Below are 72,089 nucleotides of genomic sequence, written 5' to 3'. Positions count from 1 at the left end.
ATCAAGATTCGTATACGATCTTGACATGGATATCCATCTATCGTCGTCCCATCAGACTCAAAAATAAGTTCGCCTCAGACCTTGGCATAAGAATCAATTCATATCTAATATCATATCATATCAAATAAAGATCCAATACCTGATATGGATTAACAACATCATAACATAATCAAAACGATAAACAAGTATGTGATTTTGGCGGGACAACTCAAGAAGCTTCATTCTTGAGTTTCAAATCTCTGACTTGCGATGTCATCTTATACCTTCTTGTTTTATCTTGGTTCTTGAAGCTTCAATTCTGAAACAAAATAATAAGAACACATATATCAAACTCTAACCAACTTCCGAACTCAATCATCATTCACTCTTCACAATCAAACAACTTCAAACCTAGCTCAACTTCTTCGTCGATTCGAAAGCGTCAATATCGAGTTTTCAACTCTTATCAAATGCTGAAATGAAGTGTTCATAACAAAATATATCAGCAAGACATCATATCAAACTCAGCTCAATCAAACAATATTCAAACTCGATCAAATTCGTTCACCGGCGGCGTAACGACTAAAAATCGGTTACCGAAACGATACCGACTTCGAGCCAACAATCATACACCACATATATCAGCATATTAACAGAATAAACCAGCATATCAGAGGCTATTTAGGTCGACACACATGCTTGAAATCATATCAAATACAACCGATATCCGTTCTTTGATTCGACTTCGATACGGTATATATACAAACTCAAGATCACATAAAAAATCTCAAAATATGTTGAATCATCAGAATACTTACACCAAATCGAAGCTTGTCTCAAGATGATCGCAGTGCTATGTCCGGAATTTAAATCGGATAACCGGATCAAAAGATACAAAGATTTGAAGATGATGTCTCAAGAAGAAAAGTGAAGTCTCAGCTCTTGCTTCTGCAATTCTGAAGGAAATCTTTTACTTACACGTACAAGTGGATGACTAAGCAATGAAAAAAATATATTCAAGCCAAATTGCATTTTAGTCCCTTAATTCTTCATATTTTTCAATTTAGTCCTTGACCCTTATTTTTATTTAATTTCAATCCTAAATAATTTAAGAATATTAGAATTGAAATCAAAACTCTAAAAATTATCAAATTAAATAATCCCGGATTAAAATTCAATAATCTCAGATTAAATCAAATAATTCTGGGCCTTACACTCAGAGTGGAAATTCTTCGAGGCAGTCAGCTCAGCCTTAAAGGCAAGCTACTGCAGTCCATTCCTTCCAGCCTCAGCAGCAAACACGTCAGGGAGGCAACCAGATTTTGAATCAACCTCCTAGGAAATAGGCGAGGGTGTTTGATTTTACATAGGATCAGGCTCAGGCAGCATCTCGGGATGTCATAGCAGGTAATTGTTCAATTTTTGGTTACCCTGCTCATGTTTTGATAGATACAGATGCTTCCCATTACTTTATTTTTGAACTATTTGTTGTGATGCATTCTTTATCTACTGAGCCTTTGTCTGCTTTAGTTGTCGTTACTTCACCTTTGGGTGGGGGAATTATATCTGTTAAATTTGTTCGGGATTGTGAATTGAGGTCGGAGGGGAATCTGATTGAATTTGATTGTGTTGTACTTGGTTTATCTGATTTTTACTGCATGGTTGGTATATATGCTTTTAACCAAGTACAGAGCTATGGTTGATTGTTTTCAAAAGTTAGTTCGATTCCAACCCGAGATGGCAGAGGAGTGGAAATTCTTTGGTAAGGGTTCTCGATCTAGAATTCCTTCGATTTCTGTTTTATCTATCATTAAATTGTTACAGAGAGGAGCGGAGGGATTCTTGATCTATGCTATTGATGTCTTGAAGTCTAGCCCTGAGTTTTCTGAGATACCAGTGTTTAGGGAATTTGCGGATGTTTTCCCGGAAGATATTCAGGATTGCAGCCTATTCGTGAGATCGAATTCAGTATTGAGTTGGCATCAGGTACGCAACCGATTTCTAAAGCCCCTTACCGAATGGCTCATGTAGAATTGAAGGAAATGAAAGAACAGTTGGAATACTTGATTTCGAAGGGATACATTCGACCCAGTGTGTCACCTTGGGGTGCTCCGGTCTTATTTGTTTGCAAGAAATATGGCTCTATACGACTCTGCATCGATTACCGCCAACTGAACCAAGAGACGGTAAAGAACAGGTACCCTTTACCTAGAATAGATGACCTCTTTGATCAATTGCAGGGTTCTTGTGTATATTCTAAGATTTATTTGAGTTCCGAATATCATCAGCTGAGGGTTCGGGATGAGGATGTTCCTAAGACTGCGTTTAGAATGAGGTATGACCAATTTGAGTTTATTGTCATGCTGTTCGGTTTGACTAATGCTCCAGAAGTCTTTATGGGATTAATGAATCGTATCTTTCAGCGGTACTTAGATGAGTTTGTTATTATTTTCATCGATGATATTCTTATCTATTCGAAGAGTCGTTCTGACCATGCAGAGCATTGGAGGACCGTCTTGCAGATTTTGAGGGCCGAGCAATTGTTTGCCAAACTATCTAAGTGCGAGTTTTGGTTGAACCAAGTCGTTTTTCTTGGTCATATTATCTCTGGAGATGGGATTTCTGTCGATCCCAGCAAGATCGAGGCAGTTATGAACTGGCGTAGGCCGACTTCTGTGCCTGAAATTCAAAATTTTGTGGGTTTAGCGGGTTACTATCGCAGATTCATCCATGGTTTCTCATCTATTGCGAAGCCAATTACCCAGCTGACTCAGAAGAACGCGCCTTTTGTCTGGACTGAAGAGTGTGAGACTAGTTTCATTGATCTGAAGAAGAGATTGACTAGCGCTCCAATTATTTCTATTCCATCAGGTACTTGAGGTTTTACCGTTTATTGCGATGCTTCTAATCAAGGTCATGGATGTGTTCTTATGCAGAGGAATCACGTGATAGCATATGCGTCGAGGCAGTTGAAACCGCATGAGACTCATTTTCCGGTGCATGATCTGGAGCTCTCCGCAATCGTCTTTGCTTTGAAAATTTGCCGTCATTATCTTTACGGTGAGACTTTTGAGATCTTTTCTGATCATAAGAGCCTTAAGTATTTATTTTCACAGTCAGAGTTGAATATGAGGTAGAGAAGATGGTTAGATTTGCTGAAGTATTTCGACTGTGAGATTAAGTATTATCCGGGGAAGTCGAATGCAGCTGCTGATGCATTGAGCCGGAAGCTCTGTTCTTTATCTCTTTCTACTATAGGTGCTTCTCAGTTGATCGCCGACTGTTGCAATTCTGGCCTAGAGTTTGAGACTGATAGGAGATCTATTCAAGTTTGTGCTATTCGAGCCGAGCCAGAGTTATTAGTAGCGATCAGAGAAGCACAGAGATCTGATCCGAGGGTTCAGAGTTCTATAGAGAGAGTCAGATCAGGACACCAGTCTGAGTTTCATGTCAGGGATGATGTGTTGTTTGTGAATAACCGTATTGTTGTGCCTGATATTGCAGAGTTGAAACAGAGGATTTTGAGAAAGGAACATTGCAGTCGATACAGTGTTTATCCATGTGGCCGAAAAATGTATAATGACCTGAGGAGTCAGTTTTGGTGGAAGAAGTTGAAGGGTGATGTCACGAGTTTTTTATCCTGATGTTTGAAATTTCAGCAGATGAAAGCAGAGAGGAAGCGACCGGGTGGTTTGTTGCACAGTTTATCCATACCAGAGTGGAAGTGGGATCACATTTCAATGGATTTTGTAACGAAGCTACCGCGTTCACTTCGAGGATATGATACTATCTGGGTAGTGATCGACCGTTTGACGAAATCCGCCTGTTTGATTCCATACAAAATGACATATCGACATGATCAGATGGCCGAAATGTATGTCAGGAAGATTGTTAGATTGCATGGCGTGCCGAGATCGATTGTTTCCGACCGAGATCCTCGGTTTACTTCTCACTTCTGGCACAGTTTACAGGAGGCTATTGGTACTCGATTGCACTTGAGTATATCTTATCATCTTTAGAAAGACGGTCAGTCAGAGCGGACGATTCAGACTCTTGAGGATATGCTGAGAGCTGTAGTGCTTGACTTTGGCATTAGTTGGCAAGATTTGTTGCCTCTTGTAGATTTTTCGTACAACAACAGCTTCCAGACGAGTATCGGTATGGCACCATTCGAAGCATTGTACGGGAAGAAGTGCAGATCTCCTCTGTACTGGGATGAGATTTCTGAGTCCCTTGACTTGGGACCAGATATGATTCGGGACATTGCCGAGCAAGTGAAGATCATTCGTTTGAGAATGAAGACGACACATGATAGACAAGAAAAGTATGTGAATATCAGACGTAGACGTCTGAGCTTCTACCAGGGAGACCGAGTATTCTTTAAGATTTCTCCTTTCAGAGGCACGGTTAGATTTGGGATGAGAGGGAAGTTGTCTCCTAGATTCATCGGTCCGTACGAGATTCTAGAGAAGTTAGGCGATCTTGCCTACAGATTAGCCCTTCCTCCTTAATTATCGGGTATTCACGACATTTTCCATGTCTCTATGCTGCGGAAGTATCCTCCAAATCCTTATCACGTTCTTCAGCATGACGAAGCCAAACTTTACGATACTCTGAGTTACTTCGAGAGACCGATTCAGATTCTCGACCGAAAGGAGAAGCAACTTAGAACCAATTAAATCGATTCCTTTGGTGAAGGTGCAGTGGAGTCATCATGGAGTCGAGGAAGCAACTTGGGAGACAGAGTCTGACATGAGACAGAGATTTCCAAACTTATTCTGACAAAGTGAGTCCTTATTTCTGTTCTGGTTCTTTATTCTATCTTATTAGTTGTGATTCTTATTGATTTCGAGGACGAAATCTCTTTTTAGAGGGGGAGAATTGTAACGCCCAAATTTTATATTAATTGAGTTTATTTGAGATAATCAATGATTTCAGAATTTGAGAGCCAAATTTTTATTGATCAGGGTCTATTTTGCTATTTCTGGATTTTACAGGGACTAAAACACAAATATGGAGTTTGTTAGATATTTATAAGGGATTTTGACTTTTTCTTCACCCTATCTTCTTCCTTTCCATCGCTTCCTCCATTGAAGACGCCATTTGAGTTCTTTGAGCTTTCAGATTTCAGTTTTCGGTCAATCCGTCCGTTGGAATTTATTTCTGAAGGCAGATTAGCGATCACCGCAACGAGAGCTTCGTTTTATCGTAAGTATTTTTCCGATCAATTGCACTTCTATTTTCGGATGTTGTTAGAATCGATTGAGTTTCGGTTATGTTGTTCTTGACAGAGTTCTTATCGTTTACTCTCAGTCGGTTTTGAAATAGAGCGTCATTTGGAATTTTTATTATTTTTGTAGTGATTTTCGAAAATGGGGATTTTGAGATTTGATGGGTTTGAGCCTTTTTGTTGTACTGGTATTTATATGAGTTGGTATCGATATTGTATTGTTGTTTGCGTTTTTGGTTTGATCAGAATATAGCCGTTATGCCGCCGGTTTGAGTTTTTGGACTATAGTTTGGTTTGGATTGATTGGAACCGTTTTCAGTCAAATGTGGATGTCGATATTGATCTAGATCTTTTATTATCTCTTTTACAGATTTATTTGAAGGCCGTTAGTTGCGGGATTTCAGAATTTGAATATTTCTAGAGATTGGAGACGGTATAGTATAGATTTTCTTATTATTGTTTAAGGATATTAGAATGAATCTTGATTGAGGAATCGTTGTTGTTTCCAGGTTTGGAGCATCGACGTATTGAGAAGAGGTATAAGACAACTTAGCGTTGAATGGAACGAGTGACTCGAATCCGGCTTGATTCAAGCGTTCCGGAGAAACCACATACTTTCTTGATATTTGATTATTTGAATTGATTGAGTTATTATTTGCATTTCATTCATATTGAGCCTAATGATTCGTTCATTTTGAGTAAGACGTTCTGAGAATTATAGGTGGGGGCTTTGTAGGTGATTTACTACAATAGCTGAGTAACTCCCTATATTTTTTTCAGAGTCTAGAGGTTTTAATCATACACCATCCACCTCAAGTAGAGAAGGAGGTGTGACTGGTGTGATGTTTCATCCTCGGGATCCCATAGAGGAAGAAAAGAATCAGATCACCTTTCAATTATCCAGACTTGATAATCCCAGAGTTTTTAAGACATGCATTTAATTTTAGATTACTTCTTGAATTGCATGGTTGAGATTTGTATATCATTAGTTGATATATTGAATATTGCATGTTTGTTGCTTATTCTAGGAATGTTATTTGATCGAGAAAATACTAACACTTAAATTTAGTATAATTATCTCTCTTTTATGCTCAATATTATCGCAAGTGCACGACTCAAGTTATAGAAAAGTGTACTGAGTACGAGTATCGTCCTCAGGGACTATGTCACAATAATTCAATTATTTAATTTCTATACCCCAAAGTAACGAAAATTTGATTTTTGATTATTCTAAAATTATAAAGTAAATAATTTAATTTAAAGATGCTTAAATGAAAATAAAATAAACCACAACAATGCTTAGCACAGAAAAATATAATATGAGAAAATTTTGTTGGAATCTCGGTTCACCTTCCCCCTAATTGAATTTGGACGATTGAAATTACTTTTATACTCAAAAATTTGACAAGAACTCCTGAATTATTGAAACTCTCTCTCGAGTTGATGCCAAACTAATTCAAGTTAATAAAACAATCAAATCTCTTTGATTATTATCATTACTGATTGCTTTGCGATCATTGAATTTCTACAACTTTCAACCTGGTGGTCTATGGTTATCAACATGTACTAAATATCATATCTCTATGCATATTTTAAGTCCATGGATTTTATCACCCTTCCTAATCATGAATCTATCTCTCGACAGCAATTCACAATCTACGAATATAAATTAAAGTTAGCTACTCCTAAACATAAAATAATAAACCATTATAAAATCAAATACTCGCATAAAAACTCAATCAATTCGTCCAAAGATTCAATCAGAAAAACATTTTTTGGGGTTAGGATCCCCTAAATTGCAACAAAATAAGGGTTTAGCTACTACAACTCATAATAAAATTCAAACTAATAAAGTTTTTAACATAAAATTTCAGAAATTGCGAATAAGAAGAACTTCCAAAGAGAAAGAGAAACTTTCGATCTTCAGAGCCGCCTCCACCTTGATTTGCTGCGTTTTTCAAACCTCAAAATATCTGAAAATATTCTATATATATTGCCCTCAAAGTCCTTTCCATAAAAAACTCCAGAAATAAAAATTTCCAAAATCTCTCACGTGTGCTCGGTCTGCTGATTTTTACCAATCGAGCGCCCTAAATTTCTTCAACCTTCTGCCCGGAAAAATAATGCCAGCGCTCGAGCTGCTCTTTTCAGCAGATCGAGCGCTCACAATCCACCAACACTCTGCCTGGAAAAGTAATGCCAGCGCTCGGTCTGCTCTTTTCAGCAGACCGAGCGGTGCCCCTTATGAAGCCCGAAATTATGATTTTTTCCGCTTTCCTGCCAATTTAACCATAAATCAATACGAGTAAACAAAATACATAAAACTACACTAAATGCAAACAAAATTAGAAAAACATTAAAAACACGACAAATAAAGAATGCAAAAACTAATAAAACAAACAATAAAACAAGGAAAAATGACTCTTATCATTATTCTAATCGGATTATCCGGCTGTCGTCTTGTTTTGTATGTGTGCTTGGCGACAGGTGGGGCAGGACCGAGTCAGAGATCGCATGGATAGTTGGGATGTGAAGATAGAGTGAGGATTTGGTGTTTTGGAAGTCGATTATGTAATCGAACTTAGATTGTAATCGAACTCGTTTGTATTGTATTGCTCTGAATAAGCTCGACAGAAGCATGTTCTACTATTTTTGAAATTTTATAACCCTAGAACTATCTTGTTTTGGACTTTATATGATGTTTGGATGATTTATGCATTGTTGGACTTGGATTTTGAACAAGAACTTTCTCTGGTTTTTCTGTGCAGAGGTGGCCGCTCGATCGGTAGAATTTGATCGATCGAGCGGTGGAGCTGTGGCCCGGGTTCTGTTTTTGAAATAAGAGAGCCCGCTCGATCGGTTAATTATTACCAATCGAGCGGTGTTGGTTATTTATCGGGCAGAAATTTTGTAACTTTTGGCTCGCTCGATCGGTTGAATTTTACCAATCGAGCGAGGCCCCTTGTATAAAAAAATTCATTTCTTTTTAAAATCTTGGATCTTGTTTGATTAATGATTGTTTAACCGAGATTAGATGTTTAGAACCAATGCCTCACATTCAAACTCCAACGATAACTTCATTTAAATTCTAGCCAATGATTTGACTTGTCTACTACCTTGTAACTTCTCTGACATGAAGCACACTAATTCTTCTATAGCTCGACAGTGTCAGTCTTGTATGAAAATTTTTATCCAATAGCTGAGGTAGTCTTATGACTTCAGTCATAGTTTGAACAATCGATCAGTTTTTCTAACTGATCAGACTAAGTTGCTATTCAGTTTAGCTCTGCATGACTAAATCTAGTTAGTTTTACTAGTCCAATCGTGGTTTCAACTCAAAGACTAGTTAGCTATCTCCAATTGACTTCTCCAGTTGATGTCTTCAATTTCAGTTGTGGATCAACTTAGCCGCCTGATTATTTTTCCTATGTTGTTTGTGAACACCAAAATAAAAAATGTTTCAACATAATATTCACATTTACATGTAAGTCTACTGTGTTCTGGTATCTCGTCAATCCATGCTTCCACTACGCACTCTAATAATATATATCTTATCGAACACGTGTACCCACCCCATCTTAATCGAGTTTAATCTTTATAAATATTATTTGAAAAACATAATTTAAAACGAGCTATGACTGTTTACTTCTGTTTCACTCTAATCTGATCATGAGATCCCAAATGCAAAAAAAAAAAACACAAAGAAACAAATGACACAACAACAAAAAGTGGAAAGGAAAAAAACTTAGCATTTCAATGAACTTGTAGCTTTACAGTTTTAAAATATTATTACGGTTATGCGATCCTAGTACGTAAAACTTCTCGGTCTGCAAGCAGATACCGTAGGAATCATTTTTAGTATGATAATGGCTAATAGTCTTGCAGATAGAGCCACCATCAGCGGAGGCTTCGATCTTGAAATGGTAGGAAATGGATTCAATATCTTCCCCTAAAACATCACCTTCAATGATAGAGTACTTGTAGGCATGGTCTGCCTCGTCAATTTCATCGACCCTGTGTTTCACGTTTTTGTATTGGCTACCTAAAATATGATATATCTGTAGTGACCCGTATCCGTGATTAATGATTAATGAGTAATTAATCATGTAATCATGTTTGGGTTAAGTAAAACATGATTAAGGAAGTCCAGGAGGATTAACGGAGCCCAGAAATGGATCCAGGACACTCGAAGTTGGTTTAGAAGGTTCCAAGACTCGAGTGGGATCGGAAGCAACGATCCAGGATCGGAGCGTCCGATCGACGATCGGAACGTCCGATCAAGAACGGAGCTTCCGATGGCTGTCGGTGACAGGTGTGTGGTTGCATGTGGACCGAATTGACACATGGCGAACGGAGCATCCGATCGGGGAACGGAGCTTCCGCTCTGCCGGAACGGAACGTCCGATCGAGGAACGGAGCTTCCGATCGACGTCTATAAATATAGGGTCCGAGCTCCTCATTTCTTGCCAATTCCGAATTCCTCTCCTTCGCCCTAGTAGCTCTATTTTGGGCTTTGGGTACTCTTATTTTAGAGTTGGAGTAGGAAATATATTTTAGTATAGTCAGACAGTGTCTGACATAGTAGCGGGGCACTGCTCGTGTAGCGGGGCAGTGCTCGAAGCTGTGGAGCTACAGCAGGGGTGTGCCCCTAGTTGCGGGATAGTCGCCATCAGTGGGCTGACGACGGACGCAGGTATAGCTATGGTCTCCTTAAATTATTTAGGAGTAGGCAATAGCTTAGTTAAGGCTTTTAGAGTTTATTGAATGATGCATGGATATTTGCATTGTAGAGTTGATGATAGGCTTGGAACCTAGAGTGGGACTGCTAGGATTTGCCTGTAGTGAGGTACGTAAGTACTGACTGAGATGGCCAGCATGATATATATTATATGTGTTGCATGAGTATGTGCTATATGTTTTACCATGTTTTACGGCTTTAGCACATGCATATGTTTTTACGAAGACTGCATCGGGATGATGTGAGTCATGACAGTTTCCGTCAGTCGAGGCGATTCTTCCTGAGGATTCGTGTCTTGGGAATATAAGAGTACCACGCGGAGTCGCTCTCTAGCCCGGTACTTTGTATTACAGGCGCCCAGAGAAAGTGATTTAACCCTGATTTTAAAGTCATTTATGTGTTGCATATATTATATATATCATTGCTTTCGTATTGAGCTTAGAGCTCACGTCCAGTGCTGTATGTCTGGACACCCCATTCGACGGGGCAGTTATAGGTGCATGGTTGGGCACCAGGAGCTTGGAGTAGCCAGTGACCAGTGAAGACAACAGGTTTTAGCTGTAGGTTTTTCATTTAAGGTTATTTATTTTATTGGGTTGTATAATCGAATTTATTTATCCGGTTGTATTCTGCCGGTCTGTTTTAATTTAAGTCTTCCGCAGCAATTTATTTAATGCATGTCTAATTATGCTCCTAAACTCTGATTAGGTAGTGGACCCGGGTTGGGTCGCTACATTTATTGGTATCAGAGCATATACATGCAAGATACTTGGGATATAGTACTAAGACTTTGGGTTATCCTTGTAGGATTGGTGAGACCTAAGGATAATTTTCTTCATTGCCAAGGTCTGCGGCAGGAGTTTTCATTATAAGGAAAGTAGCAGTGATGAGAACACCGGTAGTAGCATGAATATGCTAACTACAATTCATCATCTGATGCATTAGGATGTTGATCGAAGAACATATGGATTCCAACAGGAAAAGACTGGGAGAGAAGAAAGAGAATATCACGTCAGATATCTCTGAGGGCTTTTTGGAACGAATGGTGTATAATAACCCATGTGGTTCCAGTCCGAAGAGATTCTCCACTCGTAGTTGGAGAGATTGTCATTTAAACTCATGCAGAACATGGTTTTGCCGATGTGCGTGTATTGATGCTTTTGGTACGCGTACGGGAAACTTCATGTTCAAAAGCATGATTTAGTTACAAGAAGAAAGCTGACAGTAGATCGTGAGCATAAGAGGTCGATTGACATGCACTGACGCAGAGCATAGCTGGTTAGCTAACACGTGCCATTTCTCCGGAGTTCTTTGCGGGAGGACATGTAGAGAGACTTGAACGGGAGTATGCTTGTATCGATGCGTATGTCAATTAGAAGCTTCATGCTCAAGGAACGAAGACTAGTACGATGATTTAAATACTGTATTGTTGTAGTTGTAAACAGTGTTTCAGTTGTAATAAATCATCAGATTCGATTGTATCATTCAAGTTATTGATTGTACATTTTTTATTTTCGAAATACTGTAATTGTATTACATAGGGATTGTAATCAAGAAATTGTACATAACTTGAAGCAATGATACATGTTTTATTAATCTAGCAATTCGTGGATGATTGCATGTTTTTGCTAAGTTTAGCATTGATCCTAGTTGATTAGTGTTCAACTGTGGTGACTCATGGGATTTGAGTAGGGCCAACGGTGATTGTTGACTTGCGGTTAGTCTAGGTGTTTTCCTAGGATTGACCTAGTTAGTCAGTGGACTAAAATAGTGCCAGCGATGGGTGGACTCATCTAGAGGCATGGGAATATTGTTCGTTTTCGGACATTGGGCTTTGTTCTAGGTTGTTTCCTTAGAACAGTGTATTGTTTGACCTTTGTTAGGTTGAGACTTGTGATGATGGGATTTCATCAGGATGACAGGTCGAGTATATACCAAGAGTTGTGGACTATGACCATGACTAGACGTGATGGGGCGCGACCCTATGCCAGTGTTACTCTGGGAGTCTTTTTACTTCAGAGGTTACCTGGGAGTCCTTGTGCTTCAGGAGACGGCGGTTGTAAGGCTACTCAGTCTAGGGATTTGGTGACAGTCACGACAGGGTATGACCTTGGATTAGATATCAGGTTTGATATTGATGGTTCGATATAGTCTGGTGTGTCAGAGATATCAGTAATAGTGTTCTGCTATAGGAACCAGTCCTGGAAGGATTTCCTTGACGAGTGCGTGCTATGTGCAGATAAGTTTGACCTTTGGATTACTTCTAGACTTGTGGATCTAGTAGGTGGATGGAATTCTACCAGCAATGACATGTGGTTGTCATCAGAGTTGTGGATAAAGTTTCCTTGTGATAGGAATTATTCAGGATCCAGGATGGGATGTAGTTTCGAGACTTCGACTCGAATACGAGGACTACTTCATGATGATTGATTTCATCAAGTGTTGGATCATATGATAAGTATTGTACAAGGATTATTGAGATCTGAGGGAAGCGTGGCCTATACCCGTGAAGCCTTGGTGATTGTCTAGGTGGGATATCATGGTAAGCTACCCTAAGTCTTGAATTGTCGTACAGTCTTAGCAAGAAATATGATCAGGAGTGCATTCGAAGATTGTGGAAATCTTTGGTATTCGTTAGTTATGCTTCTTGGACTTAGTTTGTCTTGATGTTCATCTCGAGTGAACAAGACAACGAGTAGTAGTGCTGCGACGGCGCAGGATTTGTGCTAATGACTACTAGTGGATAATGATTAACTCTGTCAGGGTTAGATTGGTTAAGACAGTGTACGAGGCAGCTGTCAGTAGTAAGACACGAGGACGTGTCATTAGATTACTAATAGCTATGGTTTGGTTGCCAAGCGTGGGTTTGTTGAAACCAGAGAGTTTTGAGTAATCCAGTGTTTGGAATAGTAGACTTGGGACAGTCGAGTCAAGAGTAATTGATCGAGCCACTTAGGTGTTGACGATCAGTGGTTATCTGATTTGATAAGTTTGAGTATCAATCAGTAAATTGACGAGGTCGATTAGTAAGTCCAATCGGTGATGATTTGGATGTAGCAATCGAGAAATACTTGGGATAGTATTTTGTCGTTCAAATGCTTAAGAGATGAGTACTTGGTACAGTCTCGGAGCAGGTGGTGCTTTGAAATCTCTAGGTTGCCGGAGATGAATTCACCAAAGAGTTTCAATTGACTTGAAGGGTCAAGTTAAGGGTTAACTTGACAGGAGACACAAGTGAAGGAATTGGTAACTTCCAGGATAGTGCTTTTGTGATGATGTCTTAAAGTGTACCATTGGAGTTTGGGATCCAACGAGGATTGGATACTCATATGGACATCAGTTGTATGATCGCGAGGTGTGACATTAGCTGGGGTCTATTTTCGAGATCCAGCAAGGGGTGTCACTAAATTTTAGCATGTGGTGCATAAGATCATGGAAATGATCGAAGAAGTCGTTGATCGGCTTAGTGGTCAACAAGATTTTTGTGGGAATTGAAGACTTCGCAAGACAGCGATGCAACAACTTTGTTCTTTCCAGTCAGTAAATCACATCCGTGCTGACTGTTTGTCAGAGATTTTACATTCCAGCTATGACGACAGTCAGAAGCGTTGTGTGACCAGCTATTAGAGGACAAGTGTTTCCCAGGATCGGCTAGGGAATCGAAGAATTAGTCTTTTCATTGCTGTGGCTGATGAGTTCAGCAAGGGAAGCTATTTGACTATTGAGAATCCGTTGAGATTTAGTCCCAGGATCAGTGTGTTTAATATTGGGAGGTTGGTATGAGATGATGGCTTCATCAGAGACTCCGAGTTGAGTTATACCAGACGCTTGCAACTGTTGAGTTTCAAGACGGTATAGGAAGCGTTTCCATATGTCTGTGTACGGTGGAATGTCCCAGTCGAACATATTGGTGGGAGCTTGCCTTAGTCTTAATTTGTATACAGTGATTGCGAGTAAGTATAAACTATCGGGAGAATGTCTATTGATTGGGAATTCTTGGGTGAATAACCTATGATTGAGATGATGTTGATCATTAGAAGCTAGAAATGGCGTAGCATCATTATTGGTGAGTGATGATGTTTTCATCATAGCAGGGTGCTGAGGTATACTAAGAAACATGAACGGTGATTGGTATTAGATTGGATAGTTCCCAGTGTTGCCCTTGGGAAGCTGTTTTGCTTCGGTGAGGCATGGGGAGGATAATCAGTCTATGAAATCATGTTAAGCAGTTATATTGCAGTATGACCCTGTGTCAATTAGATTCTCTTGAAGAGAATTAAAGATTTGTTGTGTCAGCACAGTGTTGGGAATAGTGTTTCCTAACTAGAGGTGTTGGGCATTTAGAACTTTTGGGGACCAGTGGATGGTTAGAATTGTTTAGTGATTTGAAGAATATCGTAAGCCAGTCAGGTTATGACTTGGTCTTAGTCAGTTTTAGATTTTACTTGGGATGATAATCTTGATCAAGTGGATTGTTGTATCCTTCGTGATCAGTAAAGATCGTGATTGTGACAAAGGACGTATCAGTGCTGTGGCACGTTAGTGTCAAACGAGGTTAATTGTCATCAAGTAATGCAGTGGTTTCCAGCTCGGAGAATGCTATTGTGATTTAGCATTTATGCAGTTTGCATATAATTCGACAAGAATCTGAGTATGTCGGAAGCTATTTCGACCAGGCACTCAAGCAAGGGTCTTTTATATGTTCTCGAGGTTTTACCTTAGATTTCGAGGACGAAATCTTTTAAGGGGGGGGGGGGGGAGAATGTAGTGACCCGTATCCGTGATTAACGATTAATGAGTAATTAATCATGTAATCATGTTTGGGTTAAGTAAAACATGATTAAGGAAATCCAAGAGGATTAACGGAGCCCAGAAATGGATCCAGGACACTCGAAATTGGATTAGAAGGTTCCAAGACTCGAGTGGGATTGGAAGCAATGATCCAGGATCGGAGCGTCCGATCGACGATCGGAATGTCCGATCAAGAACGGAGCTTCCGATGGCTGTCGGTGAAAGGTGTGTGGTTCCATGTGGACCGAATTGACACATGGCGAACGGAGCATCCGATCTGCCAGAACGGAACGTCCGATCGAGGAACGGAGCTTCCGATCGACATCTATAAATATAGGGTCCGAGCTCCTCATTTCTTGCCAATTCCGAATTCCTCTCCTTTGCCCTAGTAGCTCTATTTTGGGCTTTGGGTACTCTTATTTTAGAGTTGGAGTAGGAAATATATTTTAGTATAGTCAGACAGTGTCCGACATAGTAGCGGGGCAGTGCTCGTGTAGCGGAGCAGTGCTCGAAGCTATGGAGCTGGAGCAGGGGTGTGCCCCTAGTTGCGGGATAGTCGTCATCAGTGGGCTAACGACGGACGCGTTATAGCTATGGTCTCCTTAAATTATTTAGGAGTATGCAATAGCTTAGTTAAGGCTTTTAGAGTTTATTGAATGATGCATGGATATTTGCATTGTAGAGTTGATGATAGGCTTGGAACCTAGAGTGGGACTGCTAGGATTTGCCTATAGTGAGGTACGTAAGTACTGACTGAGATGGCCAGCATGATATATATTATATCTGTTGCATGAGTATGTGCTATATGTTTTACCATGTTTTACGGCTTTAGCAAATGCATATGTTTTTACGGAGACTGCATCGGGATAATGTGAGTCATGACAGTTTCCATCAGTCGAGGCGATTCTTCCTGAGGATTTGTGTCTTGGGAATATATGAGTACCACGCGGAGTCGCTCTCTAGCCCGGTACTGTGTATTCCAGGCGCCCAGAGAAAGTGATTTAACCCTGATTTTAAAGTCATTTATGTGTTGCATATATTATATATATCATTGCTTTTGTATTGAGCTTAGAGCTCACGTCCAGTGTTGTATGTCTGGACACCCCATTCGACGGGGCAGTTATAGGTGCATGGTTGGGCACTAGGAGCTTGGAGTAGCCAGTGACCAGTAAAGACAGCAGGTTTTAGCTGTAGGTTTTTCATTTAAGGTTATTTATTCGATTGGGTTGTATAATCGAATTTATTTATCCGGTTGTATTCTGCCGGTCTATTTTAATTTAAGTCTTCCGCAGCAATTTATTTAATGCATGTCTAATTATGCTCCTAAACTCTGATTAGGTAGTGGACCCGGGCTGGGTCGCTACAATATCCGATATTGGATTAATTTTCAAGATAAATAATGAAATAGATCAATGTTAATTTGATGAAGAAAATGCAAGATTTGGAGTAAAATAAAAATATAATAAGTTCTGGTTGAAAAAAAACCCCAAGGAGAATTAATAAGTTTTGCAAGATCCAAACTTCCGATCTCTAGCTCAAAGCTTCCGAACGCACATCGGAACATTTGATCTCACAATCGGAGATTCCGATATCTAGCCACCGAACGCTGTCATGTGATGGACAATACAAGCTACCAAAAGTGTTCAGACCTTCCGAACTCACCTCTGTCAAATCACAAATAGAAAACCCATACATGAATTTCGGAGGAGGGTTCGGATCCATTGATCTGCAGTTGAGAACTTATGAACTTCTTGGTGCCTCCTATCTTGCACATTGCCACTCGAACATGTTCGGAGTTTCCAAACTGCTTTTCGGAGCATCCAAAATGTCCCAACACTTGGGTCCCACTAGACCATTTCTCATCATTCCGAATCCGATTTTTAACTCTAATTATCCAATAAAGATCTCTTAACCATGTTTTTACCAATTAAATATGATTAGGTAGTTGATTAGATTATTTAAGAAATCGGGCTACTACACCATTACTACTTTAATATCCTCGAATTGAACCTTTATCTTACGTCACAAACTTACGTCGAATTATCCATTTACAAGTACACACACAACTAAAGAACACCTACAAGTCTTAAATTTAGAATTTTTTTAATCCATAAAACCCAAAGATTAAATATAATGCCAATCTCCACATATAACATAAAATCCTTCTAGCATCAAAAGTATGCTTAAACTATTTTCCCTTCAATTATGCGTTTAGTTGCGGCTTAAGAAATCAACGCTTTCCCATTGGATGTAGTGCAATATGTTGATAACAAAATCCCTCAAATAGAACATTTACATGCTGCAGTCTCTAAATAGCATAATCATATAAAATCCAATAGGTTTTTCCATATCATTTCTCAGCTTACTCTACTTATGATCCATGGAACCTAGACGCTTCAAAATCAATGTATTAAATTACTTAAATATTAAAATTCCCTGCCAACAATTGACTTGCAGGACATCTATTCTAACCTGAAAATCTAAGTTTCCCCTTGCCAGCGATCGCTAATCGTACTGACTAAGCCCATTCAAGATAATTGGCTTCATCCGATTTATGAATGGTAATTTGGAGGGGCTGGTCAGGCAGTGAACCTTTTGAAGAACTGATTTATGCAACAAGGGAAATGAGAGAAAAATCCTCTCTTTATTCTATTATTTTTCATAAAAGCACTAAACGATGCATAATTTTAAAGAGAAAAATTATTTTAAAAAAGAAAGTGAATAAAATTAGTGATGTTATTTCAATAAATTTATTCTTGATATCATGATATTATATTTAATAAAATTCATTTGATTTATCAACATAATTTAACTTGTTCTTTTAGTTGTCATTTGCTTGAGACGCAGAGCGTGACCATATATGAATTTTTAATGTGACACAAGTCCTACTCCACGGTGTCCATCAAGATATCACACAATCTAGTACCACAAAAACTTGGTACAACAAAAAATAAACTTATTTAGCTAGAGAATCTCTCTCAATCCTTGATGGTAAAATTTTGAACAATCTCAACGGATCTACGACAACGATTTTTTTTTTCCAACTTATACATTTCTCTAAGAATAAATCAAATAAATCCTATATATCTTGATGAACGCCAAAATTGAACCACTTTCTTAACAGGATAATGAGTTTGGTGGGCAACCACGCGAATCAAATAAATCCATAGCAACATATTTTGTAGTTTTTGTGGATTAAAATAAACTAGAAAAAAAAATTGACAACCAATAAAATCACAACTCAAAAATATTCAGTTTAATTCCATCAATCATAAAACAAAATGTCTTATTTTAATAAAATTAATAAACTGTAAGTTCTTACACAAATTAGTGCGCAATGCATAAATTAACGCTGAGGAATTGATGAGATCCTTCAAATTAAAAATTTTACAAAATCATATTGCAAAAATAGATAAATTTATTTTTCCACCTGATTTTGTTATGCTAGTCATGGAGGAAAACGAAAATATGTCATTGATCATGGGGAGACCATTCTTGACTACAGCTGATGTCAAGATAGATATGAAGAAAGGAGAGTTGACGATGGGCGTTGACGGAGAGAAAGTGATTTTTAATTTGTTCAAGGAGGCTAAAAATCAATCCATAGAGAAGGTTTTCATGATCGAACAAGCAAAAAGTATGGAAAGCTGCTGCAAAGTTGTTAGTGCTATAGAATTTCCCAGAGATAATGATCCGCCGGAGCCAAAGGCAAAAAAGAAAAAGAAGAAAAAGAAATCAAAATTTAAGAGGGTCGTTGAATATGTTTGGAGGGTAAAATAGAAGGGCAAAACCTCCAACAAAGTGGCAATACCGGGCTAGAATTGGAGTATAGTCGGGCTATGGACTATGACCTAAGCGCTTCTTGGGAGGCAACCCAAGCCATCTTTGTTTAATTACTCTATTTTTTTTATTTTATTTTAGTTTTTTTCTTTTAATATATTATTTTTTATAATCAGACTAGAATCAATAATAATTTTGAGTTTTTTAGGTGAAAAATGTGAAGTGGTGAGAGTTTAGGTGCCACCCCTGAAAGGACAGCGGTGAATGATTAAGATGGTATCGAGTACTGATGCTTGGTGTCCAAGGTACGTGTCCTTGTTTTTATTTAATATTGTACATTGAGGACAATGGACATATTTAAGTTTGGGGGTGTGTGAAAATTTAAAAAATTTCACGAGTTAGTTTAAGTTAAAGGAATTATGTGTAATTGTGTTGGCCTATGATGATGAAATAACTTTTGTGCTGAAAAAAGTCAGTTTTAGCTATATTTAATCTTGAGTTATCACTTATATGCACAAATTCCATGATTTTCGATACTCCTAGAAATTAGAAAACAATTATGTGGATTTGTGATGTGGATTAGATGAATTTATTCTTAACTCTTGTGATTTTTTCTTGAAACCGAGGTAGATTTTTATGAACACAAGTGATTTAGGCATTTTTGAATCAATTAAGCCTTTTTAGCCATTATTCATTTGTTAGCCTTGATATGAAAATTACAAAACCAAAAATGAATAGCTAAAAAAAGTTCATAGTTCAAAGAAAAATGTAATAGCGGCGAAATTAAGGTGAGGGGGAGCCTTGAAAAAAAAATGGATTGAAATCCAAATCAAAATAAAATGCAAGGAAAAATAGTGGAGAATGTATGTAGTAGAAGGAATCGAAGATGGAATTATCTGGAATTGAAAATAACAAAATTTTTAGATACTCATACTCCTCAATACTGCACAAAATTGAAAATATCAATTCCATTTGCTTCAATCCTGAGCCTTTGATTACCATTTATACATATCTGGATATTTATCTCCTGCTTAATTTGCTTGAACCAAATGTTAACCGAAAAAGTCTTTTTGATATGTGCAAATAAAAATTGAACTTGGTTGATAGTATTTTGAAACTTGAGGGAGGAGTTAATGATTTTATGAAGCTTATGGATTGCATTATTTTACCGAAAGTTAGGTGGTTAGATGAGATTGAAAAATCACACACATGAGAACTCTTGAAAATATTATCCGACATGTTGATAGAATTTTGGAATATAAAATTCGGAGGCTGATTATATTACACATTATTGTTTTGCTCGGAACTAGCAAAAATTTCAAGTTTGGCGGGATTTGATAAATGAAATTTATGCACTTAATTTACATATGATTTGAATTAACTTTTGTGATGTATCGAGAAATTTTATGCGTATTTGATGTTGTTTTTTGAGATGCAAGGATTGGAGGAAAATACCGAGAAGAGGCAAAAGAAAGAATTACGAAGCCGCAAAATTCAAAACTTTTTCCTGGATGCTAGATAAATCCAAATCCAATCTCCACCATTCATAATAAATTTAGGATGTTTTAAAGTTGTTGTCAAAATTTCAGCTCGATCTGACATCTAGAACTTTAGATATGATTTTTACAATAATGTTGCATGCTGGACACAAGCATCAGAGCCCCAGCGCCTCAAAAGTTGCGCTACAACGCTTGAGCTGTGCGAAAAAAAAATAAAGGAGAAAGATTGAGCAGTGAAACTGCGCTACCGCGATGGAGGAAAATTCAGATTTTTGAAGACGGAAACTTGTGTGCGTTTTTGGGCTTTTTTTTTTATTGGCTTCAATGACATATAAAAGAAACTTCAAGGACACAAATTGGGGTGTTGGCAGCCACACCACACACACACAACTCACGAGAAATGTAGCACAACAACACGCACAGAGGAGATAATTTAGAAGGAGAAGAGGGGCTGCACGTGGAAAATAAATAAGGACCAAGTTCGAAGAAGAAGGACGCGGATGCTACTTCGGCTTTGTATATCTTTATCTTTACTTCTTAAATTTTGAATTGATGTTTAGTTTCTTAAACATGAATTGTTTTTGCGTTATTTTGATTATGAACTAAAATTTTTAAGTTTAGAGGATGATGTATCTTTGTGTAGACAACTTCTACAACTTTTTGATTTTATGTGATTGAATTCCCTTAATTTAATTGTGTTTTCTAGGTTTTATTGTCTTTTTAATTACTTCATCAATAGTTGAATTGTAATATTTATTCAAAATCGGTGTTCGAGAGAGGGAATTTTGAATAGGACCATTAGAAAATACAGCTCGGGAGGGTGTATAACGTTAACAGAGCTAGTGTAAGAACATTGTTTAACACATATAATTAAGCCTAAATTTTTAATAGGGATATTGTAATCAAATTTTATTTGATACATTATATTTGTTGCTCGAGAGAGAGAATAGAAATACTTAAGTGTTTTTGGCTATTAAATGAAATAAATTCATGAGTATAAATTAATTATAAGTAGTTGTTGCCGAAACTAAGTGAAATAAAATCTTATAGACATTTATCTCTCAGTGATATTTATCTCAAGTGTGTGATTTGTTTATTAATTTTCTTGATTATTTAAGTTTGAAAAACAAAAATTCTCTATTTAATTTTCTAAATAAAATTTAGATTATTTAAATTACAAGAACTCATATAATTTTCAAAGCATATTCCTCGTGGGAACGATACTTTATTCACTCTATATTAAGACTTGACAATAGTGCGCTTGAGAGCAAGAAATTACACAGCAGTAGTCACACTCCATATGTTCCAACCAATCCTGAGAAGTACCTGGAGTTCAGTATTCGATTTTTCCTTCTAGTCCGATACTGCTGGAATCCTTATAATATGAGTCTTTGATTCCAATCTTGGTGATGATGATCTTGAGGACCCCTAGTCTCCTAGAAATCCCAGCATCCATCGCTGCTCTAGATGTCCACTCTGGTCATCCTTCTACAAGAATAATCCAGGTTAATCCCAAAATTTCTAATGTTATGTACCAAAAATCTTATTGCATGTTTTGATACCATAAATGTAGTGATTCTTACTCAGGTCACCTACTAATCTGATATTAAAGCCTAATTAAGAATGCAATTAACAATAATCAGAGATAAATTACAAAAAACCAAAACTAATACAGGACCGACATAATACAACTGAAAAATAAATCCCAAATCTGAATTGATAAAACCCAATCGAAATAAACTTGACACAATAAAATATATCCTAGCAGCTAACCCTGCTGCCCCGCCCTGTTCACCAATTACTCCAAGTCTCTGATGAAAACTACCTGCACCCCACCTACCCCGTTGAATGGGATGTACAAACAATCACAGAAAACACTGGAGGTGAGCATAAGACATAGTACACTAGTACGGGTAAACAAACAAACATGATTCATGCATAAGGAAATGTCCGGATATCCATATCTGAGATATACTGATCAAATCTGCTTAGACTGGTTCCTAGGACCTGAGTTGTAACCTCGGGGAATCAAAACATTGGGTTCAACCACTAACTCCTACTGGACGTGCCTCTAAAAAAATGTTCGTGGATCATTAGAGTCTGCACGACCCGTCGATCAGAGTGACTCTCAGTGTCACAACGTCCTAAAAATGGCTGAACACCCTACAACTCTGGCTTGTCTCGAAAGAGACACTGGCTCAATATGATATATGCATATGCGCTTAGTATATCAAAGAAGTAATCATGCAATCATGACACATAAATGCAACACATAAGCATACATACCCGATGACAATCTCAGTCAGTACTTACGTACCTAACTAAGGCAGTCCTAGAAGCACCACTCTAGGTTACATGCCTACAAGTCAATATAACCATAAATCACTAATCATGATCAGCCTTAACTAATATAATGAAATACTCCCTAATATTTTTAGTTATCTTGGACCATACATGCGTCCGTCATCAGCCCATTGATGGCGACTGTCCCGCTTCTACTCTGGAGATGATCCACCAAATCCCGGACCCGCCTTGGTGAATTGAATACCAAATTACCCTACTAAATAAGAGAGTAAGAAGTTTGGAAGGTGCACCAAATGAGGCTCTCGGACCCTCTATTTATAGCCGGAGTTCAGATGGTCCGAACTCCCTCATCGTATCATTCGATCTCTTCATGTAAGCCATATGTCTTGCCAAAACTTTGGATGATCCGATCTAACACTTCGGATTGTCAGATTTGTCGTGTGACGTCATCTTGATGACCTCATCTTTGGACACCTGGCTGGTACACTTCGGATCGTCCAATCTCCAACTTCGGACTGTTCGATCCCATGCCACGCGTCCTGCTGATCGCATGCACACCAAACACCTGTCCCTAGTTGAGTTCGGATCGTCCAATCCTGCGTTCGGATCGTCCAATCCATTCGTTGTTTTCAAACCCAAACCATCCTTCCGAACTCCTCCTCCTCGGATCCTCCGATCCTGGAGTTCGGATCATCCGATCTTCCCAAGGGCTTGTGTGAGACCTCGGTTCTAAATATCTAATATCGGATTAAACAACAATTACTCATTTAAAACTCATTCAAACTTCCTCAATCGATAATAAGAAATCTATACTATAGCGGCTTCAATCTTCAAAACGATTCAACTCCTACAACCTTGCAACTCAATGGCCTTCGAACGAATCTTTAAAAGAATTAATAAAGGCTCGAGATCAATATCGACATTCAAACTCGACTGAATACGGCTCAAATCAACTCAAACCAAACTATAGCCCTCAACTCAAATCGGCGGAATAACGGCTATATTCTGATCAATCCTAAATCACAGACAACAATAAATACATCGAGTACTCTCAAACAAATATCACATCATCAATAACAACTCAAAACAAACAAATCATAAAACTCAAATTCTCAAAAATCACAAGAAAATTCATAACAAATCTAAACGACGCTCTATTTCAAAACTGATTGAGAATAAATGATAATAACTAGTTCAAGAACATCATATCCGAAACTCAGTCGATTCTAACAAAATCCGGAATATGAAGTATAACTGATCGGAGAAATACTTACTATATAACAAAGATCTCGCAGCCGGGATGGCTGATCTGCCTTCAGAAATAAATTCTAACGGACCGATCGACTGGAAACTCAAATCTGAAAGCTCAAGAACACTTTTGGGAGTCTTCAATGGGGGAGGAGGCTTGTAGGGAAGAAGGTGAAGTGAAGGAGAAGGTCAACCCTTGTATAAATATCTATTAAAGTCCAAAATTTCATTTTAGTCCCTGAAAAATCCAAAAATTGCAAAATGGTCCCTGATATAAATCAAAACGGCTCTCGAATAATAAAATCTCCGGTTATCTCAAATAAAATCAATTAAGATAATTTCGGGGCGTTACAATTCTTCCCCTCTAAGAATAGATTTCGTCCTCGAAAACAGATACGGTTCCAACACAAGGACGAGATAGAATCAGAAGACTGCAATAAGAATTCAATCCTCATAAATAAGTCCAGAAATGCTGCTCCAATTCGAAATATGTCTCTCAAATACTCCTTCATGTCCGAAACACCATCACTGCACTATCAAAAACTGAATTCGGTTAGTCTCGAAGCTGCTTCTAATTCTGGTTGAAACTCTGAATCATTCGTCTCAAGAAATTCGGCACCTCAACAATTAAAGAACATAAGAAACTCTGGTCGGTTAATTCATCAAATAGTTGTCGTTGTACGAAGTCTCCACAAGAATTCATGGATTCTGCCAACTAGTGCTAAGTCGAGCACTACAACTCATGGAATCTCCTCTAACGTTTGTCTCATCTGATCTGACTGTCTGTCATTCTGAGGATATTAAAATAAAAAACGTTGTTATCAAACAACAAATTTCTCTTCAAAGTCTACGCCGAATGAACGAGTGCATTGAGGATCTCTGTCTAAACTGAAAGACTTTGGCAAAACATGACATCTGACGACCTCTGACAAAATATCAATTCTATGATCCTGACTGAAAGTCATTTTGTACGGAATACGGTAGCAGATTTCATCAATCGGACAATCAAAATCATATAGTAGATAAAATAATAGCATATCCTTTGACTTCTTAGATTAGAAAAGGTCACGAAAATCTCTTCGTAATGAAACGATTCCATATCTTTCAATCAATAAGATCACTGCGAGCTCAAGTCCAGAGTCAGACCTTGCGTCTCGAGCGTCTTCAGTTGCCTCGATGTCTAGACTAGAGCGTGATTCCTCTGAATAAGAGTATATCCAAAATATCGATAAGAAGAAATATCGAGTACTGAAAGATCATCCTTACCGAATTCAAGAATACAGGAATGCTGATCAACAAAATTCCATCACTACAATCGAGGAAAATTTTTAACTCGATCCAATCAGAATCCAGACATCGAATAATAGCATACAACTGCTCGGCACCAAAATCTAAAATATGATTCTCAAAAGCTCTGAATGATCAGTACAATTCTCATTCCAAAAAGACAAGAATCATCGATAAGAATTCCTAGCTTCAACTAATACTTTTAAAAGATCCGGTTAATAGAAAAATTAACAATACTACATGAGTATTTGTAAATTTGAACGACTCAACAAAAGTTTAGAGGCACGATAGACATTAAAAAGATTCTTCAATAAGAAGGCAAGAGACTCACCAGTATCTATCAGTCCAAAAAGAGCAGAAACCCAAATTGAACGTTTACCTGATATGTCATTATCGGGTGCAGCCTGAGCCTGATCCTCGGCCAGAGAATAAACTCGTGTCTGCTGTCTGGGAGGTTGGTTCGCATGCTGGTTACCTTCTTGTCTATTTTGCTGCTGAGGTTGGAAAGAGTGGACCGTAGATGCTTGCTGCTGAGGCTGAGTTGTCTATCTCAAAGAACTTCCACTCTGTGCTTGCTCAGAGCCCCATTGAGGACACGATCTGTCAAAGTGCCCCGCCTGGTTACAGATATAGCAGCTTCCAAAAATACATCTACACTGATCACTGGAGTGATGACCTCCGCAATTGGCACAAGACATGCCTGACTGACTCGAACTCTGTCCCAATCCGAACTGCCTCGAGCCACTAGAGCTCAAAGAACTGCTTCTGTGCTTCTTAAACAGCTTCCCCTTCGGATGATAGTAATCCTTTCTATTACCTCCACTGCTACCACCCTCAAAACTCGGTGGTTGATTTTGATATTGAAAGGATTGATTCTGGTAATGAGATGGTTGGTTCTGAGACTTACTAGGCTGTTGAGGCACAACTGGAGCTCCTCTCTATCTCCACAAACCTGCTTCAGCTCCTTTTTCATGATTCATTATTAGGCCTAGCAGTGTTTACCAACGTGAAGATGTCAGGGTTCAAACCATTAATGAACTGATCTTCTTTTGCTTCTTCGTTGTCGGCAATGTGCGGTGCAAATCTCAGAAAACTATCAAACTTGGCTACATACTCCTCGATATTCATATTCCCCTGCCTCAGATTGGAAAACTCGGCTCCCTTGTTCTTTCGGTACGAAACTGGGAAAAATCGCTTATAAAACTCAGATTTGAAAAGATTCCAGTTAATAGTTGTACCTCGGTTTTCCATGGCTCTCTTCGTCGTGATCCACCAGTTCTTAGCAACACCACGAAGCTGATGAATGACTAACCTAGTTCGGCGGTCATCTGAATAATCTAGGGAATCGAACAACTGATCTATGTCATCCAACTAGCTCTCACAGTCAACGGGATTCTCTGTACCCTGCAACAAATGCGGGTTAAACGACTGAAATCTCTTCAGTAAGGTTTCCATAGGCGTTGCTGTGGCATCCATCTGATCAGTTTATGTACTAGCTTGCTCGTTCGGAGGAGTAACTGGCGGTGGATTTCTGTTAATTACTCGACGAGGACCCATCTGATAATCAAAGGTTAGGACACAAGATATCTCAATCGCTAAAATTCGGTGCCCTTTCAACCTCTCAGAACTTCGGATACCAGTCGATAACAAAACAGTTATATCTCAAGTAGATCATGCTTTATAAATTTAATCACATAATCATGTAATTCAAATAATTTTTAAAATATTAAAGCATGCTCGCATGGAATTTAATAATTAATTAAATAACTCAATCACATGCGAGGAGCCAATACACGCGGACTCTATCTACCCCGCTCACTTTTAGTTCAATCAAGAACTTATCGCTCTAATACCACTTAATGTGAGACCTCGGTTCTAAATATCTAATCTCAGATTAAACAACAATTACTCATTTAAAACTCATTCAAACTTTCTCAATCGATAATAAGAAATCGATACTATACCGGCTTCAATCTTCAAAACGATTCAACTCCTGCAACCTTGCTACTCAACGACCTTTGAACGAATCTGTAAAAGAAGTAATAAAGGCTCGAGATCAATATCGACATTCAAACTCGACTGAATACGGCTCAAATCAACTCAAACCAAACTATAGCCCTCAACTCAAACCGGCGGCATTACGGCTATATTCTGATCAATCCAAAATTGCAGATAGCAGTAAATACATCGAATAATCTCAAACCAATATCACATCATCAATAACAACTCAAAAAAAAACAAATCTCAAAACTCAAATTCTCAAAAATCACAAGAAAATTCATAACAAATCCGAACGACGCTCTATTTCAAAACAGACTGAGAATAAACGATAAGAACTAGTTCAAGAACATCATATCCGAAACTCAGTCGATTCTAACAACATCTGGAATATGAAGTATAACTGATCGGATAAATACTTACTACAGAACGAAGCTCTCGTAGCTGGGATCGCTAATATGCCTTCAGAAATAAATTCTAACGGACGGATCGTCCGGAAACTGAAATCTGAAAGCTCAAGAACACGTTGGGGAGTCTTCAATGGGGGAGGAGGCATGTAGGGAAGAAGGTAAAGTGGAGGAGAAGGTCAACCCTTGTATAAATATCTATTAATGTCCAAATTGCATTTTAGTCCTTGAAAAATCCAAAAATTGCAAAATGGTCCCTGATATAAATCAAAACGACCCTCATATTATAAAATCTCCGGTTATCTCAAATAAAATCAATTAAGATAATTTTGGGACGTTACAGCTTGAGACCATCTGGGCCATTTTCGAGTGTTTTGAATCCATTTTCAACTCTTTACACTCATTTAGAAATCCCTTAATCATGTTGTACTCACTCTAAACATGATTACTACCTTAATCATCGATTAATTATAAATTCTGGATTCGGGTCACTACAAATCTTTAGATGAAACATTCACTCGTTGGAACCTTGATTTCTCATATTAATAATCTTCAAATCTTGAAAGGATTTGATCAAAAACACAACAACTTCAAAAGCTTTAAACTAAAAATACAAATATAAAAAATACTCATATTCAAACATATTTCTCAAAATTATTTAACATCTTTTTCAAAAATCTTTAACCAAAACGTTAAGAACTATTCACTTTTTACAGTTCTACATTATGCTCATCATGTTTTTCAAAATATATTAAAAGCAATACAATATACATTGCATACACATCAACATACATCTTTTTCATATTAAAAATACATATACACTCAATTGGTGGTTTAAAAAGCATTTAAAACTTGCTTTCTATTGTTTGGTATTGAAATTCGGACTCCGAAAACACAATCCTAGCCTTCTCATGATCAAACGATGCGAGAATCCTTGAAAACTTGAAAGAGAAAATTTGAAAAACCTAGGGGTGGGGTGAAGCGTTTGCTGGCGTGAAGGGGGAAAGAAGAAGAGATTTGACGCAAACCTTTTACTGTGTTAAGCCCTGACACCAACTTTAAAAGAAAAATCCATGGGCGGGAGTCTGGCCAATATTTAAAATATTTCCTCCCCAAAATTTTAAATTAAATATCATGCAAAACTTCTTAAAATACAAATATTCATAAAACATACTCGAACAGTAACTTCATTCAAATTCTAGCCGATGGTTTGACTTGATATTTTTGTGTTCGCTATCCCTTCGTGTATATGTGTTACTTCAAATGATATTATATTTATATCTTCCAACTCCAACTTTAACTTCATTCAAATTCTAGCCGATGGTTTGACTTGTCTGCTAACTTGTAACTTCTCCGACATGAAGTACACTAATTCTTCTATAGCTCGACAGTGTCAGTCTTGTACGAAAATCTTTAAACAATAGCTGAGGTAGTTTTATGACTTAAGTCATAGTTTAAACAACTGATCAATTTTCCTAACTGGTCAGACTAAGTCGCTATTCAGTTTAGCTCTGCACGACTGAATCTAGTTGGCTTTACAAGTCCAGTTATGGTTTCAGCTCAAAGACTAGTTAGCTATCTCCAATTGGCTTCTCATGTTGATGTCTTCAATTTCAGTCGTGGATCAACTCAGCCGCCTGATTATTTTGCCTATGCTATTTGTGAACACAAAAATCATAAATGTTCCAACATAAGATCCACATTTACATGTAAGTCTATTGTGTTTTAGTATCTCGTCAATCCATGCTTCCTCTACGCACTATGATAATATAGATCTTATCGAACACGTGTCCCTTCCCATCTTAATCGATTTTAGTCTTTATAAATCTTATTTGCAAACCACAATTTAAAACGAGCTATGACTTTTTACTTCTGTTTCACTCTAATCCGACCATGAGATTTTTCTCATAATTCTTAGTTCCATATATGGAAGTTCAAACCTATAATTTTCTTAAAATCCACCTTTATTTCAAGGCATCTTATACATAAGATGCTCGCTCGTATACTCATTATCCTAAGAAAATAAAAATTTCTATTCCCAAAAATTTTGCTTCTTAAATTCATTTCCACCAACATTTCTAAGGTTTTGATTCAAAAATTTGCAACTATCACTCGAATAACTCAACTTAGGTAGTGTTCACACACTTAGTTCCTCGCCTGGAAATCAATGCCTATTTGGGCATAATAAAATTGATTATTAAATATTATGTCTACCGCATATTATCCTTCCATGAGTACTTTAATATCCTCGAGTTGAACCTTTACCTTAAGTCGCAAACATACGTCGACTTATCCATTTACTAGTACACACACAACGATAGAACACCTGCAAGTCTTAAACTTCAACTCTTGTTAAACTATAGAACCAAAATAGTAAATATAATGTCAATCTCCACATATAACATAAAATCCTTCTAGATCAAGAGTATGCTTAAAATATTTTCCTTCAATCCTGCATTTTGTTGCGACTTAAGACGTCTACATTTTCCCATTGGAAAGACTGCAAAATTTTGATAAATAAATCCATCAAATAGAATATTTAAAGATCGTCGTCTCTAAATAGCATAATAATATAAAATCCAATAGGTAATTTCATATCATTTCTCATCTGACTCTACTTATAGTCCATGTAACCTAGACTCTTTAAATAAATGTATTAAATTACTTAACTATTAAAACTACCAGCCAAAAATTGGCTTGCAGGGCATCTACTCTAATTTAAACATCCAACTTTCCCCTTTCTACTGCTCGCTAATCGTACCAACTAAGTCCATTCAAGATAATTGGCTCCATCCGATTTATGAATAGTAATTCTGAGGGGGTGGTCAGACAGTGAACCATTTAAAGAACTGATTTATGCAACAAAGGAAATGAGAGAAAAAATTCTCTCTTTATTCTATTATTGTTCATCAAAACACTAAACTATACATGATTTTAAAGAGAAAAATTATTTTTTAAAAAAGAAATTGAATAGGATTAGTGATGTGATTTCAACCAATTTACTCCTGATATCATGAAATTTTAATCAATAGAATCCCTTTGATTCATCAACAGAATGTAACATGTTTTTTAGTTGTCATCGTCTTGTGATGCAGAGCGTGACCATATGAATTTTTAATGTAGCACAAGCCCTAATTTACGGTGCCACATCAGGATATTTCACTAATTTCATATACACTCTTGAATAATTAAAATAGATATAGTTGTGAACGATTTTAAATAAAGTGATATAATTTTCACTCCATTTTATGTTACATATAATGATTATTGGTATAGCAAGGACTTTATAATCACACGGACAAAACATAAAATAATATTTTAATTAAGAGGGTGTAATTACAATAACTAATTGTTATTTTAAAAAATTTTATAATAGGCAAATAGCCTCCTAATTATTTGCCATTATGCAAGATTTTCATTGGTTATATGTACTTTAAGTTAAGGGATAAATTCTATATTTATAGTATTGGATAATACATTGATATTATTAATCTTCCTAACTTTGTTCAAATTTTTCCTGAAGTTCTTCCACAAATGTGTGTGCAATGCATAAATGAACTCTGAGGAATTGAAGAGAAACTTCAAATTAAAAAATTGTACAAAATCTCATCACCCAATATTGCACGCATTATTACACAAAAAATGCAATTCACTCTCTTTTATTAGGTACGACATATTAGCAAATACATGCTTTCCCATCATCAAGAAATGTCCTCCAAGTCTCCCGTGACTCTAATCTCCAATGTTTTCCATCTCTACAAAAGGTAACAGATATTAACCTCAAGTCTGTTCATCCTAAATCCCAAAAATCTCAATCATACTCTGACACCATAAATGAAACGTCTACTACTAATAAATGCGGAATTTTTTTTTTAAATAATACTATACATATACGCCCATACATATATGTATAAACATAAAAGAAATAATATTACTACATAAAAATAACTTAATTAATTGCTGAAAATATCCTTATGCAAGAAATAAAAATACTAAGTTTGATAATTCAAAATTCCCATAAATAAAATAATAAAAAGAAGAACTTGTTTAAAAACTCAGCATAATAAAATAAATGTTTCTTAAATATCAACTAAAATCTGCGACGGTCACGGGGTCCACTACCAGCTCGCTCATACGTCCTTGCCACCGGTAGGAGCAACATCAAAATCATCTGACTCACCTGCACCATATAAGCGTAGTGAGCCTAGGGGCTCAACATGCCTAATCCTTTATAACAAGGTTAAAAATAATGCATCACATAATTTTACTAATACATATACATGTACATGCATGCATAAAATATTTCATCATCTTGCCATAAACATCACTGATCTTATTCTTGAACGTAAACATAACTTAACATCATAAGCATACATAATATAGTTGAGCACGACATTTTGAAACATAATATGATCCTATCAGTAAGTGTGACTAAATATGTGCCGACTGATCAGTTTCTGAACCAACGTACGTGGCGGTGATAAATCACCTCTGTGCTGGTAGTAAACTACCTCTTAACATAAATAGTGGATAACCACCTCTGTGCTGTCACACTACTTCAATTTCCATCATAAAAATATTTTGCTCAACACTTGATCATAATCATAACATGTAAATTTTCATGAATGCATGCACTGAAAATATGTCCTTAATATATATTTAAATTATTTTCATAATAAATATACTAATACTTAAAATATAAACTTCATGCATAAAAATAATTAAATATATATTCCGGACTTAGTTATTTTTCATGGGTTGGTCCAGACTTCTGGTTACTCACTCTAAGCCCATTTAACTTAAATTAAAGCCCAATAATCATATCTTAGCCCAAATAACTTGATTAACTTAACTGGGCCTCAATAAAAATATTTAAGCCCATTAACTTAATTAAACCCAATAAAATTCTAAACTGGCCCAAAAATCCACCGACTGACCCAAAAATATTCATGGGATCCCAAGCCCATAAAACTCATTGGGCTAACTTAAATAAATTATTTAAGGCCTAAATAAAATTATTTGGAGGCCCAAATAATTTTTCTAACTAATTTTTAAAGCCCAAAAACCAATTAAACTCTTAATTAACTAAAAATTAAAATACCCGAGCCCGTCCAACCTAACCCAGACCCGAACCCAACTGACCCGACCCTAGACCTACCAGACCCATTCCGGACTACCCAAACCAGACCCATCCCCAAAACCCAGCCCAACCCGTGACCCCCTTCCCCTTCCTTTGCTGCGTGAGCAGCAGCCCCTCCAGGGCTGCTGTCGCCTTGCTCCGGCCATGGCCGGCCGGAGCGCCGCTAGCAGGACCTTCCCAGGGTCATGCCAGTTCGAACCCTGCCTTGGCTCGGCTGGGTCATGGCTTGGCATGACCAGCCGAGCCCTCCTTCCAGAAAACCCTAAACTGCCACCAACAGCCCCTTAAACCAGTTTCTGATCGGCCAACCCCCTTACCAGCCTATAACCTGACCATGGTTCGATCCTTAGGACCCTAACTCACCACTGACCCAAGCCCCAAGCCCCTGGACCGAGCCATGCTGAATAAAACGTGAACCATGGCAAGTAAAACTCAAACATGCACCAAACATCAATAAAATTGCATAAATTCAAAATATTCAAATGAAATCTGAGATAAAAACATCATGCATTATTAATAACTTATATGGTGCCAAAAGAAGGATTTAAACATGCCTTTATAATTGTTTGAAATAGGTTGATGCGTATAAGGGCTCCGGGACGACGAACGGACCAAAATCCACCAAACTTGAGCTTGATCGGCTATGGGGTTGATGTTTTCTGTCAAAAACGATGGTGGAGGCTGATGAAGAAGGGTGGGAGGTGGCTAGGAAAGTTTTTGATCGGTTGAAGGAATTAGTTTTAGGTTTAAATTTTTGAGTAGATAATAGTTTAAATAAATAATGATAATCAACATAAAGATAATATACCAACAAAACTTTATTTAAAACTCCTAATAATAATAATAATCTGATACTAAAACTCAAATCCCGAAATATTAAAATAAGGAATTTTTAAATATTAATAAAAGTCATTAAAATGACTTATTTTGGCTAAAAATTAACCCTTAATATAAATATATAACTAAATACTAAAATTTTCTTGACAAAATACCTCAAAATATTATTTTAAGGCACATAAAATTCATAAAATATTTTTGGCTAAGAATTTTGGTATCTCGTCCGTCCACGGTTCCGTCTATGCGATCAAAACAATTAATTCCTTAAAAATCTAAAAATACCATAATTGCGGGTTAAATTCTAAAATAAATTTAAATCATGCATATATTTCACATAATATCACATAAATACATTTAACCCCAAATATAAATTTTAAATAATTATTTTTCTTAATTATGCATGCAAATTTACGCATTAAAAATTTTCGGGTGTTACAATTATCTCCCCCTTAAATTGAATTTCGTCATCGAAATTAAAGTACTTACCCGAATATCTCTGTGTAGCGAGTTCTCATGTCGGCCTCGGTCTCCCAAGTGGATTCCTCCTCGGAGTGATTCAACCACTGGACTTTGACCATCGGTATGACCCGCGTCCTCAATCTCCACTCCTCTCTGGCAAAGATCCGAACAGGTCTCTCCTCAAATACTAGATCCGGTGCTAACCTCAAAGGCTCGTAATCCAGTACATGTGCTGGATTCGAGACGTATCTCCGCAGCATGGATACATGGAAGACGTCGTGCACTGCTGCAAGCCCTGGCGGTAGTGCTAATCGATATGCCAAAGTGCCAACTCTCTCCAAGATCTCAAATGACCCAATATATCTCGGATTCAGCTTACCTCTTCGACCAAATCTCATCACCCCTTTCATAGGTGATATCTTCAGAAACACATGATCCCCAACAGCAAATTCAAGATCTCGTCGTCGAGTATCAGCATAACTCTTCTGACGACTCTGAGCAGTCCTCATACGATCTCGAATCTAAATCACAATGTCTGCAGTCTGCTGTACAATCACGGGTCCAAGTAAAATCCTTTCTCCAACCTCATCCCAATGCACTGGAGATCTGCATCTCCTCCCGTAGAGAGCTGCATAAGGAGCCATACCTATAGATGCCTGGAAACTGTTGTTATAGGTAAACTCCACCAACGGTAATCTAGTCTCCCAAGAGCCCTGAAAGTCGATGACACAAGCTCTCAGTAGATCCTCGAGAACCTGGATCACTCTCTTAGACTGACCATCTGTCTGGGAATGGAACGCTGTACTGAACAATAATCTAGTCCCCAACGCTGTGTGTAAACTCTTCCAAAAAGCAGATGTAAACCTCGGATCCCGGTCTGATACTATCGACACTGGTATGCCATGCAGTCTAACAATCTTTTTGATGTAAAGCTCTGCATACTGTGTCAAGGAGTAAGTAGTCCTCACCGACAAGAAATGAGCTGACTTGGTGAGTCTATCCATGATCACCCAAATAGCTGTACAGCCTCTGACACTCCTCGGAAGACCCACTTCCACTCCGGAATGGGTAGAGGCTTAAGCAACCCTGCCGGATGCTGATGCTCTGCCTTGACCTGCTGACAAGTCAAGCACTCAGATACAAATCGACCAATATCTCTCTTCATGCCGGGCCACCAATACAATGACTGCAAATCTCTATACATCTTCGTACTTCCGGGGTGAATGGAATACGGAGATGTGTGAGCCTCTGCCAAGATCTCGGTCCTCAACCGATCAATGTTCGGTACCCACATACGACCTCGGTACTGAACGATGCCATCAATGACAGTATAAATGAGACTACCCTTGGCTTTATCTCTCTGCTTCAACCGCTGTAACTCCTCATCCGCAGGTTGTCCCTCTCTGATACGATCTCGAAGATTCGGCTGTACTACTAACACTGCAAAACTCGGTGCGTGACCGCCCGAATAGTATTCCAAACCAAATCTCTGTATCTCCTCCTGAAGTGGCAACTGTACTGTCAAACAGGATACCACTGAAGTCTTTCGACTCAATGCATCGGCCACCACATTAGCCTTACCTGGATGGTAGCTAATGTCACAGTCGTAGTCCTTCACTAATTCCAACCATCGGCGCTGTCTCATGTTCAACTCCTTCTAAGTGAAGAAGTACTTGAGACTCTTGTTGTCCGTGAAAATCTTGCACTTTTCACCGTACAAATAGTGCCTCCAGATCTTCAAAGCAAAAACCACTGCTGCTAGCTCCAAGTCATGCGTCGGATAGTTCTACTCATGAATCTTCAACTGTCTCGACGCATAGGCAATGACTCGGTCACTCTGCATCAATATGGCGCCTAACCCTAGCTTAGACGCGTCCATGTAAACCACTTACTCCTCATGTGGAACAAGCATCGCCAACACTGGCGCAGATGTGAGTGCTTCCTTAAGTCGATCGAAGCTCCTCTGACAGTCTGAACTCCATACAAACTTCGCATTTTTCTTGGTCAAGGAAGTCAAGGGTACTACAATAGAAGAAAAGCCCTTGATGAACTTCCGGTAGTAGCCTGCTAAACCCAAGAAACTGCGAATCTCTGAAGCATTCTTTGGAATTCCCCAATCCTGCACTGCCTGTACCTTCGTCTGATCCACTGCTATCCCATCTCTCGAAACTATATTGCCAAGAAACGCCACCTGCTCTTGCCAAAACTCGCACTTACTGAATTTCGCATACAGCCGATGCTCCCTTAAAGTCTGCAAGTGCTGTCTATGCTCCTCGAGTAGATCAATATATCATCAATGAAGACTATGATAAACTGATCTAAGTACGGTTGAAATACGCGGTTCATGAGATCCATGAAGACCGCTGGAGCATTGGTCAATCCAAACGGCATTACTAAGAACTCTTAATGCCCATAGCGTGTCCGGAAAGCAGTCTTGGTCACATCTGCATCTCTGATCCTCAGCTGATGATAGCCAGATCGCAGATCGATCTTAGAGAACACCGAAGCTCCCTGTAACTGATCAAACAAATCTTCAATCCTCTGCAGTGGATACTTGTTCTTCACAGTGAACCTGTTGAGCTCTCGGTAATCGATGCAAAGTCTCATGCTACCATCCTTTTTCTTCACAAACAACACTGGAGCTCCCCAAGGAGAAAAGCTAGGACGAATAAAGCCCTTCTCCAACAACTCTTGAATCTGCTCCTTCAACTCTTTCATCTCGGTAGGAGCAAGTCGATATGGTGCCTTAGAGATAGGCATAGTACCTGGTATCAGATCAATACTGAACTCAACCTCTCTAGCTGGTGGAACTCCCGAAACGTCCTTCGGAAAGACATCTGAAAAGTCACGAACCACCTCTATATCTAACAATGATCTGCTGGGTGGTTCTGATGCAGTGACCACACTGGCGAGAAACCCCTGGCAACCACGTCTCAATAACTTGCACATGTATAAGAAATCACAGGCGAGATCTCACTGCTCGAAGATGCATAGAAAACAAACTGGTCGCCCTCCTCTGGTTTCACTACCACTGTTCTCTGCCGGAAATCAATCACTGCTCTGTTGACCGACAGCCAATCCATACCCAAAATCAGATCGAATCCAGTCAACGGTAAGACCACTAAATCTGCCCTGACGGTGCGCCCCTGTAAATCCATCTCCAAGACTCTGCAGATACTAGTGGTAGAAAGAACCTGTCCAGACGGCATAGTTACATCATACCCTGTTTCAGCAACCTCGGGCTTAATGCCTATCCGTCTGATAAACTCTAGGGAGATAAACGAATGCGTAGCTCCCGAATCTAGCAACGCATACGTGGAGTTTCCTCCTACTAGAATTCTCCCTGCACGCAGAAAATTCCAACAATCGCATACTAAACTTACTCTCTCCCAATAAAAGTTATAAAATATTTCTCTTAATTAAACACAAGTAATAAATACATCTTACTCTAATCATGCAATCAGGCAACCCATGCAAATTAAAATCATGAAGTAAATATCCAAAAATTTCTTAAAAGAATAAGTTAGGATATACCGGTGATTAAGGATGTATCTGGGTTTGCCTCCTCAGCCTGCATGACAAACACCTGCCAAGTGGTGTTCTTCTTCCTTGGGAAGTTGTATGCCATATGCCCTGGCTCCTTGCAGTGGTAGCAAACGTTGGAACCGATCAAACACTGACCTGAGTGAGCCCTCTGACACTGTGGGCACAAGGGAACTACTCCTGTCTTAGGGGCCCCGCCCCTCTGCTGCTGCTGTGGCTAGCGCCCCTGAGGCCTCTGCTGCTGTCCCTGCTGATTTGGTCCCTTAGAAGGCCCAGTAAACTGCTTCTTTGCAAGAGGCTGCGAAGATGGTCGATAAGCTCCTGGCTGGAACTGCCTCTTGCCCTGCTGTTCCCTCTGCATCTCACATCTCCCTTCTTCAGAATGCAATGCTCGGCTAACTGCCGCCTCATAAGTAGTGACATCCAACATGCGAACGTCATGCTTGATGTCAGCCCGCAATCCATCCACAAACTGTCTCAACTTATCCGGTGCACTGTCAGCAATAAGAGGCACGAAGCGACACCCTCTCTCGAACTAGGTGATGTAATCCACCACAGACTTGTCCCCCTGACGGAGACTCATGAACTCCTGAATCATGCGGCTGCGCACATCCTCAGTGAAATACTTGGCATAGAACATACGTCTGAACTCTATCCAAGTCAACAAAGGTAGATTCATGCCTTGAACAACGCCTTCCCACCAAGAGGCTGCATCACCTCTCATCATATACACCGCACACTTGACCCTATCAGCATCTGTGATCCCCATGTAGTCGAATATCAACTCCAGTGATCGAATCCACCCCTCAGCAATGAGTGGATCAGTGGGGCCAGTAAACTCCTTTGGTCCCTTCTTTTGGAATCGCTCTGCCACATCCTCATCGTGTGAAAGCCTCAGATGTGCCGCCTGCTGCTCCAACAGAGCAGTAATCCCAGCCATCATATTCACATTGGCCTGCTCCAATGCTGAAAGAGGGTTCTGTGGAGGTGGAGGTGGAGGTCCCTCGCGTCTGTTAACCTGTCTCAGAGGCATTCTGCACCACCACATATTTCTTTACGTAAATCGCAATGCATAACTTAAGGGTTCTAAAACTTTTCTAACATGAAAATCTTAAATCATTACATATGCTGCTTATAAATCATCAGAAAAAATTTAAAACTTACAGACCGGTAGTAGGATTTCTGAGCATCACGTGGCAGTAGGACACCCTTCAAGGACCGCGCTCTGATACCAATTGAAACGTCTACTACTAATAAATGCGAATTTTTTTTTTTAAATAATACTATACATATACGCCCATACATATATGTATAAACATAAAAGAAATAATATTACTACATAAAAATAACTTAATTAATTGCTGAAAATATCCTTATGCAAGAAATAAAAATACTAAGTTTGATAATTCAAAATTCCCATAAATAAAATAATAAAAAGAAGAACTTGTTTAAAAACTCAGCATAATAAAATAAATGTTTCTTAAATATCAACTAAAATCTGCGACGGTCACGGGGTCCACTACCAGCTCGCTCATACGTCCTCGCCACCGATAGGAGCAACATCAAAATCATCTGACTCACCTGCACCATATAAGCGTAGTGATCCTAGGGGCTCAACATGCCTAATCCTTTATAACAAGGTTAAATATAATGCATCACATAATTTTACTAATACATATACATGTACATGCATGCATAAAATATTTCATCATCTTGCCATAAACATCACTGATCTTATTCTTGAACGTAAACATAACTTAACATCATAAGCATACATAATATAGTTGAGCACGACATTTTGAAACATAATATGGTCCTATCAGTAAGTGTGACTAAATCTGTGCCGACTGATCAGTCTCCTGAACCAACGTACGTGGCAGTGATGAATCACCTCTATGCTGGTAGTAAACTACCTCTTAACATAAAAAGCGGATAACCACCTCTGTGTTGTCACACTACTTCAATTTCCATCATAAAAATATTTTTCTCAACACTTGATCATAATCATAACATGTAAATTTTTCATGAATGCATGCACTGAAAATATGTCCGTAATATATATTTAATTTATTTTCATAATAAATATACTAATACTTAAAATATAAACTTCATGCATAAAAATAATTAAATATATATTCCGGACATAGTTATTTTTCATGGGTTGGTCCAGACTGCTGGTCACTCACTCTAAGCCCATTAAACTTAAATTAAAGCCCAATAATCATATCTTAGCCCAAATAACTTGATTAACTTAACTGGGCCTAAATAAAAATATTTAAGCCCATTAACGCAATTAAACCCAATAAAATTCTAGACTGGCCCAAAAATCCATTGACTGACCCAAAAATATTCATGGGCTCCCAAGCCCATAAAACTCATTGGGCTAACTTAAATAAATTATTTAAGGCCCAAATAAAATTATTTGGAGGCCCAAATAATTTTTCTAACTAATTTTTAAAGCCCAAAAACAAATTAAACTCTTAATTAACTAAAAATTAAAATACCCGAGCCCGGCCCACCTAACCCGGACCCGAACCCTACTGACCCGACCCTAGACCTACCAGACCCAACCCAGACTACCCAAACCCGACCCATACCCAAAACCCAGCCCAACCCGTGACCCCCTTCCCCTTCCCTTTGCTGCGCGAGCAGCAGCCCCTCCAGGGCTGCTGTCGCCTTGCTCCGACCATGGCCGGCCAGAGCACCGCTGGCAGGACCTTCCCAGGGTCCTTTCGGTTCGAACCCTTCCTTGGCTCGGCTGGGTCATGGCCTGGCATGACCAGCCGAGCCCTTCTTCCAGAAAACCCTAAACTGCCACCAACATCCCCTTAAACCAGTTTTTGATCGGCCAACCCCCTTACCAGCCTATAACCTGACCATGGTTCGATCCTTAGGACCTTAACTCACCAATAACCCGAGCCCCAAGCCCCTGGACCGAGCCATGCTGAATAAAACGTGAACCATGGCAAGTAAAACTCAAACGTGCACCAAACATCAATAAAATTGCATAAATTCGAAATATTCATATGAAATCTGAGATAAAAACATCATGCATGATTAATAGCTTATATGGTGCCAAAATAAGGATTTAAACATGCCTTTATAATTGTTTGAAATAGGTTGATACGTATAAGGGCTTCGGGACGACGAACGGACAAAAATCCACCAAACTTGAGCTTGATCGGCTATGGGGTTGATGTTTTCTGTCAAAAACAATGGTGGAGGCTGATGAAGAAGGGTGTGAGGCGGCTAGGAAAGTTTTTGATCGGTTGAAGGAATTAGTTTTAGGTTTAAATTTTTGAGTAGATAATAGTTTAAAAAAATAATAATAATCAACATAAAGATAATATACCAACAAAACTTTATTTAAAACTCCTAATAATAATAATAATCTGATACTAAAACTCAAATCCCTAAATATTAAAATAGGAAATTTTTAAATATTAATAAAAGTCATTAAAATGACTTATTTTGGCTAAAAATCAACCCTTAATATAAATATATAACTAAATACTAAAATTTTCTTGACAAAATACCTTAAAATATTATTTTAAGGCTCATAAAATTCATAAAATATTTTTGGCTAAGAATTTTGGTATCTCGTCCGTCCACGGTCCCGTCTACGCGATCAAAACAATTAATTCCTTAAAAATCTAAAAATACCACAATTGCGGGTTAAATGCTAAAATAAATTTAAATCATGCATATATTTCATATAATATCACATAAATACATTTAACCCCAAATATAAATTTTAAATAATTATTTTCCTTAATTATGCATGCAAATTTACGTATTAAAAATTTTCGGGTACTACAATAAAAGTAGTGACTCGCTCCTGAATCACATACTAAACATACTAAGGCAGGCAATTAAAACATAAAACATAACAATCATTAAACCAGCGGAAATAACTCAATACAACCAAACAACCGGTGGAATACAACCGGCCCTTAAAAACAAACAGTGAAACATTGTTTTTACAATCCCATCGAATAATTTACGAAATATAATACCCTCAAATCGAAACCTGAAACGGAAACAACGCCAAAGCCTGGGACTGCTAGAACTCAACGACCGCTACCTTCTAGTCCATACAACCTAAGTACTGCCCCGTGGAATGGGGTGTCCAATACAAAAACCGAGGAAGTGAGTGATAACTCCTTGTATAAAATTATAAGTATAAACATGCTATGAATGCTAATAAAATGAACGGGTACCGAAAACCTATCATGATAAAACTCTTGCTCAATCAAGTGGCGCCATAGTATGTAGCACATTGGGCTATCTCATTAAGAGGTGGCTCACACACCAAGAAATAAACATTGGATATCGATGTCCTGATCCTGTAACCAATGGGTCCAACAATTCACTCAAGAACTCGGGGCTGAGCAACCCCCTTATGAGTTATATCAAGGTACATGCTCAACATAATAATGTATGCAACATAATAATCGTGACATGATATATGCACATAAAACATGTCTTATAACTATGAAAACATATAACATGCATATTCAACCAGAATATTTTGGGTAGAATGTTAGTACCTCTACTCAAGCAACTCAAGCAACCTAGAAACTCGGGTACTTAAATTCAAGCTTATAAGCAACTAATCACCATATCAATCTATACATATTAAAAGCCTTAACTAGACTAATAGTTACTCACTGAAGCTAATTATAGTCTGGACTTATAAATGCGTCCGTATTCAGCCCTTTGATGGCGATGGAACCGAACTCTAGGCACAACTCCAGTATGATTCCGGTAGCGCATCACTATCGAATGACCTTTGAAATGACGCCTAGAAACCTCTCAAAACCAACTAGGAACGATATATATATCTATATATATATATATATATATATATATATATATATATATATATATATATATATATAGAGAGAGAGAGAGAGAGAGAAGACGGAAGTGAGCAAGGAATGTGAAAGTATCGGCCCCATTTATAAGCAAATATCAGAACTTCCGATCCCTGTTTCAATGCTTCCAAATGCACTTCGGAACTTCCGATCTCACAATTAGAGCTTCCAATCTCTAGATATAAAACGTGTGTCTTGTATTGGACAATACAAGCTGTCGATAGAAACCCACACATGACTGTTGGAGGAGGGTTCGGATCCACTGATCTGTAGTTCTGAACTTCCAAACTGCTCGATGCCTCCTATCTTGCACATTGCCATCCAAACATGTTCAGATCTTCCGAACTGCTCTTTGGAGTATCCAAAATTTCCAAAAACTTGGTCCCTCTAGACCTTTTCTCATCATTCTGAATCTGATTTGTAACTCTAATTTTCCAAACAAAGAATCTTTAACCATGTTTTGACCAATTAAACATGATTAAGCAGTTGATTAGATTAATTAGAAAATCGGGCTACTACGCCATAACTACTTTAATTTCCTTACCGTAAATTGCAAACTTACGTTGACTTATTCATTTGCAATTACACACACAACCATAGAACACCTACAAGTCTTGAATTTAGAATATTTGGGCCATAAAACCCAAAGAGTAAATATAATGTCAATCTCCACATATAACATAAAATCCTTCTAGCATCAAAATTACGCTTAAACTCTTTTCCCTTCAATTATGTGTTTAGTTGCGGCTTAAGAAATCGACGCTTTCTCATTGGACGTAGTGCAATATGTTGATAACGAAATCTATCAAATAGAACATTTACATGCCGCCGTCTCTAATTAAATATCATAATCATATCAAATCCAATAGGTAAAATCCAAAAGTTGGCTTGTAGGGCATCTACTCTTATTTAAACATCCAAGTTGTCCCTTGCTGTCGCTCGCTAATCGTACCAACTACCAACTAAGCCCATTCAAGATAATTGGCTCCATGATGTGATGATATTTTCCTATATTTATTTATGTTAATTTGTGTGATTAGAAGAATTTTCATTGATTAAATCTATTGTATCGTTTCTAACCATTATCTTTGAATTAATATAGGAAGAGAGAGAAAAGTAGATAAGAATAATGGAAGATGCAGCTGCATCTATACCTTGAGAATTCTCAAGGAGCAGCTGCGCGATTGCGCTTGGAACAATGTAATCAATGCAAGAACATGCGTTGTTGGGGAGTGCGTTACTAGATGCTGTGATGCGTACATATTTGAGGCAGAAATTATGCCGCTCGATCCGCAAATTTCAACCGATCGAGCGGCCGCAAGAAATATGAAAACAGTAGGGCATGGAATTTTAGCTCGCTCGATCGGTCAATCTTTACCGATCGAGTGAGACAGACTGTTCGGGAATAAATCTTTAAATTAGGAATTTTTATTTTTAAGGACTCTAGCCTTAATTAAATTATATATTTTTGAAACTTAGAGGCTGTGAATGATTCTGAAGATCTTTGGACGGCATAGAAACAAAAGAACTCTCTTGGCGGCTAGGTTTCTTCTCTCTTTTCTTAGATTTAATTTTTCTTTCATGAATTGTTCTGTAGAATTCATGAATATTGTTGGCTAAGTTTTAGAATTTGGTTGAGGAAGACGAACCCTTGATTTAGTTTATTCATGAGATTTTGATTTTTAGTGTTTGATTATTATTGAGTATCAAAAGTTGTTTTGGATTGATTGTTATGCTTGTGTAAGATATTTTCGGATTGGACATCTCATGATTTAATTATACAAACTACTGCTAAATTAGAATTCAATTCCGTAATTGTTTGAATCATTTAATTTGTGAAGCAACTGCGTTTAATATTTTCTGCTGGTGAATTTGTTAAATCGTGGGAACAACTATTGACTAGATTAAATACAATCGCTGGTATTTGTGTTATCTAGATTCATCAGTTTTACTCATGTGAATGCTATCTTAAATTTAAATATAGATCGCTGGTATCCGGGTTGATTTATTGGTAAGGGTTAATCTAGAACGCTGGTGTCTAATTAACTAATATTAAGGTGAAACATGAATTTAATTTTAAATGATGAATATTTGATAGGATTAATTATTTTTAGGTAATTGATGATTGAATGAATGATTTCAAGGGTGTAGTCGACCGATACCAAGGCTTGTTTCTCATTAATATCTTCGTTATAATTTAATCTTGCATGCTAGTGATAAAATTTCATTTGAATTGTTTTAAATCTTAAGTAGCTAATTTTGAATAAAAAATCCCCTTTCTTTTATTTTAAGATCACAATAAATTTTTCTTTCCTCGTGGGAACGGATCCCTACTCTCACTACTACATATCTTATTTATCTGAGTTGAGTCGGGTAATTTGGGCGTGACACGATTAAGCGCTACCACTCCATCTGATTTATGAATGGTAATTTGGAGAGGCTGGTCAGGCAGTGAACTTTTTGAAGAACTGATTTATGCAACAAGGGAAATGAGAGAAAAATCCTCTCTTTATTCCATTATTTTTCATAAAAACACTAAACGATGCATAATTTTAAAGGGAAAAATTATTTTAAAAAAGAAAGTGGATAAAATTAGTGATGTGATTTCAATCAATTTATTGTTGATACCATGAGATTTTATTTAATAAAATCCATTTTATTTATCAACATAATTTAACATGTTCTTTTAGTTGTCATCGGCTTGAGACGCAGATCGTGACCATATATGAATTTTTAATGTGGCACAAGTCCTACTCCATAGTTTCCATCAAGATATCGCACAATATAGTTCCACAAAAACTTGGTACAACAAAAAAATAAATTTATTCAGCTGGAGAATCTCTCTCAATCATTGATGTTCAAGTGTTGAACAATCTCAACGGATCTACGACAACAATTTTCTTTCTCCAACTTATACATTTCTCTAAGAACGAATCAAATAAATCATATATATCTTGATGAATGCCAAAACTGAATCACTTTCTTAACAGGATAATGAGTTTGGTGGGCAACCGCGCGAATCAAATAAATCCATAGCAACATATTTTGTAGTTTTTGTGGATTAAAATAAACTAGAAAAAAAAATTTGAAAACCAATAAAATCACAACTCAAAAATCTTCAATTGAATGCCATCAATCATAAAAGAAAATGTCTTATTTTAATAAGCTTAATCAACAATAAAATTTGAATAGTAGATTTCATATCATTCAACAATTCAAATAAGTTGAATTTAGGTGAATTTCATATACACTCCCGAACAATTAAAATAAATATAATTGTTATAGATTTGAAATAAAGTAATATAGAGTGTGTTTGGATTAAGAAGTTAGAAGAGAAAAAATATATATATTTTTAAAAAAAGTTTTTGTATTGTTCCAAATGCATATGGATAGATCTGCAGTGCTTTTAAAAGCACTTATTTAAGCTAAAATAAGTTCTTTTTTAAAAGCCCATATTTATAGCTTTTCAAATGCTTTTTTTTTATAACTTAACAAAAAAATGTGATTTCAATATATTTATCCAAACACAAAATTATTATGATTTTTACTTAAAAAATATTTTTAAAATCCAAATTAAAAAAACAACACTTTTTAAAGCAAAATGCTTTTGTAACCAAATTAATTACCATTATTTGCACTCCATTTTATGCTATGTATAATGATTAGTGGTGTAACAAGGACTTTAATCAAATGGACAAAACATAAAATAATATTTAAGAGGGTGTAATTAAAATAACTAATTTTTATTTTAAAAATTTTATAATAGCCAATAGCCTCCTTTGCCATTATGTAAGAACTTCTATTGGTTAAAATGTTTTTATAGAATAATTTTTCAAACCCATATTTATTCTTAAAATAAATTTTATAAATTTTTTTAAAAAACCGTTTTTATAAGTACTTGTCCAAATTGAACCTAAGTATTGAACAATCTCAACGGATCTACGAAAAAGATTTTTTTTTTCAACTTTATTTGATGCATATGGACTCGTTTACCCGAGAACCGCATATTTTGTAGTTTTTGTGGATTAAAACAAAATAGAAAAAAAATTGACAACCAATAAAATCGAAACCCAACAATCTTCAGTTGAATGCCATCAATCATAAAACAGAATGTCTTATTTTAATAAACTTAATTGACCATAAAATATGAATAGTACGTAGATTTCATATCATTCAACAATACAGATAAGTTGAATTTAGGTGAATTTCATATACACTCCCGAAAAATTAAAACAATTATATTTTTTATCGATTTCAATGATATAATTTGCACTCCATTTTATGATACGTACATATAATGATTAGTGGTGGGGATAATTATATAATATGTTCCTATAGTTTTCTTATTTTTCCAAAAATATACTAACAATTTATTCGTTCTCAATTACGTCCCTCTTTTAACAAAATGTTTCCCTAATATGTCCTCTAAACTAAAAATCTTCTATAATACCCTTATATTAAAAATTTGTTTTTAATATTTCCCTATGACTAAAAAAATGGTATCAGAGCATAGGTAATTTTATTCAGACTTTATATTATTCATTAAATAATACTTTTCTTTGTTGAGGAAAATTTTTTCAACAAACCATGGATTCAAACGAAATTTTGAACCAGAAGGATTTCATTTATATGAAATCTCATAAACAAGTGAATCTATTTAAAATAGATTCTTTACAATAGAACTTAAAAAAACTTGGGTCTTTTATACTCTCTGAAGAGAATAAGAAATATGGTTTCTAATTCTCAATTTCTAAAAATTACACCAGATTCCTCTAAACTCTCCGGAGATCTTAGAGAAATTCAATAATATTACAGCAATCAGCTGTATGAAATACCTCGGAAGATTGAAGAAATTCCTAAGAAACAAGAAGAAATTCTTGGAACTCTAAAGGATCTTCAAACAAAAATCATAAATCTAGAACACACCTCTGGTTCTAGAAAAGGTAATACAGGAGGAAGTTTATCACACTCGTTTGGTACCGAACCTTTGTTACATCATAAAGTTAAAACCGAAATGGTACAAAAACCTTTAATTGATGATGAAATGATGATTAATCTTATAAAAGCAATATCAGAGAAGAACACTATCTGATAACTACTTTAGAAAGATTAAATCTCGAAGATCTACAAGATCTTGCAGATTTATTTGCGAATCATAAAGTAGTAGATCTGAAAATGAATTTCCTTGAGGGTGAACAACCCATAGGAAATCCTCCAGTATATATGGTTAAAACAGACGAACCACATAGTGAGTTCCATGTTGAAGAAAATTCACATCCAGCAGGAACCAGGTCAAGAAGGAATAAGATACCACTACATCAAACTCCTTATGGAAAAACTGTTTTAGATCCGATACATCCTTATGGGGTTATGTTAAACCTTGATGTTCTGGACTTCAAAAATAGAGAAGATCTCATAGAAGATTGGACGTCAGCTATGAGAATAGCAGCAGGAACTTTAGATCTCAATAAAGAAGGATTTATCAAACTTTTGGAAATAAGTCTAATGATATCTATTAAGATAGCTTGGGAAATGACTATGCTATAGACTAAAGAATCAGTCTTAGCAGGAGAATCTCTAAACGAAATCGAAGGAAGAATGACCACCCTATTTAAGGCACAATTAATAGGAGTGGATTATTTTAATAATCAAGATACAAAGAAGAAAATAAGATATACTCAAGCTCTATATAGTCTCAAATTACACGATATCTGTTTAGTTGATGAATACATTATGTTATTCACTAAATATAGATGAAATTTGGTATTCGAGGAAAATATAGTTATTCACCTATTTTTTTCAAAGATGCCAAGTCTCTGGAGAGAAATGCTGATAAAAGAATACGTTCCAGGTAATCCACATACTTTGGCAAGACGAGCCTCTTTTATTAAAGGAAAATTGGCAGAATGGTGCCATATGGCAGCATTACAAAAAAACTACAAAAAGATAAGTAGTATTAATAAGCATACTCCTCTATGTTGTAGAGAAAATGATCTCCCTACGGTTATTGAGAATAAATCACAGGGATTTAAGAGGAAGAAATTCAGAAATAATCTCTACAATAAAATAATGAGAAGTTCTTGGAAATCAATAACATTTTGGTCCAAAAAAAAAGGCAGATCTTATAGATCGGGAAAAAAAGTGGACCTACAAGAACATCCCCAACAAGAAGCTTATCGCAAAGCAGGGGAAGAACACCATCCAGAAGAACTCATACAAGAGCAAGTGAAAGTTTAAAGGATTGTAACTGCTGTACATGTGGAGAAAGAGGACATATATCTACAAATTGTCCAGAAAACGAAAAAAAAGGAGTTAAACTCTTTGAAGCAACATCAGATATGGATGATTTAGTCTTCTTTCAAGATCTAGTCCAAGTATATTAGTTTGAGGATATCCCTCAGATGAAAGTATATACGAAGAAGAGATATTGTTTAGCCAAGAAGGATCTGATGATGAATCAAAATCAGAATCAAACTAAAGAAGAAGTGTTTTGACATGAAAAACATGAGAGTTTGGCTGGGTTTTTTAGTCAAACCACGATATATCATAATTCGGTCCAAAGGATTATGAGAGAAAATCCAACATTACAGAAGTACCAAGGATTTTTGGCAGGACAAGTAGAAAGAGTCATAGGAAACCTAATGCTTAGACAAAGAAGACATCATTGGATTTACAAAGTATCCAGAAGGGACTGGCAATCCCTATGGAGTTAAAAAGTAATCAAATAGAGATGCAGTTAATTTCTTTTGAAGAAATAAGAGAGGAATTGCAAAAGCTGAAAAATGAGGTAGCAAGGACGATGTCTTGGATTCATATTGGAGCAATCCAAATAATGATCAATGCAACTTTTAAATAAGGAATAGATTCACCCATAGATATTGTAGTATGCGATAAAATAATGAGGAGTATTCAAGATGATGTTCTGGGTACTATATCAGGAAATCTATGTGCAGAAAAAATTGTAGGAGTTATTTATCCGAGAATAGCCTACAATTTAGCTGACAGAGAATTTAGTTGAGTCTTGACGTTGCATCAAAACTTCAAGGAAAAAAGATTAATGAAGGAATGTAATAGGACATATTCTATTACCTATCAAATTTCATATGCTCTTTCTAATACTCACCATTCTGAATTATTTATTAGAAATGAGTTTATTGAAATCCCAGAGATTTTTGGAATGGTTGCTCAAGCAATATACTTGGAAAGAATTTAGTTTTATTTAATTCAGAAAAAAGACATTCAAATTCAAGATAAGTCGGTTTTATACAGATATATTAAAATAGAACCCCGAAGGTTATCTTTCTAAGGTGACCAAATGACAAGTCGAAGGTGGAAAAAATCTCCTATTCAAGAAATTCCACCAGAATAAAATGAGTTTTATATAATAGGAAAACTTAGATCTCCAGAAGAATGGAAAGAAGTCAAAATAGTATTCGAAATTACAAGTCACGGGAACCAATTTCCTTGTAACTCGATTTACTATTTAGAACAACAGGTAAAAGGAACTTACCAAGGATTATTAAAATTTGATGAATTGGAAGTTCAAATTTTGGGAATCCGGGAAAAATAAACAGATCAACTAATTCTTGGCTTAGAATTCCTGGAAGATCATAAACCATGGAAATGCCTTGAAAAACGAATAGATTTTATGGAAAAAGAAAAAACTTGGAGAATTCAGTAAGAATCCTACGAGATGGAAAACCAAGAGAATTGGATAAGGAACAACCCCTTAGTCAGATTCGAAAACTCTGTTCACAAACAGAGAAAGAAGCAACTTTTGAAATTAGTAAGTCATGAGCATGATTTACTAGGACGCATTGACGAAGTAGAAAAGAGTAACAATACTCTACCTACTGAGGCCTTAGAAACATTAAGGCTAAATATTCTTAATCGAATTATAGAATTACAAAGCAATTTACTAAAAATGGCAGGACCATTTAGTAATCCCTTTAAGTAAAATGACAACAAGTTCTTTCTCTATATACTTTCCAATTGGAATGTTGTACGAACAATATAAGGCTGAATACTTTGCAGCTTATATTGATTCAGGAGCAGGAATTTGTACAGCAAAGAAGGGAGTCTTCCCTGAAGGATGTGAAGAAGATCTGCCAAAAATTGTTGTACGAGATTTCTTTCGAAGAATTTTAATTCTTTGCAAAGGAATAAAACAATCAGAGATCCTTATAGGAGGAGCTGGTCAGACACCATGGTATAAGGTAAAAACACCGCCAATATATTTCCATTATACAGGAGCCGATATCCTGTTGGGAAACAACTTCTTACAAATGTTTAAGAAGTATACACAAGATAATGAGTTAAGATGACTTATGTTTACTACAATTTGTGATCATAAAATTATCGTCCCAAGACTCAGGATTGTTTTTTTATCGACAAATGGAGATAATGTTACGCAGCCAGCGTGGTGATAAAGGACAAATTTTTCTTCCAAAGATGAAAGATTCAAGAAGGTTTGGAGAAACTATGTTGAAGATAACAATAGAACAAGAACTCCAAACAAATGATATGGAGCTTCTCAAGGTAACTCTTACCCACAGAAATATAGAATTAGAAAATAAGGTATCCCTTGATGATGTCAAAAAGAGGATCAAAGAAATTTATAATGAGCATCCTTTGGCATGGTGGGATATAAATCAACTCAAAGTCAGCCTTACTCTGAAAGAAGGAAAAGAGTATGAGTTCATTAGATATAAGACTATTCCGATGAACATAATAGATCAAAGGGATATGAGGATGATTATCAAGGAACATTTGGACCTTGGTTTAATCAAAGAAGGAATTTTACCATATAACAGCCCAGGTTTTCTAGTAAGAAATCATGGTTAAATAAAAAGAGGGAAACCCAGGTTAGTTATTAACTACCAATGAATTAATAAAATCTTGGAGTTTGATGGGTACTTCATACACAGTAGATAACATCTAATTAGTTGTGTACGAAATGCTAGAGTGTTCTCAAAATTTTATTGTAAGTCTGAATTTTACCAGATTAGAATGGAAAAAGGCAGTAAGAAATTCACAGTCTTCTCTACACCACAAGGACATTATATCTGAGAAGCTATGCCTATGAAATTGGCTAATGCACCCCAAAGATTTCAAAGAAAGATGGATAATCTTTTTAAAGATTATTTAAACTTCATGTTTGTTTATATTGATGATATTCTTATAGCATCAAAAAACATAGATGAACATGTTAAACATTTAGAGATTTTCTCTAAAATTTGTAAACAAGAAGGACTGGTTTTATCTGAAAAGAAAGCAGTCATAACAACAAGGAAAATTGAATTCCTTGGTATTGAGATTGAAGAATCTGGAATAATTCTACAGCCCAATAGTGTGAAAAAGGTAAAAAATTTTCTAGATAAACTCAAAGATGTAAAACAACTCCAAAGTTTTTTAGGAGTCGTTAATTTTGCAGGGATGTTCATAAACAACCTATAAATATACAAAAAGGTGTTCAGTCCTTTGTTAAAAAAGGATTAAAGGTTTATATGGACTGATGTACATACTAAAGGGGTGAACCAATTAAAGGAGATATGTAAAAATCTCCCAAAAATGGCTATACCCGTAGATGAAGATGATCTGGTTTTATTTACGGATTCCAGCGATGAATGGTGTGCAACAGTCCTTACTAAAATCACTTCGGATGGGGAAATACCATGCAAATACTGTAGCGGTATTTTTTCAGAATCTGAGCCTATCAGATGGCATATTAATGAAAAGAAATTTTATGGAGTTAAAAGGGCTTTCAAAAAATGGCCATTGTTTTTACTTGCTAAAAAATTCACTTTGAAGGTTGATAACACCCAAGTAAAAACTTTCCTAATAAATAATATTGAATCTAAACCTGAGAAAACTAGGTTATTAAGATGTCAAGAATTATGTAAAAATTATATTTTTTATTATTAAATCTCATTAAAATATGCTTGCAGATTTCTTAACAAGAGATGGAAGGCAGTGACGTGGATTCCATCATAAAAATGCAGATGCATCTCAAGGAACACCTTGGGTTGCTTCAAACCGAGTTCAACCAGCTTGTCATAAGTGCCGATATGGCGGGCAGGTTACAACAAGCTGATCGGATCAAAGTATCCAATCGAATCATAGGTTTTCTGCAAGCTCAAACTCAATTATGGGCTGCTATTCAAGGGCCAATTATGTGTGTCATAGAGAAACAACTAGGTTCTCAAAAACAAGAAATGCTAATACCATTAGTTTTACAAGAACAAGAAATACCGTCATCGGTTGTAAAACAAGATGTTGAGGGTTCTAATACTCAAGAAACAAATGTTAATCTATCATCAGCATTTGATGATCTAGATAAAGCAACAATTTATGAGGATAACTCATCAAGTCAACCCTCCGCCTTTGGGGTAAAAGAGGAAGAGATCAATCTTAGGCCCAACACAGACAAGGGCAAATCTAGGATTGATACTAATCCAGCTGTCATTTCTCCATTTCAGGTTTATCAACAAAGGTGGGAGAAATTAAGTACAAGAAGTGAAATCAACCCGACCACTTGCAGGGTTGATGTTGCAGGAATATATCCAAGGTTATGGCTAAAAAACAATTTCAATCCTAAGGATGTAAAGCTATGGTATGAATTTGGGGCTTTAGCCTCAGTTTATACAACTTCACCAGGCTTCCTCAAGATATCACAGCTACCAAAATGGATTCAGGAAGCAGTCCAAGAAACATGGGCAAATAATGATCATTTGTTCAGAGGAGATGTGATCGAGTTATACTTCTTTAGTGCAGCTCCAGAACCAACAGGGAAAGGATCACACGAGTCCTTTCATTTCATCAAGATAATGAGAACTGATATGAATAATCAAAGATTTATAAAGGATCCTATATCTGAAGAAATATCATTGGTGTCCACTTTCGGAGAAAATGAAATCTCAACCAGAAGGGCATGGGGTAATTGGATTTGTCTCACCGAGATGGACAAAGTCAAGTTTTCGTTCAAATTTTATCATAATTCTGTGAATAGATCGTTCTTGTTAAACACAAGGACAGAAAAAATTACGACTTTTGCGAAAGAACTCTTCAAAAATGAGAGCAACGTTTTCTGGAACAACAAGTTGCCGGGGAGTAAAGAAACTCGCCGAAAATTTTGTAACATGACTTATATCGGAAGATGGTCAGAGAATATCTGCCCAGAATGTCCAAACCAGAAGGAGCCAGAATTCGGAAAAACCTTCAGACCCCAAACGGATCGAAAAAAATTTCCGAGACAAGCAAAGGTGGACAGGGACCACTAAAACGCGTTTTCCCAAGCGCCCACTGCAAAAGCAAAGATGTCCCGACAAAAATAAAGAAGGCATGTGAGGAGAATAAATCCAGAAGGAAAAGTCAAGCACGTGACTCCTCCACTAGTAAAAGATGTCATCAATAATGACATAAAAATACAAGAAAACTATAAGATTCCATGAAGTTATCGGTGAAACAAGTGGCTACAACTATAAATACAGGCTTTCGAGGAAGCTGAAGATATCGATTATTCCCTTCAGTTTTCTTATAAATAAAAATATTGTAATATTTATTTTTCTATGTTTGTATTAAGTTTCTGTAATTTCATGTGTTTCAAGAACAAGGCTACGATGAATAGCTAAACTAGTTATCTCCTCCTCTTCAAAGAAGGTTGATTTATGTAATAATATGTTTTCTAAATAAATTTACGAATCTCTTCCCTATCATGTTGTTTTCATTGAAAATATTTTTCTATATGCCTTAAGGTAGGAAATGAAATAAGGTTGTGCTAGTTGCTGCTGAAGAGTCTGTGTCAGGAACCATCGGTTGCGATAGCATGGTTTGGTTGTGAGGAGCAACCTGTAAAACCCGATAGACATAACCCGACAACAGTTTGGTCAAAGAGGTAATTTGCTATAATTTACTTACGGAAGAATGATGGAATTAAGCTTTTAAATATCAAAATGGGAAATAAAGGGCATAATAGGTATTATTTAGTTTCAAGGACATATTCGATACACCTTTTAATTAATAAGGGATCTATTCAGGACTTGAAAAACAAAAGGGATATAATTGGGACGATGAAGAAAATATAGGGATATATTTAAGAATTAGCCCATTAGTGGTGTAGCATGGACTTTATAATCAAATGGACAAAACATAAAATAATATTTTAAGAGGTGCAATTAATATAACTAATTGTTATTTTTAAAAAAAATTATAATAGGCCAATAGATTCCTAATTAATTGTCATTATATAAGATCTTTCATTGGTTATATGTGCTTTAACTTAAAGGATAAATTCTATATATATAGTATTGGAAAATAAATTGATATTATTCTTCCTTACTTTGTTTAATTTTTGCCTGAAGTTCTTCAAAAATTTGTGTGCAATATTGCATAAATTAACTCTGAGGATTAATTGAAGAGAAACTTCAAATTAAAAAAATATACAAAATCACATGATCATCCAGTATTGAACGCATTATTACACAAGAAATACAATTCAGTACACTGTCTTTTATTAGGTACGACATATTAGCAAATACATATGTTTTTCCATCATTAAGAAAAGTCTTCAGCTTCCATTTATTTCTCTCGCATACAAACAAAAAATAAAAAGTACAAATAAAAATCATGAGAAACCAAGAAAAATACTGATTGCAAAAACACACAAATTAATTTATAACCAAACAAGAGAGCCGGCGGTGGTTTAGTAAGAATCAGGATGTTCATGGAGGTAAGCCTCAACAGCTTTGAATATAGCCTTTACTTTCTCTTTTCCTTCCTTGATCCTCTCTTTGGTGATACCGTGGGCGTCATGTTTAGTATGGTAATGTCTAATAGTCTTGACGACAGAACCGCCATCAGCGGAGGTTTCGATCTTGACATGGTAAGAAATGGTCGATTCAATATCTTTCCCTAAAACATCACCTTCAATGATAGAGTACTTGTAAGCATGGCTTGCCTCGTCAATTTCATCGACCATGTGTTTCACGCTCTTGTATTGAATACCTAAAATATGATATATATATCCCATATTGGATTAATTTTCAAGTTAAATAATGAAATAGATCAATGTTAATTTGATGAAGAAAATGCATGCAAGATATATTTGGAGTAAATTAAATTATATATATAATAAGTTTTCGTTAAAAATTTAAAAACCCCCAAGGAGAATTAATGTATATTTGGATATATATATATATGTATATATAGATATATACCTTCGCCAAAAGTGATCAACTTGACGCTGCCAACACCACCGTCTCCTTGAATATTTTTCGATGCTTTTAAATATCTTGATGACATATATCTAAGATCGGTTGAAGTCTGAGGATCAACTAATATTATGGAGTCGGCTGATATCTGAGAATCAGTTGATATCCAATTGTTCGACTGATATTTGGAAGTCAGTTGATATCATCCAGTTGGTTGATTAGATCAGTTGAAATCTTCCGGTAGACGTTGTTCCTGTTTTTACATGTGAATATCATCCATATTATGACAATGATATATTGTTTTGTTATCACAAAAAGTCAGGATTCAACAATGTTGCATTTATGTGCCATGATTGCATGTTTCTGTTATGATACACGTGCATACATCTTGATTTAGCCGGTATTGTTGGATTACCCAGTATAGGGGATTTGCTCAGCCTCATTTCATGTGTCGATGAGAACCATAGTTTTGAGTTTCGGATATGTCCACAGTTTATGGTATGGGAGCCACATCTTGATGCGACCGCCCAACGTGCTATATACCTTGACGCCTAGACTGAGCAGGATATTATTCCCAGTATGATACCCAGATATTCATTTGCATGCATCATGTTTGTATGTTTACCCGTGCTAGCGTATTGAGCTTTAGTGCTCAAGTCCAGTATTTTCTGTGTTTTTTGGACACCCCATTCGACTTGGTAGGTACAGGTAGTACATCCAGAGACTCGATGGAGTCAGTGACCAGGGAAGAGACAAAAGGGTTAGCTGTTAGGCTTATTTTGATTATCGAGGTTTATTCGATTGAGTTGTATATTATCAAATTGTTTAGTCGGTTGTATTTTGCCGGTCACCTTTTATTTAAGCTTTTGCAGTTATTTCTGATTTACTGTTATTTCATGCTTTATTAAGCACTAATATCTGATTAGTACTGTATCCGGGTTGGGTCACTACATGGAGAGGGTGTGTACACTTGCTTATAGACTAGCACTACCACCAAGTATGTCAAGAATTCATGATGTTTTCCATTTCTTGCAACTGAGAAAGTATATTCCAAACCCAAACCATGTTCTTGAAGTCGAACCACTCTTGATTGATGGGAACTTGACTGAAAAATTGAAGTACAAGGAAGTTCCCATACAAACTGTTGAATCCTAACTTTTGGTGATAACAAAACAATACTTAGTTGTTTTAGTTCTGCCGCCGCTTACATGTAAAACAGGTGTTCAAGAGAATTCTACCGACTCCAATATATCAGCTGACCAAGAGATATCAACTAGAATTAACAGTATCAGTTGATCTTAGCACGTCAACCGTTATCTGTCAACCGAGCTAAGAACATCAACCGACGTATGCTAAACTGATTTGGGTTATCAAAGCAAGGATATCTACTGAACTCACAAGTTGACAAGATATCTATCGTATTCAAGTAGTCACGAATTCCCAGTTTCTAAGAAAGTTGACAAGACAATTTAAATGCAAAGGACGAAACATTTAAAGAGTTGTCTGATAAAGTCAGGAAAGCCATAAATAGCATTTAATCTGACGACACATTGAATAGACAATTTAAGGCGCTCCTAGTACAGATATTCATAAGATATTATCTCATATCACAAATCAAGGACTGATGTCTGACACTCTAGACGTTTTCCAACCGTTTTCAAAAAGAAGAAGACGTTGAGCAAGCTGTTATAAATATGATAGCTTACTCAGAAGAAAACATAAAGCTATGGTTAGAAAGATTTGCATACTTGAGCACTTGAAACCACTTCTCGAATACTCGACTGCTCATTCAACCCTTTACTCAAAAGCTTATCCGATCTATAAAGAGATCTTTTCAAGGTTTACTCAAATCCAGCTGTTGTTTGAAGAACACTATATGCTAAAAGAATTTGAGAATCTAAGCCTTCATGAAGCTTAGAGTTTTATCATCATCAACTGAAGAAAGTTTGATAAGAACTTAGAATTTTATCAGTCTGAATCTAGGAGTTCCATCTTGGGCATTTGATAAGTCCTAACTTGGATCGGGTGTATTGCAAGAAGTTGTAATAACCAAAGTCTTCTAGTGTATCCTTCCCGTGAGGAAGAAGGGGTGACGTAGGAGATTGAGCTCCGAACATCCATAAACATATCTTTGCTTACTTACGCTACTGCATTACACTATTTCATCGTTATCATCTAGTTTAGTAAGAGTTGTTTTCGCACTATTCTAAGTTGCTCTTATATATATCTAGAAAGTTAAAAGAAAATCGGTTGAGTGAACTAACATTTTCTCAACCATATTGCATTAGAGTTAAAGATTTTATTTGTGTGTATTCACCCCCCCCCCCTCGACACACACATTCGATCCCCAAAAAGTGGTATCAGAGATGATTTTTCTTTTAACTGTTGATACTCATCATGACATCACTAAAAAAAATCCCTATGTTCTCTAAAGAAGATTATGATGACTAGAAAATTCGTATGCAGGCATATAATTCTACTAAAGATGATGATATGTGGTACGTCATCACTGACAGACCCATGAATATTCTCAAAGTCAACACTGTTGTAGCCATATCAGGAGGCAAACCACAGATGGTTGAGAAACCCAGAGCAGAATGGAGTAATGAGGACAAAAAGAAAGAAAATCTTGACAACGTGGCTAAAGATATACTGTACAAAACGCTGGACAAAAACATGTTTAGCAAGATCAAGACGTGCTCAACCGCCAAAGAAATTTGGGAGAAACTTACTCAACTGTGCAAAGGGAACGATCAAACTAAAAAAAACAAACTCACTGTAGCCATTCAGATGTTTGACAAAGCCAAGATGAAACCAGGAGAAACAATTACTGAGTTTGATGAAAGATTTAGCAATATTATTTTTGAATTAATTGCTCTTGGAAAAATATATACTAATCATGAAATTGCTTTGAAGGTTATGCGAGCATTACCTAGAGAATGGGATGTCAAGACCATAGCTATGATGGAATCAAATGATCTAAACAAACTAGAGCTTCATGATTTATTTGAAGATCTCAAGGCGTACGATTTTGAACTTGGAATCAGAATAGAGGAAGATACATTTGTCTCGAACCCCACCAAAGCACTGACATCAACTATCTCACCTCAATCGACTGAGGAAGCATCATCAAAGAAGACAACTGAGCAGATGAGTGGAGAAGCAATGTCTCTCTTCATTAAAAGGTTTGGTAACTTCATGCGTAAGAATGACATAAAGTTTAACAAATCGTACTATAAACAAGACCATATAGAGGATGGTCCTGCATGTTTTAACTGTGGCAAGAAAGGCCACTTCATTGCAGATTGCACTAGGCCTAAGAATGATGAGAGGAAGCAGCATGTTGAGAAGAAGAAAGGCAAGGAAGGAAGAATAACATTCCGAAAAAAGTGCTAGTTGAAGATGAAAGAAAAATAAAATGGGAAGAAACAGAATCCGAGTCATCCGATACAGTTAGCTCATCTGAATAAAGCGAGGAAGAACAAGTACAATGTCTCATGGCTAACTCTCAGAGTGAAGAAGACGATACTGAGGTATTTAACTTTAACTCTTCTGAATTTACACAAAAAGAAATTGTTCAAGCACTGAATGATATGGTCACTGAGTATAAGAAGCTTTCTACATCATTTGAGGAAGTAAAAACAGAAAAGGCATGTCTTATTAATAAGTCAAGGGAATCTAGCTGTTCACAGCAAAAAAAACTTGACGGTCTAAGGACTAAGCTAAACCTGTTGGAAGTTGAGAATGATGATATGAAACGAGTATTCCAAGTTACTTTATATGAAAATCAAAATTTGCTTAAAACAATCAACTCTTGAAATAAGGCTTCTACCTCGTTGGATAAGATACATGAGAACAGAAACAAGCAGGTGATAAAACCGGTCTTGGATATGGCTCAAATGAATGTATTCTTACAAAGGAAAATACTCAAACGTATTCTAGTGGGAACGTGTTGGAAAACGGTGATCAGAAAAAATTTTATATAGAACAATTCCATATCATGGGTATCAAAACTTTACGATTAAATTGTGCGTGTAAAAATTAAATTTATAAATTTTTACCTTGAATCTCGAAACGAGATTATGGACACCAACAGATTACTATGCTCCTGTTGTATATCCCAGGAACTAATGGACGAACAATTCTTCAATCAGGTCCACGAACAGAAGTTTAATCCCTCTAATAGATTGCACTAAAAAATCTATCAAAAGTTTCTACGAAGAGAATTAACGAATTTGATCCGTTAAACCAGACTGCAAATTCAAAATTCACAGGCTGGAATTTTTCCGAGCAGAGAGGGGAGAGGGGGCGGCGGCCACTAGGTCTCAAAAACCCTAGTGAATTTTGAAAATTATGCCTCTGTTCTTTAATTTCTGTACTGCAATAACTTATTTATAATGTGGGCTGCTAACAGCTTAGGGCCCATTAGTCATAAGTTCAAGCCTGACAAGCAAAGCCCGCATGTTCAGAAATTAATATAAAATTCATCGTGACTCAGATTGATAAACCAATTTCACCAATGTGCATAGAAACCATTTCTGCATCTTTTAAAGTCAAGATAAATTTTCTGAATCCGAATTCAGTGATTTCCAAAAATGCCCATCCCTATGTCATTTTAGGAAATCTTACTCTTCTACTCTGATATTAGAAGTCCCACTTCTTTATTCATTAAATTTAACTCTTTAAATTTAACTATCTCAACGGGGATTAAAAATCCATTACTTGTGTGACCCTCAATGGTTCAGGGATACAGCTAGCCATGGGATCACAACTCCTTGTGACTCGGAACAACAATTTCCGACTTGCCCATCGAATCATGGTAAGAGCGCCTAGCAACATCGCCCCATGATTCCCTAGGTATCACTGATAGTGCCTGCAAGAACCAATAGATTTTGGTTAGCGTACAGTATGGTCCCTTCATCCATATATCCCGATCGAATCAACAACCATCGGTAAATCGAGAGTCGTTCGAGATTCGATAACTATGCAATACATCTTGAAGATCAAATAGTGACATCGCCTGTGCTACTAAGAAACCATTTCTTAAAACACATCATGTACTCTGGCCAGAGATTCGTCACACTAATATCTCCTCAGATTGCATAGGATATCCACACTCGCAAGTATGTGGTGAATCCTTGACAACAAAGCATCGACTCCTATATGTGTCGTAACTGTACCCAATCCCGACACCTGATGACCCCAATAGAGTCGGTAAACGAGTCAAAGTACAGTACTAGCATATAGAGTCTCAATGATATTTCAAGTAATAAGGACTAATGGTGTACAACCAAAACCGCGGACTTTATCCACTCGATAAGTGATAACCACTTGGAAAGTCCGGATAGGGTAGTTCGATCATTCATCGTATGAATATCCATTTGCATGCTTTGAACATCTCTATGTTCCATACCAATGAAACGTGGTACTCGGCATCGCAAATGCTAGTCTCAATCTCGAGCGATCCTTATCCTTATTCACGGACGGCTCAATCGACTAGGAACAGTTTAGAATATACAGTGACTATAAGATGTGTTTCATGATAGCCATCCCCATGTGCCACCACATCTTACATACACTATAGTATATTCAAGGTCTTTATCTAAACATCTTATAGTATGTCACAACATAATAATATGATAAAAGATAAAGTAAATGCCATTATAAAAGTGTAAATTATATTAAACAAAAGATTGTTTATACATAGAGTCATCAAAGCCCTTAGCCACAAGTTGGCTCACTGGGCACCCACTCTTTCAATCTCCCACTTTCCCTAAAGCCAACTAGTCATACTACGCAGTCCCATTGCTTCGCGATGTTTGTCAAATAATGGTCCTGGCAAGGGCTTAGTAAGTGGATCAGCAATATTGTCTGTAGAGGCCACTCTCTCGAAAGTGATGTCTCCTCTTTCCACAATCTCCCGGATGATGTGGTATTTCCTCAGTACGTGTTTGGATCTTTGATGAGACCTTGGTTCCTTTGCCTGAGCAATGGCACCCGTGTTGTCATAGTACACCGGGACTGGACCAACAACTTCAGGAATGACGCCCAACTCTTGGACGAAATTCCTCATCCAAACGGCCTCTTTAGCAGCAGCTGATGCCGCAATGTATTCTGCCTCAGTGGTGGAATCCGCTGTGGTGTCCTACTTGGAACTCTTCCAAGATACAGCACCGCCATTGAGCATGAACACAAATCCAGAGGTTGACTTCGAGTCATCCACGTCACTTTGGAAGCTAGAGTCGGTATAGCCTTCCAATTTTAGTTCTCTTCCTCCATATACCATGAACATATTCTTAGTCCTTTGTAAGTACTTAAGAATGTCTTTCACGGCTTTCCAATGCATTTGACCGGGATTAGCTTGATATCTGCTCGTGACACTCAAAGCAAATGCTACATCCGGTCTGGTAGATATCATCCCATACATGATACTACCAATGGCTGACGCATATGGTACATGTGTCATTTTCTCTATCTCTTCATCAGTCTTGGGACACATGGACTTGGATAGAGAAACTCCATGACACATAGGTAGATGTCCTCTCTTGGACCCATCCATTGAAAACCTTTTCAATATGGTTTCGATGTAAGTAGCTTGAGTAAGTCCTATCATTCTCTTAGATCTATCTCTATAGATCTGTATCCCTAGAATATAGGATGCCTCACCCAAATCCTTCTTCGAGAATCTACCTGATAACCATATCTTTGTTGACTGCAACATCCCTACATCATTCCCAATGAGTAAGATGTCATCAACATAAAGTACTAAGAATGTCACAGCATCCTTAACTACTTTCTTGTACACGCATGGTTCCTCCGGGTTCTTGATGAAACCAAAATCCTTTATTGTTTCATCAAATTTCTGGTTCCAACTTCTTGATGCTTGTTTGAGACCATAGATTGATCTCTGAAGCTTGCATACCTTATGCTCGCTTCCCATGGATGTGTATCCCTCAGGCTGCGTCATATAGATCTCTTCCTTACTGTTTCCATTAAGAAATGCAGTCTTCACATCCATTTGCCATATCTCATAGTCATACCAAGCAGCTATGGCAATAAGGATTCTTATGGACTTGAACATTGCAACTGGTGAAAAGGTTTCATCATAGTCAACTCCTTGTCCTTGAGTATAACCTTTCGCCACCAATCGTTCCTTGTAGGTCAATACCTTACCATCAGGCCCAAGCTTTCTCTTGTAGATCCATTTACACCCTATTGGAACAATTCCATCGGGAGGATCTACTAAAGACCAAACTTGGTTTGTATGCATCGAATCTATTTCCGACTGCATAGCTTCAAGCCATAAATTTGAATCCGCATTAGAAATTGCTTCCTTGAAGTTTCTTGGATCACATACAACATCGGGTTCATCTTGATCCCCTTCAAGAAGAAGACCATATCGAATAGGAGGTCTAGAAGTCCTCTCGGATCTTCTAGGTATAGGCGTGTCCTCTGAAGATTCTTGAGGTATGGGATCATTATTTTGTATTTCGGGTTCTTCTCGAATTTCTTCGAGTTCCATCATCTGGCCTTTCTTATCCAATAAGAACTCCTTCTCCAAGAAGGTGGCATTCCTCGAAACAAACACTTTTGTTTCAGTAGGATGATAGAAATAATATCCGATTGAATTCTTTGGATACCCTACAAAATAACATAAGGTGGATCGACTATCCAACTTATCTCCCACTGTCTGCTTCACGTAAGCAGGACATCCCCAAATCCTCAAGTACGAATACTTAGGAGCTTTGCCATTCCATAACTCGTATGGTGTTTTGTCCACTGCTTTGGTGTGGACGTTGTTCAACAACAAAACCGCCGTTTCAAGTGCGTAACCCCAAAACGAAGGTGGAAGCTCAGTGAAGCTCATCATGGATCGAACCATGTCCAACAAAGTTCGATTACGACGCTCCGATACACCATTCAGCTGAGGTGTCATAGGAGGAGTCCACTGAGAGAGAATCTCATTCTCTTTCAGATAGTCCAAAAACTCGGTACTTAAGTATTCTCCACCTCGATCCGATCGAAGTGCTTTAATACTTTTACCTAGTTTGTTTTCTACTTCAGCCTTGAATTCTTTGAACTTTTCAAATGCTTCAAACTTATATTTCATTAAATATAAATACCCATACCTTGAATAATCATCAGTAAAGGTAATGAAGTAGGTGTGGACAAATTGAGTACCAATTCTAAATGGACCACAAACATCTGTATGGATCAAATCCAACAGATTTTGACTACGCTCAGGTTTCCCCTTAAAAGGAGATTTAGTCATTTTTCCTTTCAGGAAGGACTCACAAGTAGGTAGAGAGTTAATATCAGACATATCAAACATGCCCTCTCCCACTAGCTTGTTCATCCTCCTTGTGGAAATATGACCTAGCCTAGCATGCCAAAGGTTTGCCGGGTTTTGACTATCGATTTTCCTTTTGTTCGTTGTTACCGGTTTATCAACATAATTTATTGGAACGTCTTTTAATTTTAAGTTATATAGATTTTTTTCAAGTTGTCCATTTCCAATCAAACATTCATTCTTGTAAATATTGCAAATCCCATTCACAAAATTGCAAGAAAAACCATCTCTATCAAGCATAGAAACAGAAATAATTTTTTTAATCAAATCTGGAACAAATAAAACATCTCTCAAAAGTAACTTAAAATCGTTCTGCAAAATTAAATAAACGTCTCCCACAGCTTTGGCTTCAACTCTAGAACCATTTCCGAGCCTCAGCTGGGTCTCACCCATTCTAAGCTTGCGACTTCTTGTCATCACCTGCAAATCATTGCAAATGTGAGATCCACATCCGGTATCCAATACCCAAGAAGTAGTATTAAGTGAAACCTTTATTTCAATATAAAACATACCCTTCGCAGTTCGCAACTGCTCTAGATATTCCTTGCAGTTACGTTTCTAATGACCGGGTTTCTTGCAGTGATGGCAAACATCCTTGGACTTTTCCATGTTTGAAGCCTTTGTCTTGTTCTTCTTCTCGGGTCCGGTTTTCTTGGGTGGGGCAGAACGTTTCTTACCCTTTGTACTTGGCCCCTTCTTAGCTGAAGAAGAGGAGCCCACCAAGAGAACTGATTTATCCTTCTTTAAAGTGGCTTCATATGTTACAAGCATATTGACCATCTCTTCAAGGGAGGCCTCTATCTTGTTCATATTGAAATTCACCACAAAACCGTCAAACGATGAAGGAAGAGAGAGAAGTAATAAGTCCACATTGAGTTCATGCTCCAACACCAAATCAAGCGTTACCAACTTCTGAATGAGCCAAATCACTCGTACCCCATGATCACGGACCGAAGTCCCTTCATGCATGCGACACGTCATTAGCTCTTTTACAGTAGCGAACCTTTCAGCTCTCGATTGAGCCCACAAAAGTTCCTTGAGTTGTACGTGAATGTTAGCAGCATTCACGGTATCCTCAAATCCCCTCTGGAGTTCATCAGACATCGAAGCTTGCATATAGCATTTGGCCTTGATATCATGGTCCCACCATATATCAAGTTTGGCCAACTCTTCCGGACTTATATCAGCTGGTGCTTCCTTCGGAGGAGATTTTTCTAACACGTAGAGCATCTTCTCCGAGGTCAAGACAATCTTCAACTTACGGAACCATTCCGTATAGTTTGCGCCAGTCAGTTTATTTTGTTCGAGAATAGAGAATAGTGGATTGCGCGAATTCATCTTAATGAAATATTGAAAAGAAACAGACAATAATCAGTGATTGTTTAATTAATTTACTAAGACATAAAATAGGCAAAATTTATTTTATGAATCTCACTCCCACTATTTTAACGATTTCACTACCCTCTAGTGAAAACGAGAAACATTTTCTTTAGTGGGAACATGGAGTCCAATTGACAAACTATAGTCCCGAATAATATCAGCCAACCATAATTTTCAAAAGGTAGAGCCCAATTGCTTCCAAAGCAACCTCCACGTTTTTACCTCATGTCCAATAAGGGCCCAATAATATGACGCCGTTTATTGTGACACGTCAAGATGACCTATCAATATTAAGTTGTGATGGACGGTCGCCATGTGGATCCCCCAATAATATGATCCGATCCCATGGGAGTTCCACCCAACTTAAAACATGTGTCGATCCAATGTACAGCTTTCCGACGAACGGGCCCCCTCAATAATATGAGCCGGACCGTATCCGCGGGTAGCATCTCATACATTGATCGTTGATGGAAGGTAGGAACATTTAAACAATATTTAAATTTCCTTTATTTATCTTGATATCAATTTTAAATCATATTTAAAATGAGGGATTTTAATTTTGAAAATTTGTCTCATCATTTAAAATTTTTATGCTTGCGGGATTCATACAATTTAGTCTAAACATGCATACAACGATAATATCATATATTATATTTTAGGATGATCGATTCCATTTCTAATCGACCCGTGGTTGCCAATCACGAGTCTAAGTCCAATCCTAGGTAATATGCAAGTATGCAATGCAATCCTATTACATTGTGCTTCCAATTTACATTTCTTCAGTCTTTATTGTCTGCTGGGCCCACCACGCTTCCAATCTTCATCTCCCATTAAGTATAATGTATTTACAATAAATAACTATGACAAGTAGGGGATACATTTTAAGGGGTGGGAACGGGCCATAAACCAGACCCACTTTTATTACATATAACAATTCATATTGGGCCATAAACCAGGCCCATTAATAAATCCAACAACAATAAAAACAAATGTAAATTCCTTAACATACACCTACAAAATTGGTCATGGCAATCGATCATCCTTATCCAATAATATTTAATTCAAAATTAATTTATTGGATAACATGCAATGGCAATTAAATTAAAAAGGATAAAATCATATTCCATATATAAAATCTTATTTTACATACAAAATCATATTTTATCTTTTTATACATAAAATCATATTTTACATATAAAATCCAATTTTATACATAAAATCATATTTTACTCAATATTTCCATAAGATCATATCTTATCATCAATTGTACCAAAAATAATTAATTTCATAAAATCTGATTTAACGGATAAAATCTATAAATTTTCCAAAAATTCAAATTTATCCATAAATCAATTTTAAAATTTTCGGACTCGAACAATTCGATCCGACGCCTCGTGGACCAATCAAAAACAATTTTCGATCGGACCAAAAATAGAATTTTAACATATTAAAATTTTAATTAAGAAATAAAAATTAATTTTCTCGGGACGCCCGGGACGATCCCGGGCAGCCCGCGCCCCATAAGGGGCTCGGGCCGGGCAGCCCGTCGCTGCCCCTTGGGCAACGACGATCGCTGCCTTGGGCAGCGATCACATCGCTGCCTTGGGCAGCGCCCATCGCTGCCCCGGGTTTGCCCATTAATTTTTAAATTTTAAAATCTTTTGTTTCAAAAACCAAGGCTTAAAAATTCTTGTACAATTGATTAATTTAATCGCTTGATCTGAGCAACCTGGCTTTGATACCACTGTTGGAAAACGGTGATCAGATCAATCAGAATTGATACCCGGTGCAGCGGAAGTTTAAAAAATTTTATATGGAACAATTCCATATCATGGGTATCAAAACTTTACGATTAAATTGTGCGTGTAAAAATTAAATAACAATTATAAATTTTTACCTTGAATCTCGAAACGAGATTATGGACACCAACAGATTACTCTGCTCTTGTTGTATATCCCAGGAACTGATGGACGAACAATTCTTCAATCAGGTCCACGAACAGAAGTTTAATCCCTCTGATAGATTGCACTAGAAAATCTATCAGAAGTTTCTACGAAGAGAATTAACGAATTTGATCCGTTAAACCAGACTGCAAATTCAAAATTCACAGGCTGGAATTTTTCCGAGCAGAGAGGGGAGAGGGGGCGGCGGCCACTAGGTCTCAAAAACCCTAATGAATTTCGAAAATTATGCCTCTGTTCTTTAATTTCTGTACTGCAATAACTTATTTATAATGTGGGCTGCTAACAGCTTAGGGCCCATTAGTCATAAGTTCAAGCCTGACAAGCAAAGCCCGCATGTTAAGAAATTAATATAAAATTCATCGTGACTCAGATTGATAAACCAATTTCACCAATGTGCACATAAACCATTTCTGCATCTTTTAAAGTCAAGATAAATTTTCTGAATCCGAATGCAGTGAACATATTCTTAGTCCTTCGTAAGTACTTAAGAATGTCCTTCACGGCTTTCCAATGCATTTGACCGGGATTAGCTTGATATCTGCTCGTGACACTCAGAGCAAATGCTACATCCGGTCTGGTAGATATCATCCCATACATGATACTACCTATGGCTGACGCATATGGTACATGTGTCATTTTCTCTATCTCTTCATCCGTCTTGGGACACATAGACTTGGATAGAGAAACTCCATGACACATGGGTAGATGTCCTCTCTTGGACCCATCCATTGAAAACCGTTTCAATATGGTGTCGATGTAGGTTGACTGAGTGAGTCCTATCATTCTCTTAGATCTATCTCTATAGATCTGTATCCCTAGAATATAGGATGCCTCACCCAAATCCTTCATCGAGAATCTACCTGATAACCATATCTTTGTTGACTGCAACATCCCTACATCATTCCCAATGAGTAGGATGTCATCAACATAAAGTACTAAGAATGTCACAGCATCCTTAACTACTTTCTTGTACACGCATGGTTCCTCCGGATTCTTGATGAAACCAAAATCTTTTATTGTTTCATCAAATTTCTGGTTCCAACTTCTTGATGCTTGTTTTAGACCATAAATTGATCTCTGAAGCTTGCATACCTTATGCTCGCTTCCCATGGATGTGTACCCCTCAGGCTGCTTCATATAGATTTCTTCCTTAATGTCTCCATTAAGAAAAGCAGTCTTCCAATCCATTTGCCATATCTCATAGTCATACCATGCAGCTATGGCAATAAGGATTCTTATGGACTTGAACATTGCAACTGGTGAAAAGGTTTCATCATAGTCAACTCCTTGTCTTTGAGTATAACCTTTTGCCACCAATCGCGCCTTGTAGGTCAATACCTTACCATCAGGCCCAAGCTTTCTCTTGTAGATCCATTTACACCCTATTGGAACAATTCCATCGGGAGGATCTACTAAAGACCAAACTTGGTTTGTATGCATCGAATCTATTTCCGACTGCATAGCTTCAAGCCATAAATTTGAATCCGCATCAGAAATTGCTTTCTTGAAGTTTCTTGGATCACATCCAACATCGGGTTCATCTTGATCCCCTTCAAGAAGAAGACCATATCGAATAGGAGGTCTAGAAGTCCTCTCGGATCTTCTAGGTACAGGCGTGTCTATCAATGGTTCCTGAGGTGTAGGATCGTTATTTTGTATTTCGGGTTCTTCTCGAATTTCTTCGAGTTCCATCATCTCGCCTTTCTTATCCAATAAGAACTCCTTCTCCAAGAAGGTGGCATTCCTTGAAACAAACACCTTTGTTTCAGCAGGATAATAAAAATAATATCCGATTGAATTCTTCGGATACCCTACAAAATAACATAAGCTGGATCGACTATCCAACTTATCTCCCACTGTCCGCTTCACGTAAGCAGGACATCCCCAAATCCTCAAGTACGAATACTTAGGAGCTTTGCCATTCCATAACTCGTATGGTGTTTTGTCCACTGCTTTAGTGTGGACGTTGTTTAACAATAATACCGCCGTTTCAAGCGCATAGCCCCAAAACGAAGGTGGAAGCTCAGTGAAGCTCATCATGGATCGAACCATGTCCAACAAAGTTCGATTACGACGCTCCGATACACCATTAAGCTGTGGTGTCATAGGAGGAGTCCACTGAGAGAGAATCCCATTCTCTTTTAGATAGTCCAAAAACTCGGTACTCAAGTATTCTCCACCTCGATCCGATCGAAGTGCTTTAATACTTTTACCTAGCTTGTTTTCTACTTCAGCCTTGAATTCTTTGAACTTTTCAAATGCTTCAGACTTATATTTCATTAAATATAAATACCCATACCTTGAATAATCATCAGTAAAGGTAATGAAGTAGGTGTGGCCATATTGAGTCCCAACTCTAAATGGACCACAAACATCTGTATCGATCAAATCCAAAAGATTATGACTACGCTCAGGTTTCCCCTTAAAAAGAGATTTAGTCATTTTTCCTTTTAGGCAGGATTCACAAGTAGGTAGAGAGTTAATATCAGACATATCAAACATGCCCTCTCCCACTAGCTTGTTCATCCTCCTTGAGGAAATATGACCTAGCCTAGCGTGCCAAAGGTTTGCCGGGTTTTGGCTATCGATTTTCCTTTTGTTTGTTGTTGCCGGTTTATCAACATAATTTATTGGAACGTCTTTTAGTTTTAAGTTGTATAGATCGTTTTCAAGTTGTCCATTTCCAATTAAACATTCATTCTTGTAAATATTGCAAATCCCATTCACAAAATTGCAAGAATAACCATCTCTATCAAGCATAGAAACATAAATAATGTTTTTAATCAAATCCGAAACAAATAAAACATCTCTTAAATGTAACTTAAAACCGTTCTGCAAAAATAAATAAACATCTCCCACAGCTTTAGCTTCAACTTTGGAACCATTCCCGAGCCTCAGCTGGGTCTCACCCATTCTAAGCCTGCGACTTCTTGTCATCACCTGCAAATCATTGCAAATGTGAGATCCACATCCGGTATCCAATACCCAAGAAGTAGTATTAAGTAAAACATTTATTTCAATATAGAACATACCCTTCGCAGTTCGCAACTGCTCTAGATATTCCTTGCAGTTACGCTTCCAATGACCGGGCTTCTTGCAGTAATGGCAAACATCCTTGGATTTTTCCATGTTTGAAGCCTTTGTCTTGTACTTCTTCTCGGGTTCGATTTTCTTGGGTGGGGCAGAACGTTTCTTGCCCTTTGTACTTGGCCCCTTCTTAGCAGAAGAAGAGGAGCCCACCAAGAAAGCCGGTTTTATCCTTCTTTAATGTGGATTCATATGTCACAAGCATATTGACCATCTCTTCAAGGGAGGCCTCTATCTTGTTCATATTGAAATTCACCACAAATCCGTCAAACGATGAAGGAAGAGACAGAAGTAGTAAGTCCACGTTGAGTTCATGCTCCAACACCAAATCAAGGGTTACCAACTTCTGTATGAGCCAAATCACTCGTACCCCATGATCACGGACCGAAGTCCCTTCACGAATGCGACACATCATTAGCTCCTTTACAGTAGCGAACCTTTTAGCCCTCGATTGAGCCCCAAAAAGTTCCTTGAGTTGAACGTGAATGTCAGCAGCATTCACGGTGTCCTCAAATCGCCTCTGGAGTTCATCAGACATCGAGGCTTGCATATAGCATTTGGTCTTGATATCATGGTCCCACCATGTATCAAGTTTGGCTAACTCTTCCGGACTTACGTCAGCTGGTGCTTCATTCGGAGGAGATTTTTCTAACACGTAGAGCATCTTCTCCAAAGTCAAGACAATCTTCAACTTACGGAACCATTCCGTATAGTTTGCGCCAGTCAACTTATTTTGTTTGAGGATCGAGAAAAGTGGATTACGCGAATTCATCTTATGAAATACTGAAAAGAAACAGACAAATATCAGTGATTGTTTAAGCAATTTACTAAGACATAAAATAGGCGAAATTTATTTTATGAATCTCACTCCCACTATTTTAACGATTTCACTACCCTCTAGTGAAAACGGGAAACTGTTTTCCTTAGTGAGAACATGGAGTCCAATTGACAAACTTATGGTCCCGAATAATATCAGTCAACCATAATTTTCAAAAGGTAGAGCCAAATTGCTTCCAAAGCAACCTCCATGTTTTTACCTCATGTCCAATAAGGGCCCAATAATATGACGCCGTTTATTGTGACATGTCAAGATGACCCATCAATATTAAGTTGTGATGGACGGTCGCCATGTGGATCCCCCAATAATATGAGCCGATCCCATGGGAGTTCCACCCAACTTACAACATGTGTCGATCCAATGTACAGCTTTCCGACGAACGGGACCCCCCAATAATATGAGCCGGACCGTATCCGCGGGTAGCATCTCATACATTGATCGTTGATGGAAGGTAGGAACATTTAAACAAATTTAAATTTCCTTTATTTATCTTGATATAAATTTTAAATCATATTTAAAATGAGGGATTTTTAATTATGAAAATTTGTCTCATCATTTTTAAAATTTTGTATGCTTGTCGGATTCACACAATTTTGTCTAAAACATGCATACAACTATAATATCACATATTATATAGGATGATCGATTCCATTTCTAATCGACCCGTGGTTGCCAATCACGAGTCTTAGTCCAATCCTAGGTAATATGCAGTATGCAATGCAATCCTATTACATTTGCTTCCAATTTACATTTCTTCTGTCTTTATTGTCTGCTGGGCCCACCTCCATCTTCAAATCTTGATCTCCCACTAAATCTAATGTATTTACAATAAATAACAATGACAAGTAGGGGATACATTTTTAAGGGGTGGGAACGGGCCATAAACCAAGCCCACTTTTATTACATATGACATTCATATTGGGCCATAAACCAGGCCCATTAATAAATCCAACAACAATAAAAACAAATGTAAATTCCTAACATACACCTACAAAATTGGTCATGGCAATCGATCATCCTTATCCAATAACATTTAATTCAAAATTAATTTATTGGATAACATGCAATGGCAATTTAAATTTAAAAGGATAAAATCATATTTCATACATAAAATCTTATTTTACATACAAAATCATATTTTATCT

The sequence above is a fragment of the Henckelia pumila genome, chromosome 4 (assembly GCF_033568475.1).
Source record: "Henckelia pumila isolate YLH828 chromosome 4, ASM3356847v2, whole genome shotgun sequence".
NCBI lineage: Eukaryota > Viridiplantae > Streptophyta > Magnoliopsida > Lamiales > Gesneriaceae > Henckelia > Henckelia pumila.
The sequence above is the reverse complement of the archived record's forward strand: the minus strand, read 5'-3'. Positions refer to the sequence as shown.